The 62510-nt window shown below is 37.7% G+C and overlaps 3 protein-coding genes across 10 annotated transcripts; 2 read left to right on the plus strand and 1 right to left on the minus strand.

Moving 5' to 3' along the window:
- The first annotated feature begins 612 nt into the window (after positions 1 to 612).
- LOC127933427 (nidogen-2) lies at positions 613 to 26661 on the plus strand. 2 transcript variants are annotated; one of them, XM_052530433.1, is made up of 20 exons: positions 613 to 923; positions 2792 to 3094; positions 7059 to 7300; positions 8044 to 8531; positions 9515 to 9664; positions 10557 to 10802; positions 11188 to 11388; positions 11769 to 11996; positions 16559 to 16705; positions 19037 to 19165; positions 19814 to 19939; positions 20026 to 20253; positions 20934 to 21158; positions 21316 to 21485; positions 21577 to 21706; positions 21794 to 21965; positions 23997 to 24154; positions 24341 to 24464; positions 24849 to 24958; positions 26194 to 26661. In XM_052530433.1, exons 1-19 carry the CDS (start codon positions 720 to 722, stop codon positions 24955 to 24957), a joined length of 3780 nt encoding a protein of 1259 aa, XP_052386393.1. In that variant the 5' UTR covers positions 613 to 719; the 3' UTR covers position 24958; positions 26194 to 26661. The 2 variants fall into 2 exon arrangements, with proteins under 2 accessions (XP_052386393.1, XP_052386394.1); XM_052530434.1 differs by having other exon boundaries at positions 20943 to 21158; positions 26194 to 26547.
- A 148-nt stretch (positions 26662 to 26809) lies between these two features.
- On the minus strand, positions 26810 to 30423 carry LOC127933428 (RNA transcription, translation and transport factor protein). Its single transcript, XM_052530435.1, has 8 exons — positions 30235 to 30423; positions 29872 to 29996; positions 29648 to 29747; positions 28741 to 28821; positions 27863 to 27951; positions 27703 to 27771; positions 27430 to 27478; positions 26810 to 27302 (listed from the first exon to the last, which is right to left on the minus strand). Exons 1-8 carry the CDS (start codon positions 30293 to 30295, stop codon positions 27148 to 27150), a joined length of 729 nt encoding a protein of 242 aa, XP_052386395.1. The 5' UTR covers positions 30296 to 30423; the 3' UTR covers positions 26810 to 27147.
- A 716-nt stretch (positions 30424 to 31139) lies between these two features.
- On the plus strand, positions 31140 to 57520 carry LOC127933313 (zinc finger MYM-type protein 4). 7 transcript variants are annotated; one of them, XM_052530202.1, is made up of 29 exons: positions 31140 to 31319; positions 38930 to 38985; positions 39125 to 39337; positions 39786 to 39884; positions 40028 to 40083; positions 41074 to 41238; positions 41318 to 41396; positions 41873 to 42290; positions 43277 to 43439; positions 45342 to 45548; positions 45793 to 45955; positions 46113 to 46228; positions 46401 to 46742; positions 46949 to 47099; positions 48040 to 48212; positions 48336 to 48480; positions 48701 to 48817; positions 48895 to 48938; positions 49787 to 49934; positions 50051 to 50181; positions 50267 to 50399; positions 50499 to 50690; positions 50992 to 51086; positions 54660 to 54804; positions 54962 to 55113; positions 55287 to 55401; positions 56062 to 56310; positions 56416 to 56539; positions 56984 to 57520. In XM_052530202.1, the coding sequence occupies exons 2-29, from the start codon at positions 38970 to 38972 to the stop codon at positions 57192 to 57194; spliced, it is 4362 nt and encodes a 1453-aa protein (XP_052386162.1). In that variant the 5' UTR covers positions 31140 to 31319; positions 38930 to 38969; the 3' UTR covers positions 57195 to 57520. The 7 variants fall into 7 exon arrangements, 6 of the variants coding, with proteins under 6 accessions (XP_052386162.1, XP_052386165.1, XP_052386163.1 ...); XM_052530205.1 differs by having other exon boundaries at positions 45793 to 45940; XM_052530203.1 differs by having other exon boundaries at positions 38942 to 38985.
- The last annotated feature ends 4990 nt before the right edge of the window (positions 57521 to 62510 follow it).

Genomic DNA, 62510 nt, shown 5'->3' on the forward strand with positions numbered 1-62510 from the left:
TAATGAGACTTTGATGAGCTTCAGCAGTGATTTGTGACACTAATCCATTTGTTATCTAGTATTTACATTCCTAAAATGAATTAAAGTGGATCTAAAATAGCCTAGTTATATTTCAGATTGAATAATTTGATTGATATTTGGATTAAATCTATCCTAAAGCAATTATCACTAAACTGCCAGATAACAGAAAAAAACAACATTAGCGATTATCCAGAAAAAGCAGAATATTTACCTAATTAAAATATATTATTGTATAATTCTAATAATTTTGTAAAATATTTTATTAATAATTTAATAAAATAAAACTTAAAACAAAAAATAATATATTTCCCTTAATAGCTATATTTTATTAGATATAATAATTATTATTATTATTACATTATATTTTAATGATATTTATATTCCAAATTATATGACATAGCATACACCGACATGTATTTATATAAATATTATAAAAAGTATTAGATATTCATTTAACATAATTTGCAATAAATTTCGACATTGAACAAATTATTAAAACATTTTTTGGTGTCCCGTGTGTCACCCGTCAGCCAATCGTCGTCCGCGTGACGTCCCACAGTTCCTCCCGTTTAGTGCCTGGATCACAAACTTCCAGCTTCATGTCCATCATCACCAACATCACCGCGCGCTCCAACTCATTCAAAGTTACGGAGTGTGCCGCGTGAATAAGAGCTGCATGTGTACAGCTGTTCATTACAATGGCGTGGGACAAAATAGCGCTCTTCTTTTTACAACTTTCATGGACAGTTCAGCATATCACAGCCATTCACAGACATGACATCTATCCACATGGGATGTTATACGGCGATGTAACTCTGCAAGAAGGGGACGATGAGACTTCTGAAGTGACCATGCTCACCAAACCCATGTTCTTCTATGATACGTCCTTCACTAACTTATACGTGAGTACATAAACGTCTGATAATGTTTTATCTATCTATCTATCTATCTATCTATCTATCTATCTATCTATCTATCTGTCTGTCTGTCTGTCTGTCTGTCTGTCTGTCTGTCTGTCTGTCTGTCTGTCTGTCTGTCTGTCTGTCTGTCTGTCTGTCTGTCTATCTATCTAACATGTGTGTATGTATATATATATATTTTTTTTATATTTATATAATTAAATTAAAAGACACTTTGTATGTGTGTGTGTGTGTGTGTGTGTGTGTGTGTGTGTGTGTGTGTGTGTGTGTGTGTATATATATATATATATATATATATATATATATATATATATATATATATATAAACACAGTATATTACAACCGATCAGACTTTATTTTAAAATTGATTTCTGAAAATTCATTGTTTTGTTAATTACCAAGTTTTGTTTTGTTTAATTAAAAGCCAAATCTAAGTTTTCCAAAAATTTAAAAACATTTATATTGTAAATTAAAAAGCATTTCTTGTTCGTTTTGTGATAAGCATGTCCCTATGGGAATATGAATAAACTAAAAATGTTTGCCTTATTATGTTATGTAAAATTTGTATTAAATGCCTGTATAACTTGTGTCAATAATCTCTGTAATTCCTTTATTTATTTTTATTTAGTTATTTTTTTTGTTATTAATTACAGTTTTTCTCAGTCGCTTTGGTACATTTCTCTAATCATTCTTGAGATTTGCAAAACAGTAAGTGCATTTCTCAAAACAACTCGTACAAATATCAAAACACAATGGATGACCTGCAAAAGCCAGTCTCTTGCTCAAAATCCTTAGTTCATCTCTCAAAAATAAATATCTGTGTCAATGAACATGTCAGTGCCATCAGAATGACAAGTCCTTGTGTCATAGTTTACGGATAAGACAGTCAAATTGCTTAGTCATGTTGTCAATTTAACAGTGGAGGGATGTTCTGATGTAAACTACTGTATTGAACAGTATGCCATATGCTTATGTATGCCATATATCCATTTCAAAACTACACATTTACACATTACTGTTTGTGGGATGTTGATTGAAAGAGACTGGATAGAATTCCCAGTTACACTTTTACTAGTGGTCTGACCAAAAAAATAAAAAAATAAAAAATACTTTTACAATGCCATTGTGATATAGAAAAGGAAATATGGGAACAAAGATGAAAATAATTCCATTTTCAGAATTTGTAACTCTTGTGTTGTCCTTTGTCTATACAGTATAAGCTTTCCTACTGAAGATTCATGAGATGAACCTTTGAGCTATTTCAGAGAAAGGGTTTATCATTGGTTTATCATCTACATTCTCTTCATTAGTAAAGATTCACTTGCACAATTCATGCCAAATTGACAAAACATCTAATAATAGTGTGTAAAAATACAAATAAAAAGTGTGCTTGGCAGTTTATGACAACTAGATTAACCATTTTGCATTTAATGACTTATACGATGAACTAAAGACTAGATGTTTTGGGGGGTAAGACTATTGCACAGAAAACTGTATAATACATTTTGAGCAACATGACATTAGCAACTGATAATATAGGAGACCACAGATAAATGTGCGTAATCAATTGCATGAATGTACAATAGCAATCGCAACTTGTTCAAAAGAATGAGAAACTGGTTTTATGATGTGTATTAATGACTAGATGATGTGGAGGTTGTACAAGTAGTTTTGAAAATTTCATTTCTGTTTTGAAAAATGCACCAAAGTGACTGAGAAAAACTGTAAATTCAGAGTGGTCAATGCAATGAGCTTATTGCTGTAAATTGTAAATCTGATTTTATTCTAAAATAAAATATTAGAATATGATCATTATAAATGTCTCTCTTCTATTTTGTGTCTCGTTCCAGGTGGCCACCAATGGAATCATCTCAACTCAGGATCTTCCCATGGAGAAGCAGTATGTAGATGACGGCTTCCCCACTGACTTCCCCGTCATCGCCCCCTTCCTGGCTGACATTGACACCAGCAACGGAAAAGGATCCATCTTCTATCGGCAGACAGAGTCTCCTACTGTGCTGAAGCGGGTGGAAGCGGATGTCAAGAGAGGCTTTCCAGATGCCACGTTCACCCCAACTCATGCCTTTATCGCCACCTGGGAGAATGTGTCCGCTTACGAGGAGGTCACCCGCAGATCTAGCCCATCCAATCGGGTAAGAGAACTGCTAATAGTGCTACTAAATCTGACCCTGATGGTCTGACTTTACCCAAGCTCCTTTTAGGCCAGGGTTATCAAAGCTGGTCTACTGTTTTCTGTCCTAATCTCAGACCCAGAGGGTGTCTGAACATACAATGGCATCTCCCACTTACCTGCTAATCTATCCCCGAGTTTAATTTAACCTACAATTCACAGGAACAATTGGTGTGTCTGAATTGCTCCTAACTGTCCCTGTCACCACCGCGATTAGATCTTCTTCTTAACACCTCACATACTACAGAAATGCTTGGGAAGGTTTTAGGTGATTAAACCACAGTGTTTCTCAGTGGTCTGATGGGCTTCTTAAATTCAATATAGCCTAGTATTTTCATTCAGTGTTGTCAAGTCAATCTTTATTACTATCAAATTTTACACTGGACATTAAGCACATTACCTGAATGGTTAATTGAACAAAGTCAATCAAAATGCCCTAAAATCAAACATTTATTTCTAATTATATTATCTTTTAATATAATACAATATTGTAATATAATAAAGACTATATTTTATAATTCAATAACATATAATAAATTTTTTAGTGCTATGGTTTATAATTATACACAATTGGAGGTTGCATTTTATATGCATTAAGCATTGATTGGTTGGAGTGCATAAAAGTGCACTAGTGCATGTAAGAGTTTTCTTTTCTTCAAGCGTTTTTGTCTAAAAAAAGAGATGAAAACATTCTTTTATATATTGTTATTGATATAAAATACAGTGCGTCCATCAAACCAAGACATTTTGACCCAAATTAATTTGTTACTTAGAAGCTAAACAAATGGTAGATCAGTTGAGACTTATTAAAGAGATACTCTACCCCAAAATGAAAATTTAGTCATTAATCACTTACTGCCATGACGTTCCAAACCCATAAAAGCTTTGTTCGTCTTCAGAACACAATTTAAGATATTTTGGATGAAAACCGGGAGGCTTGAGACTGTCAAGTATCTTACACTGTCAAGGTCCAGAAAGGTATGAAAGATGTCGTCAGAGTAGTTTATCTGCCATCAGATGACTTTATTCAACAATTAATTTGTCAACAGTCTCCTCTGTGTCTCTCCACATCACTGTATGCTGCGTATGCTCTTCTGTGTCAGCCGCACCACAAGGATGTGCGTTTTCTTTCAAATCAAAGCATAAATTCCCATAGAAACAGTGCATCCTTGTGGCAACGATGGACTATTCTGACGACATCTTTCATACTTTTCGGTAACACTTTAGAATAAGGTTCCATTAGTTAATGTTAGTTAATGTATTAATTAACATGAACAAACAATGAACAATACATTTATTACTGTATTTATTCATCTTCGTTAATGTTAGTTAATGAAAATACAGTTATTCATTGTTAGTTCATGGTAATTCACAGTGCATTAAATAATGTTAACAAGCACAACTTTTGATTTAAATAATGCATTAGTAAATGTTGAAACTAACATGAACTAAGATTTATAAATGCTGTAGAAGGATTGTTGTTGCTTAGTTCATGTTAACGAAAGTAGTTAACTAACATTAACTAATGGAACCTTATTCTAAAGTGTTTACCTACTTTTCTGTACCTTGACAGTGTAAGTTACTTGGCAGTCTATGAGACAGTCTCAAGCCTCTCAGTTTTCATCCAGAATATCTTCAGTTGTGTTCCGAAGATGAACGCAGCTTTTAAGGGTTGGGAATGACATGAGGGTAAGCGATTAATGAAGCCACTGTTATGAGGTATATCATCACAGTCAAAGCTAAAATTGGCACAAAGCAGATACTAAATACTAGTATGGTATTTAGGCTGTTAAAAAATAGATATAATATTCCACATTTAGATGCCTAATACTTGTTTGAAGAAAGCATATCGTTGAGTTGATATTCTATGTTTACACTTAGTCTCTCCGCTGAGAGTTTGCTGAAGCTCGGTCAGGGGGTCAAAATGATGGAAATCTCTGGATGATATCTTATGTTAGCCTTTGGGATGTAAACCGCTTTATCTAATCTTGTGTCCCCTTCAGTCCCCAGATGTCTGTTTGTCTGCAGGCTTTGAAGGTGATAATCCATGAATGGAAGACACATAGTACCAATTCAGTTTTCAGTATTCAGTAGCTTTCTGAGTATTCAGAAAAACAAAATAATTTGTCTGTTAGGCATGGATGCATTAAATTGATTTTTTTAAAAAGTTACAGTAAAGATATGTATAATGTTACAAATTATTTATATTTAAACATAACAATTCTGTTCTTTCTGAAGAATCCTGAAAGAAAATTATATAACCGTTTTCACAAAATATTAAGTAGCAAAAAGCAGTTTTCAACACTGATAGTAATATGAACTATTTTTAATAATTGAGCACCTTTTTACAATGATTTCTGAAGGATTATGTGACACTGAACACTGAAGTAAAGGCTGCAGAAAATGAAGCTTTTACTACATTTTTTATCTAATAAATGCAGGCTTATGAGCATATGACAATTCTTTCAAAAGCATAAAAAAATATTTATTGTTCTAAACTTTCAACCGGTAGTTTACATAAAATATACATTTATCAAACGTTATGAAGAAAGAAAATACTGTAATATTGTTGTGATGATGATGATGCTTACTTTAATAGCACTGATGTAGTACCATCTCAAGTACATAAACCTCTTCATTGTGGGTTCCTAATTTTTCTTTTGGCACTATAACATCTTTAAACAATCTTGTTTATGGGTGTATTTCTGTACTGCTTCGAGGCAGTGTGGTCCTGCAATTAGGAGTTTGAAGCTGAAGGCAGCAGGGTTGGGTGGGGGGATCCGGGAGAGATGCATGCTGGGGAATGAGGCAGCCCGAGGCTCTCTGAAAGCCAGATGCAGCATTGTCTCTCTTGTATTGGGGGGTTGTTTTGTGGAGGTGATGGCTCCAGTCGGGGACAGCTTGGATTACTAAACAGAGGAGAGGAATTTCACACACATTCTCTGCATGTGTACATGAGAGACTGGAAAGGGGGAAGCCATCTTAATATCCGTGTTGAAATGTCATTCAGATATCTTGCTAGAAAAGTTTACTTAAAGGAATAGTCCACCCAAAAATTTTAATTATGTCATTATTTATTCACCCTCATGTCATGTCCGAACCTGTAAGCACTTCTGTCTTCTGTGGAACACAAGAGAAGATGTTTTGAAGAACGTGAGAAACAAACGGTTTCGGTTCCCATTGACTTCCATTCTATTTTGTCCATGCAATGGTCAATCGAAAGTCAAATTTGGTTCCCAACATACTTTAAAATATCTTATTTTGTGTTCATTTTTGGTTGGTCTATCCCTTTAAGTCAACATGAAATCAAAATAGACCAAATTTGTTAATAATAATAGACATTTATTGTCTTATTGGGAACAGTTCATCATTACTCTGAAAATAATTTTTGTAGAATAATTTCCAATCAAAATGTAATGTAACTTTCCCCATTCTTACAGCAACTGGATCAAGCCTCCTTATTTATATATTAAATATTTTTCAAGTTTTGCAGTTGCAAAAAGGATAGTAGGGCAGTGAACTTTAGCTAGAATCAGTGTTGTAATCGTTTATTAAAACTATGAAATTTTTTTTTATTGAAACAAAGCAGAAATAAAAAAAACAGAGATGGTACTGATGTGGGGAACTCCTTGTAGGAGCACATTCTTTGCACTTTTGCACAAGTTGTTAGAAACATCATATTTGGATTTCTCCGATGTTGTAGTTGGTCCAGGTTTCCAGTACTGATTGATGCACACACAGGAAACAAATCTCTTGGAAACCACTTTGTCCAAAACTAAGGAGAAGGAAGTTCTTAAGTAAGCTTTTTTAGATAGATTTACAGTATATGATGGAATATTTACAGGTGATATGTCTTGAAAGTTTTATTACCTTCTAAAGTGCTGCACAGATTCGGGAGCCCTGAGTAATGCTCTTCTTTCTTCTAGGTAAACACATTCCAAGTGGTGCTTGCATACAACGAGAGGGATACTTATGCGCTCTTCCTATATCCTGAGGATGGCCTGCAGTTTTTTGGGACACGACCCAAAGAATCTTACAATGTCGAAATTGAGCTTCCAGCTCGTGTTGGCTTCACCAGAGGAGAACTGTCCTTCCTCTTCTTTTCTCGGACAGAGGGGCCGTACTACAGCGTCACCAGCAATGAGCAGTCCGTCAAAAACCTTTACCAGTAAGCGTCAGAGGAATTACCTTTTTTAATTTAAAAAAGTTAGAATAAAATAGCCTTTTCTTTCATAAATATTAGAGAACAAATACTCAGAAACAAATTTGTTTTATTATATTATCATTAGATTGTTATTGATTTGTGTTTTGATTTTGAAACAATTTTACAATGTGAAATAACTTTTCTCAACTTTTATATATTTTAAGATGTAATTTATTCCTGTGGTGGCAAAGCTGAATTTTCAGCAGTCATTACTTTTACCTTCAGAAATCATTCTAATATGCTGATTTGATGCTGAAATATACTATGAATATTACAAACAGTTGTGCTGCTTTATATTTTTGTGGAGACCATGTTACATTTATTGTTCAGGATTTTTGAATGAATAGAAAGTTGGAAAAAAATGCATTTATTTAAAAATACAAAATCTTTTGTAACAATGTACATGTCTTTACTGTCACATTCGATCAATTTAATGCATCTTTGCTGAAAAATTTAATTTCTTTAAAAAAAAGAGAAAATCTTGTTTCCCCAAACACTGAAAACAGAACATTTAATTATTATTTGAGATACATTTATTAATTTATATTAAAATATTTTTTATGTTTTATATTCAATTATAATTTTATATATTATATTATATTATAAAAATATGAATGTAAAACATTTCTTTGATCAATTTTAAAATATTTAAATTTTGAATGATTAAAATTTTTATGTTTATAATGTAATATTTTAATTCTCCTCAGAAAAGGAAACATTGGAGAGCCTGGAGTTTGGCTCTTCCACATTGGAAACAGATATTCCTTCCAGAATGTTATTCCTGCACAGCACGAGGCTGTCTTAACCAAAGCTCCCCCAGTCCTGGTTGCTGTGTTCCCTGATGAAGACTACACAGAAACAGATGAGGAGGAGTATGATCCCATTGATCCAGACTTCCAAGATCCCACCACAATGGACTTTCTTGAGCCAGAGAAGGACTCATCCCTACTGGAGCGTCTCAACCAGAAGGTGCCTCTTGGTCAGTCTCCGGCTCAGCCCTCAGTGTCTGGTCCAGGCGAGTTTCCTCCGCCGGATCCCCATAAACTCCCCTCGGAGGACGTGACCCAGCCTCAGCGGCCATTACCAAAGCACGCAATTCTGCAGGTGTACCCGAACCCAGTACAGGATGTCCCACCTCACGCTTCTGGTGGTCAAGTGTTCAGCATTGAGGAGAAAGTGGATTTTGACTCTGGAGGTGAGAGTTAAATGATTGTGATCCGTAACCAACCTTTGCTAAGCACCGCCCTAAAAATTTTACTGACCAATCGTACTTTAACAACTGTTGCCATACGCCATCTCAGTAATATTGTAACTTTTGCTTGTTTCTAATGTTTGTTTGTGTACAGTATGTTTTATGTGTTTAGTGTTGTAATTGTTAATTAATTTAGACAAATTTTTATAAAAAATATTTTCTAAAATTAAGATAAACCTGAAGTAAAACAAAATATAAATATTACATGAAAAATGTTGAAAAAAAAAAAATATAAATATATATATATATATAAATAAAAGCGAAAAATGATAAATGAAAAAATAAAAATAAACAATTACAACATGAACATGAATTAACAATTAAAATAAAATAAATAAAAAATGCAAAAATGCTCATTCAAAATATTAACATAGCAATTATCCAGTAATATATCTGACTAATATTAAAACCACTTTTGTCACATTTTAATAAAACATTATGCTATTTATGTTAATGGAAATTTCCAGTTTTTATCCAGTGAGATTCATTTAGTAAAAATAACTGAGGCAGTGGAGCTTAATATTTTAGTTTCACAAATTTAAATATACTTTAATGTTAGCAAATTGGCTCATAAATTACACCAGCGTAGTTTAAATTACACAGTATTGTACAAAATTAATTTCAAAATTCACCAAAAATGGCCAAAAAAGAAGCTTATCAGTTCAAAACAAAAATCGTCCGTATATGGGCACGCAAGTATCATTTAAGTAGGTCTTTCATTTTTTTAAAGCACGATTACTTTGATTTATATATTAATTGATTCGGTGTTGTGACTTGGACTTCCTATTATTCAGAATAATGATCCATCTAAACAATCCAGAGAGAACTCAAGATTGTGTAGGAGTTTAACCTATGACTTATGACTGGGTTTGACTTTACTAGCCTATTTAAGAGCAATTTGTGTCTCTTTCCGCTCTCTCCTGTAGTGATTCAGTACTCAACCGATAATAAAGAGACATGTGAGCGCTTCCAGCAGCAGTGCAGTCAGAACGCACACTGCACAGACTATTCCACCGGCTTCTGCTGTCACTGCAACTCCGGATTCTACGGAAACGGCCGTCAATGCCTGCCAAACGGTAAGACTGCGGCGGCAATGCTGTAAAAATAATAACACATAACATGACCTTGTTCTGAAACATTTACAGTACATCTCTGGGGATATATTACAAGTGTTTCTCTTTCCAACACAGTATTTTTCAGAGTAAAGATGTATATTTTTGTAATGCAAAGGATAAAATTTGGATTTTTGCACACACTTTTAAGTATGCAAATTCTATACAGTTGTTTCCTGTCAAACTTGGTCTTTTACTGACTGCTCCACTTGCGTGCTGCTGAGTGGCCGCTAGTTGTCTGTAATTGGTGAAAACTTGTGTTGTGTTAATACCCAAGACTTATGCCACAGTCTTTTTATTAAGAGTTGTGGCTGCCACACTAATTTTGTGGGAGGTTTTATGTTGGAAACACTTGATCTTTTGCAAAGCCTGAGCGGATTTCCCTAGTGAATCATCCGCCGGCCCTCATGGGGCAAGGGGAACAGGATCTTTCCAAGACAGTGACATCACATTGGCCTTGTCTGACTGTAATTTACCTGTGAACATCGACTCCATGACTAAGTGTGAACGAAATCTTGAGCCCTGTTACAAAGTGTCACGTCTGGCTTGTGCTGAATGACAGATGTTTGTGTCTGGGAGAACAAATTCAGTGGACAAGCTTCCTCGGATATGCATGTGTACACAGTAGGAGCTTTGTGTGGCCTTTGAGGGAGGTGATGGAGAGGAAAAACTATCCAAAACCACTCTGAAACAGCTGAGTAACTAGAGAAATTGTTGCTTCTGAGAGCACATTGTAAATGAAAAAAAATAGTTCACCTTAAAATGAATGCTTATTGTAACCTCTTAGATTTAGTTCTCGATTCTAGATACTTGCAGAAAAATCATTGTGAGTTTGGTTTTTCGATCTTGTTCTCAGGTGCACCACTTCGGGTGAATGGAAAGGTCAGAGGGACTGTACTGGTGGGGGGCACAGCAGTGCAGCTGGACAGCATCGACCTGCATGCCTACATCGTGGTGGGTGACGGACGAGCGTACACTGCCATCAGTGAGGTCCCAGAGCCGGTGGGTTGGGCCCTCATGCCCGTGGCCCCTGTTGGAGGCCTGTTTGGTTGGCTCTTTGCCCTTGAGTTGCCAAACAGCCGTAATGGCTTCAGTATCACCGGTGAGGCCATCATGTTCTCCTTTTCTACTTCTTTAATAGTGTAGAATGTTTGTTAAACATGGCCTCCTGCTGAGAGATTATAGGCTTAGATGCTTTGTTTTCACTAATAGAGTCCCACAAAGGCTTTGCTAGTCTGATATTCATCGCATCTACTCAACCCCTTCCCATAATTTGAGTCAGGTGCTCCATCATATAATAATATGTTTTCACTTTGCATAAAAAAAGCCTGGTTTTTCTTTTTGAAAAACACCTAAATATTCATCAAGCACTATTATAAGGATCACAGCCCCCATCTGGATCTTGTTTTGTGGTATTTTGTTTGCAGTAAAACACACCTCTTGAGCGACCTTTAAACATATTGAAAATGAACGTTTCTGTTTTTCAGGTGCCGAATTTACTCGCCGTGCCGATGTGACTTTCTATCCCGGTAACCAGCGTCTCAGCATCGTCCAGACAGCTACGGGTTTGGATAACCAGAACCACCTCAATGTGGACACTCATTTACAGGGCAGCGTTCCCTTCATCCCTCCTGGTGCAACAGTGCAGATAGAGCCGTTTAAGGACACCTACCATTATTACCCTTCATGTAAGTTCTGGAGGAAGAAATTGGGGAATAAAAATATCTGTCCATCTTTATTTCTTGGTGTGCATAAGAGACTTCTTTCAAAAACATATCCACCCCAAACTTCTAAATTGTATAAGAGGTTGTGTTTGAGAATGGCTAAGCTATTAAAAAAAAGAAAAAAGGAAAAGACAATGTGAGCTAAAAAAATCTCCCGTCTCCCATTTCCTTTCAGAGGAAGCTGTGTCTGATCTTGATGTACTCTAAATAAAAGTCATTTCTCATTTTGTTCAACATGAGGTTGCTCAACAATCAAATCCTGTGGGATTTTGGGTTTGGAATTAAAGCCCAAAGTTTGTTGTGAATTGCTTTCCTCTAAACCCTTGCCTTTTTCCTGTTCTCAGTGATTACCTCCACATCCGTGCGTGAGTTCACAGTCGTCTCCGCTGAAAACGGAGCGGAGACCCATACTTTCCAGGTCAAACAGAACATCACGTTCAGGGACTGCAATCACGGGCCCCGCAGTGGACTGGAGACGCAGGAACTGAGAATGGAACGTATATTTGTTATGTATGTCAAAGAGGAGCGCATCCTTCGATACGCCATCACCAACAAGATCGGCCCTCTCGGAGGTAGGCTGCCAGCACAGTTACAGGGAATGAATACCCTGCTGAAAACACCTCGATTACCAGTCACTGTTTTGACGTGAATATGCTGATGTCCAGTCAGGTTTAAAATGGAAGTAGCAACAGCATATTGTGTTTTTTCAGAACCTGACTTCAGAACCTAACTATCCACAACTAATTACTATTCCAGGGTGAACTATGTGAAGCAATTAACATGATAACCCAGGATTATGTAAACTCAGGTTTGGAGTTACACTGGCTTAACAGTTTCAAGTGTGGGGAAAGCTTTTCTATTGTTTATTTTGTCCTCTTCTCAGTTTTTGTGGAAAATCTGCATAAAACCTTCCATACTTAAGTCTCCCTGTATATGGCCTCCTGCTCACCCTTCATTTAGACTGACCCTCATTTCTGGCATACTTTTTCTATTAACATGCTGAGTGATGTGGCAATGAGATGTCTGGCTCTCACAAAAGGCCTTACATTGCCATCCCATCATGCGAAATAGGAGGTCTAAGACACCCCCCCCCCCAAACCACCTGCTGCATTCTACCATGGCCCGGCATTAGATTGTAGACCCAGTGGCTGGAGAGAGAGGAGGACTGCACTTAAAATGAGCTATGTCTGTGAAGTGAGCCGGTAGCATTTTATGGGGCTTTGTGTGTGCCGTTTGTAACAAATCCCTTTATCCAGCGACTTCCCTTGAGGAATGAATCAAACGTTTCTTTTTTAACCCCTCGGTTTGTGACCTTGTAAGGCTGTGTATATCCCAAAAAAGGTTTTAGTGGGACGATGGTGCATTACATTGCACTTTGTATGGTCGTATGGTTACTGGGTGGTTCTGTAGATGTTGACTTTAGAATGATAAGTGTGGTAGGGATGAGCATATCACCAGCTGTGTTGTGTCTAGTTTGTGGGCCGAATAAGATCCTAGAGTTGCGCAATCGTCACCCTAAGTATCTATATTTATATATATGCAAGAGTATATTTTCAGAGGTAGGGATATGCATTTGGGTCCGATCGTGCACTCTGAGAGTGTTTACTGTTTGCTGAGCACAATCTACTCCAGATGTTGATATATAACACCTATGAGTGTGATGAAATTCATACTGCTGTTATTATTGTGTTCACTTAGACAAAGTATCCATAATGGGGTGGTGGGTAGAGGAATAGTTGCGGAGTGATGTTGTGGAAACAGAGGGACATCCCTGAATCCCTGTACCCAAGAGAGCCATGCATGGTCTCTGGCTGAGGCTGGAAAACACAGCTGCCACCGTCTGTCCAGTGTGTTCGGCACAACTGACATATGGTAATTAGACTCAGTGCTGACACATCTAAGATATTAGATTAGACTTAGGTGGATTCACACGCTTATATGTGACCATATATCATGTCATTATGGTCTTGCTGACTGTGAATATGAAGAGTATGTAGCTGGATCTCAGTTCTCAGTCATTTCAGACCATCTGTTAGAGTTTCATATGGTTAATGATGTTCCTTTAAGGCAAGGCAGTTCACTTGGTGGCCATCTTGGCAACACCTTAGAAGCAAACACAGCTCTTATCTATTTTTTAAAGTTCTACATTTTATCAGTTCATGCATTTCCAGGGAGTCAAACCTATGACCTTGGCATTGTGCACAGCATGATCTAATGTGTGAGCTACAGGAATGCTTGAAACAATGTATTCACGTATGCTTCTTCAGCTGCAAATCAAACTGTATTTGCCATGCTGGTCAAACTAATTTCTAGCATGAAAAAGCAATATCTCTATTTGACCAGAAAGTTAAGACTTTAATTATGGAAACATTTTATTTTATTATTTTATTTGTATTTTATTTTATTTTATTGAAGAATGATGAGAAATTGCTCAACAACAAGAGCCTGATTTTATAGCTATCAAAATTTTTATTAAGCACAGTGCAGGTTAAGATAAAATATCTTTTACATTCATAAATTATCTCTTAAATTAAATTAAACATTATATACAAGACTGAAGGAAAATATTGAACTTTTCTTAACCATAGGGAACATTTTTAACTTAACTAAAGCATAGGTTTATGCTTTAGCCTACAGGGTTTTTGGTAGCATGGATGGATGTTGGTCTAGAAACATGTCCTACTTGTGTAAATCAAATTATGCATGAGTCTTGGGTTTTTTTCAAATGAATGTGTCGAACAATGATGGTCAGTGTGTTAGGACTTTCAATTGCTTTTCTGTTTCTTCTGGAGCTTTAATGGGTCTGAGCTCTAAAAGCCCCCATCTCACTCTTGTTGTGTGAACTACAGAAGGAGTGTTTCTCTCTCGTTCGTGACAGCAGTTTCCCACCTGGTCCATCCACCCCTTCGTTTTCCTCAAAGTCTGATGTTAACCAGCACTCTGCCCCGCTGGTCTGCCGCTGTCCCTTTAATTAGCACAAAGTTGAAAAGAATCTCTGACCCATTTTGGCAACATTTGTCCTGTAGCTTCTCTCCACTTCTCCCCTCCCCTGTGGAGTCACCTTAAAGGGGACCGTCTTTCTCGTTCTCTCTCACTTCAAACAAAAGTCTTCCTGTCTGCCTTTGATAATTGGCCAAATTGGTCCCTGGGCTGGGATGAGGAAATCAAGCTGTTTAATGTGTGATGAGAAGGCATTGGGTGGGGGTGAAGGAAGTCTGCATGGCCCAAGGGTCCCAACAATGGGTCCCTCATGGTAGGCCGAATGGGTGAGAGTGGACACAGTGAAGTCCTGTTGTCTTGGTCTAAGAGGTTTGGTAATGTCACCTGTAGTTTTAGTAATAGTGTGTGAACCCCCCGAGTTTTAAGACCCATTTAAAGGTGTTGTGTTTTCCAGGTCAAGTACTTTGGCCTCAAAGGTCAAATTTAAAGACCATTTGAAATTGTAAAGGTTTGTTGGGAAGCAACACCTGTGAATGCACGTTTATCACAAAGACTCTCATTATTCAAGGTTTGTAGTTTTATAAGACTCAGAATAGTCATGTTCGTTGCTGATGTCCCAGCATTCGCTCTGGCTGTGAAGGTGGTAGTAGTAAAATTCCCTCAATTTTTATTTAATCATTTTTTTTTTTTTACAAAGCCTTCCCTCAGGATGCTGATTTTGGCTGGAGGTTTTAAAACATCTGCAGTGACTCATTCATCTGTGAGTCACATTTCCAGTGCGTGTTCCCCATTGGTTAGCTGGTGTAGAATCTTGAATAAACAGCAATACAGTCAGTCAGTATTATAAACGGGCACTAATCACTATACACAGAGTTTCAGAAAGTGGATTTTTGCAACGATGCCTTAGAAGAACCATTTTTGGTCCCTCAATAAGGAATAGTTAAGGAATTAAAGCTGCAGTCGGTAACTTTTGACGCTCTAGCGGTTAATAAACAGAACTGCATGCGTCTTGCGGAAGAACATCGTAGCCGGAACTACTTCTCTCTGTTTATGTCTATGAAGAATCACAAAGGTACTGGGTTACTCCACCGCGGTACCCCCGAAGCAATCTAAAATAGTCAGAATATAAACACTTATTATAGGTGCACCCTAGTGATTCAAGACAAGCTAAAAACATGGTTTGGAAAATGGATTCATGGTGTACTCGCTTATTATATACATTTTTCTACATTTTGAACACAAACAAAGTTACGGACCGCAGCTCTGATTGGTTGTTTCTTGCTGGGAGCGGTCTGTAACTGCAAATGGCAATAGGAGCACTGGGAGGAGCCAGAGGAGCTTGATTTTTTTCACAGATTATCTGTCTCATATTCTACTGTCAGGACATAATGACAGGTTTAATAAATATGTAAAAAATATTTTTTTACAAAAGTTCCCTACTGCACCTTTAAGGAATAGTTCACCCTCAGGCCATGCGAGATGGAGATGAGTTTGTTTCGCTTTGCATCTGCTAAATGATTAAATGTAAATGTAAATGTTTCTTTATCATATCAGATTTGGAAAAATTTTGCATTAAATTACTTGCTCAAATATGGATGTTCTGCAGTAAATGGGTGCCGTCAGAATGAGTGTCCAAACAGCTGATAAAAACATCAAAATAATTCAAGTAATCCACCTGACTCCGGTCCATCAATCAACATCTGGTGAAGCAAAAAGCTGCTTATTTGTAATAAACAAATCCATCATTAAGACATTTTAACTTCAAGTCTTCTATCTGTGATATTGCTTTCTACGCTAATTTGTATATCTGGTTATGGTCTTCTCCCATTTTAAATGCTCAACTTCTTTAAAGTTGGGTGGTTCCTTACTGGATTAAGTGTCCGTCTGGATTAAATTTGTTCAGAAAGTGATTCAAACAGTCGTTGTCACTATAGCGGTGCTGTGGACTGTCTTATTCTCACAGGATTAGAACAATAAACACAATTGTAATTGTTAATGTTATAGTCCTTGGTGTGAATGAGCTTTAACTATTAAGCTCTGTTGACCCCCTTTTATGAAAGTGTTTCACTCTGCTTTCTATGGGACTGGTCCAGTTGAGATCCATGGAGATTACATAAGAAGTTATTTGTAGTGACATAAGCTCAGTTTGTTGCATTCCTATTTCTAATTTGGTTGCCTTCACATATTTTCGCAGCTGAAGACCCAGAGCCCGAAGATGTGAATCCATGTTACTCTGGTAATCATGACTGTGACACAACCGCACAGTGTGTGCCAGCCGAGGGACAGCTGTTTTTGTGCCAGTGCGCCACAGGTTACAGAGGAGATGGCCGCTACTGTTATGGTAAGTTATATATATATAAGTTATATGGAAAGCTTTAAATTCAATTCCAGGTTCTTGACACTCTGTTTAATCAGTCCAGGGTCTGGAATACTTCAGAAATAACCCCAAACGTTTGTCTTCCTTCATTAGGGCCATGCATCTGCGTAACATCAACAGTGCAGGTCACTCAGAGGTGGGGTCATCACCACTGTAGTACATTAGGGTAGCCAGATGTTTCCTATCCAATGAGTCAAACGAAAAGTAGAGGAAACCCTCCTTGAATCATTAACGTGCCCAGTGGCTCCCCCCCCCCCCCATCTGCAGTCTTTCATCTTCTTCTTCCCACTGTTACCAAGCCAAACAACAGAAAGACTAAACACTCTTTCGGTGCAATGTGGGAGATCTGTGGGGTTGTGGTGAGTCTGGGGAAGATTTGTAAGCAAAGATTTAAGCTTGTTGGGGAGGCTCAGACCACCTGATATTTCCTCATTTGAAGAACCCTTCCCCTCCGGAAAACTCACTATGTACTCATACAGATGTTCTTTTTTTCTTGAGACCTGGATTCCAAATGATATTTAGCATAGAGACATAATGATGTCTGCTTTGAGATCAGTTTTTTTTTGTCGATTCCAGACCTATCAAACTGTATGCATTTTGCTTAGCAGCTAGGCATTTTGACCTCAATATTCTGGTATGATTTGTCACTCTAAACTACACAAAAGTCTAGTGATGCCTCTCTTCACGTGCAGTATTCAAAACAAGCAACGGAAAAAGATGTGAAGTGTTCAACCAATCAGAGCATTTTTTTTGGAGGTGGGGGTTGCATTTAAATTTAGTTTAATTTTCAGCATTTTATTTCTCTCCTAGTAACCTATAGTTTATAGTTTCAGTACAAAGCAACTCGCACTTGCCACATTAGGCTGCGTGTGAGGCTGACAGAGACGCTGTTTAATGTGTTTGTGATCGGTGAACTCTATTGTAAAATGTCGGAACTTGCGACCATAGTTGCTTTTGGGAAAAACACCCCTGGATGGGAAATTGACTGTTATTGAGTATATCAGCTGCAGCAGTGCATGTTTGCATAATATCAGGAACAAGATGAATGTTTCAAAGTCCTTTCAACAATTTCTAAAATAGTTTTATAATGCTTATTTGCATTAAGTTAACTTTTCTTAGCTGTTGATTACTTGCAAGCTGGAAAGAATATTGAGGAATAATTAACACTAATACGATCAATATTAATTACTATTAATTTTGGTAGTAATTTAGTTTTTATTTTGATGTTACAAATTATCTGCTGCAGCCTAATCGGAAACAGTGCTGAACACAAACAGCAATTTTATCAGAAAAATTCAATTTTTAGATAAAATAATATTTAATAATATTTATTTAAAATAAAAAAATATTTCTAAAAATACCTTTATGATTCATTTTATTTGATTCAATGAATGGTGTATTTTATAATAGGTTGTTTGGAACAAATTGAAACCAATAAAAAAAATAAACAAAATTTGCACATAAAAAATTACATTCTGGAGGAGAAAGCATTATGTGCTCCATATTGCATATTAATATCACAAATAAGATGAATGATTTAAAATAATGCTGACAGTTTCTAAAGAAGAAATTTTCTGTGGATAATATTTCATCATGTCAATAAGCTCATTTGCATAAAGCTAACATCAGGTGTTAAAAACAAAACTATAATATTTTCTCCTTGAAATTGAATAACTTGTTGCTTAGCTGTTTTTTTTTTCTCAATTTTTTCACAAATCTGTGAGAACCGCATAAGGGATGGTTTTTTTATGAGTAAAAGTTGTAAAGAATATTGTAAAACAATTCATATTTGAGAAGTGATTCTTTTGAATCATCCGAACAAAGCAATCCAGCAGAATGAATCGGATTTCCCTGTGTGACTCTGAAGGCACTGTCTACGCTTGATTATGTGTGTGTTTTAAGGCATCATGTTCCTATTAGAGGATCATTTTATCGTCACTTTAGAATAGATAATAAGGGGAAAAAGAGCAGAGAAAATTCGAGAGAGAGAGAGAGAGAGAGGGATCGTGGGTTCCTTACCCTCTCTGTAATTAACAGTGATCAAAACCAGGTCTCCTGCTGACCATCTTTTAACCCACCCAGAGCCTCAGGCCTGTTCCCACGCACTCCAACAGGGACGAAATCCCTTGCTATATTTCCATCTCATCACAAATGGCAGGATCTCAAGGCATGCCTTTTCTCTGCAGCACCTGACTGACATGTTTGACACACACCAAAATAATGAATCTTGTAGTGTTATTGGTATAAGAGTAGAGGGTTACAGGTTGTAATTGAGCAGATATTCTCTCTCTTTAGATGTGGATGAGTGTGCAGAAGGTCTGAGCTCCTGTGGTGCTCATTCTTACTGTGTGAACCTGCCTGGGAGCCATCGCTGCCAGTGCGAGAGCGGATTCCAGTTTGGATTTGATGGCCGGACATGTCAGGGTAAGAAACATCTTCATTTCCTGTGACTCTACCAAACTTGTGTTTTCCACATTGGACATTCTTATTAATCATTCAAAAACAAATGCATATTTAATGCTTTCCAGGAATTATGTTATATTAATGTTACAAATGTTTTCAAATAAATTCAGTTCTTTTGAACTTTCTATTAATCAATGCATCACGGTGCCCATAAAAAAAATTAAGCAGCCCAACTGTGTTCAACATTGAAAATAATAAGAAATGTTTCTCGAGAACCAAAAAGACTGGAGTAATAGCTGCAGTAATTTATTCACAGAAATTACATTTTTAAATATATTTATATAAAAAAGAATGCAGCCTTGGATGAGCAAACTGAACCAAAAACTGGATGCTGCTAGGCATCTTACGGGAAAGGAGGGTGTTTTGAAACAATGACCCAATGTCCCGCTCAGAGAATGTGCGTAGGAGACACGCAGCTGAAGAACACACAGGGGTCAGAGGACAGTTAACTCTTCTCCTTCCTGTTCAGTGCACTCTGGTCTTTGAGGAGATAGAGGGAGTTTGGAGCCATTTGGGCAACAGCTAGTATGACTCTAACATCCTGAGAAAGCGGTTAATGCGGTGCTTGTTGAGTTACAGAGTAAGCGTTGTGTTCTGTGGTATGTACAGATGTGGACGAGTGTCGTGACCAGCCGTGCCACACCCAGGCCTCGTGCTCAAACAGTCCGGGATCTTTCCAGTGCCAGTGCCAACTGGGACACCATGGAGATGGTTTTCTGTGCCACCCTCAAAATGGTAGTCGCTTGCAGATTTGGATTTGAACATTCTTTTATTCAAATAAAGTCCCAAATTCTATAATATCTGGTTCATTTGCATACAAGGTCATCCCAAGACTCAGTGTGAGCAGCACAGAGACAGTCTTCAGAGTGGAAATGGTGGTGTTCCTCTGGTAGGAGCCTTCATCCCTCAGTGTGATGAGGAGGGTCAGTACAGGCCGCAGCAGTGCCACGGCTCCACAGGTCACTGCTGGTGTGTGGACAGCAGGGGACAGGAGAGACCGGGGACCCGAACTCCACCTGGAACCCCAGGAATAAATTGTGACGAGCTTGGTAAGACAGCTGCACATGTGGTGTTTCCAGTTTCATACTAAGTTTCCAGTATGAAACCATTTTTTACTCCTAAATAAAACCAAAACCCTAACCCTAACCCAAAACACAGCTAATCCAATATATACATCTATGTGGAGTGGGATTTTGGTCTAATGTGGATGGTGCAAACTTACAAATTGGTATTGGCGAACAATGAAACTGCTAATAAAATCCCATAGACTTACCTTACAGCCATATATACAGACCGGAAAACCACAGTAGAACACCATTTTAGCACCAACTTTCGCATAGGCTACAAGTCTAAACATGTTTGACATACTCACCATGCTGTTGTTTATCAATTATAGGCTTTCTAATTCGCTTAGTAGTTTCACATCATGTGTAAGTAATCACTCTAATTTGTAGCAGAGCATAGAGTCCAGTCTGCCCTGTGTTTATCCAGATTACAGAGCAGGAGGAAAATATGAGCAGCAAGTTTAGTCCATTTCAACACCGCCAGTGAATGTGTCCTCTTCTCACCATAGTTAGAAATGCCTCCCATTTCATCTCACTGTTTTGTAGCCAAAAATGACATGCCGGAATAGTCATTGGCAATTTTCATTGTTCACTTGATTTATCTCTTATTTGTCATGGATAAATATCCCCATATTGTGCCGTAATATGATCCTGGTGACACCCAGTTCCTCCAGCCCAGCGTCCAGAGACTGTCTGTGAGCGCTGGAGAGCCAGTCTGCTGCAGCAATATGGAGGTCAGCCGGAATCCCACCATTATCTACCTCAGTGTGACTCTCCTGGGGAGTTCAACCCAGTTCAGTGCTACGGAGACAGCAGCTACTGTTGGTGTGTGGACCAAAACGGGCGGGAAGTACCAGGAACCCGCTCACACGATGCTGTGAAACCTGCCTGTGAGTGTCGCTCACTGTGAAACCCAGAGCTTCCTCATGAAAAAACCCTGTTTACATGGTTTAACGCTTGCACATCTACATTCTCATGTTCACATTTAAAATAAGGGCCAACAAAATCATTTGTATTGCCAAGCTAAAATGACCTGCCAACTTTTAGGTATACCTACTGTGGCCCCTCCCACCATGCACCCTCTGCCACGCCCAGACGTGACCCCGCCTCCATCAGGCACGTCCTTGCTCTATGCCCAGGGCCAACAGATTGGGGTTTTGCCTCTCAATGGCACACAGATGGACAAGCAGAGATCTTCAGTGCTGCTTGCTCTACATGTGAGACTTGCACACTATTGATTGAAATACTGATCGAAAAGTCTGTGGCTTTGAGAAAAGTATACTAATTCTCTCCTGTTAACTCTTTCAGGGCTCTATAGTGGTTGGCATTGATTATGACTGCAGAGAAAGGAAAGTTTATTGGACGGATCTGGCTGCACGGACAATCAATCGAGCCAGTCTGGAGCCAGGATCAGAACCTGAGATTATCATCAACACAGGTATGTTTATTTTGAATTATTATTCAAATCTGTTTAATATATTATATAATACAATATAATATAGAATAATGTAATATTCTTTTACAGCTCTGATGAGTCCAGAAGGTCTTGCTTTAGATGCCGCCCACAGGAGACTGTTTTGGGTGGACAGCACATCCGATAAGATCGAAACAGCGAACTTTGATGGAAGTGGCAGGCGTGTTCTGTTTGACACAGACTTAGTAAATCCCAGAGCCATCATTGTGGACTCTCGTACAGGGTATGTGCTTCAGATTGCTTAAAGATATCAAATATATATATGCTATCTTGCATATTATTTTTGTAGCTTATCATATTTATTTAGATTTTAAAAATACATTCTTAATAAATATTAATATATGTAAATATAAAATAAAAACAATGTAATAATACACTCACACACACATAACCCAAGCTGTTTTAATTCTATGTATTTTGCCAAGAGGTCAATTTGTGATGTTTATAACCTGTACATATACTGTATAATTCTATTTTATTATTTATTTTAATCAAAACATTAACTGAAATATTTTTATTTAATAAACAGAAACTCTAGAGCATAATATCATACCCTGTTGCCCATATTCATTGCAAGGTCTGAAGTAATGTTGCATGCTTAAATCTAATGCATCTTAATTTCTCAAAGAGATGCCACCAATTCTTCATTCAATGCATTTAATATTATAAAAAAAAAAAAAAAAATATATATATATATATATATATATATATATAATTTTTTTTTTTTTTTACATTCTGTATTTTTATTTTGAGCATATTGGATCACTCATCATTAAAACCATTAAAAAGGGCATCACTGCTTAGTTGATCCTATAAGTGGCTGCTTTAATGAACCCTCATTTCCCCTCCATCATCAGCTTCCCATGCTTCCTTTACATGAGTGTTTCAAAACAAAGCTGTTATCTGCTTTGTGAAGGGTGTGATTGAGAGGTAGCGAGAGAACAGTGTAAAGCATGCAGACCAGCGAGAGAGTGAGAAGGTCAGAATGTGTATGGGAGGCAGAGAAAATAAGAGGGCAAGGCTACAGATTTGCCAAGAAGTTAGCGTTGCTTCAGTGTCTGGTATGGCTCTCCGGTCTCCAGGGAACGTGTGGGCCAGCAACTCCTCAAACACAGCATCTGCAACATCTGGAGTCACTGAACTAGGGTGGAGGACAGGAGATATAACGTAAACCACACAGGCCATGAGAATAGCTGCTAAATGTTTGTTGGTGCTGTGATTTGGGCTATGTTGCTAGTTTGTTCATACGGTCGGTCACGCATTAATCCATGCATGAGGTGATGGTTCTGATTAACAGGCCATATGGGTTGAAATCTGATGCATTTGTCAAGAATTTTATGAAACAAATGTTTAATTACACAAGGAGTTGTGTAAAACTGCATTGTCACCTGATTTTCTGCTCAACTGAGTTGGTCTTATAAATTGATTTAACTTCAAATAGCCTGAAATTGTGATTTTGTGCTTCTAAATCCTCAGGGAGAGACCAAAGTAACATACTTTGTGGTTATATCTCTATTTTTTTGTCTAATGAGTGATTCAGCTTAGCCATCGTGCAGGCTTGTTATATTTACCATTTCCTGAGGGACTGAGATTCTCTCATAAGCCTTTCTTTAAAACATTTTGTTTAAATGAATGCTAAATAGAGCAGAGCGGTTTTATATGTTTCTAGATTCAGGAAAACATGTATTTCAGCACTTGCATTAAATTAAACTGTGTGCCATCTTTCCACCCATCTCAAAAGCCTTTTATTTCAATGTAATGCATCAAATGCAAACTTGGATGGTCAGAAAATTTGAAAGAAGCTGCTTATTCTCATTAAGGCTGCATTTATGTGATGATTACTACAGTAAAAACAATATTGTAAAATATTATTACAATTTAACTTTTCTCTGAATATATTTATTTGAATATTCTTATAATGGCAAAGCTAAATTTTCATTTTGCATAATGTATAATTACTTTTTTATAATTATATTTTAAATGTATCAAATTTTTTATTATAATTGTAAAATTAAAATACAATTACACTCATAAAATTATATTTATATATTTTATGTATTTTGTTTTACAGTTTTATAAAAATTATTACATTTATAAAATTATATTTTTGAATTATATTTATATATTTTATAATATTTATATGGAAAAAAATACATTCGGAATAAAGAATAATAATAATAAAGTCTATTTTATATAATTTTGAAATTGTTTATATAATAAAAATTTCTTTTTTTTTCATCTGATCTTTACACAGAACACTCTACTGGACTGACTGGAACCGAGAAGCTCCTAAAATCGAACGCTCCTCTGTGGATGGACAAAACCGAAGAATCCTGGTACAGGATGGCATCGGACTGCCCAATGCTTTGACCTACGACTCCAGCACACGCCAGATCTGCTGGGCCGATGCAGGTGTGCTTCGCTCAAAACTCAACACTATAAACTACCAGTTTACAAACTTACCATTTACAATATAGGCTAGTTGTTGCATATGTTGCAACTTATTCTGACCATGTATATCTGAATGAGATAATACCAAAATATCAGACAGGCACTGAAAAAGCTTATTAATAACCTCTTTTTTTTGGTATTTGACAGGAACCAAGCGCCTTGAGTGTATATCCCCTAATGGGACAGGGAGACGTGTGGTCCACAGTGACCTAAGCTACCCCTTCAGCATGGTCGCCTTCGCCAATCACTACTACTACACAGACTGGAGGAGGTAAAGAAGCACAGCACAAGCATGTGCAACAATATGACCACCAGAATCTGAATCAGAAATAGTTCTATTCATTAATGTCCCTATTTTACATTTTTATTTTACAAGTCCTTCATGCTTGTTTCACTCCAATTTCTGTATCACACTGCACCTTGCGCTCTATTCACTTCCATTCATACTAAGAATACAGAAGCAGAGTAGATCATGTCATATTTTATATTTATAAAAGTTACTGTTATTTGTTATGAACAACTTTATTAAGAAACAAAAGCTCTGGAGCTTACTCTTATTTCTTGTGCGGTCCAGTTAAAGTTGAATATGACTAACATTATCAATTAAATTGTTAATGAAAAATTACTAATCTCATTTTCTTCTGTGGTGTTTCAGAGATGGGGTCATCTCCCTCAGTCGAGATAACCTGTCAACAGATGAGCACTTACCGGATCACAGGTCTCATTTGTATGGTATTACAGTCGCCCCTCCACACTGTTTATAAGGTACTTATACACTGTTTATACTGTACTATAAGGTACTGGTAATGTATGCAATTTTAGTCTAATACATTTTAAATGCATATATGTGACCCTGGACCACAAAACCCAGAAATTTAGATTTTTACATCATGTATAATAAGCTAATATTAATAAGCTTTCCATTGATGTATGCATGGATTATTAGGATCTGACAATATTCGGTAGAGATACAACTATTTAAAAATCTGGAATCTGAGGGTGCAAAAAAAATACGGAGAAAATCGCCTTTAAAGATATCCAAATGAAGTTCTTAGCAATGCATATTACTAATAAAAAATTAAGTTTATATATATTTATGGTAAGAAAATTAGAAAATATCTTCATGAAACATGATCTTTACTTAATATCTTAATGATTTTTGGTATAAAAGAAAAATTAATAATTTTTACCCATACAATGTATTTTTGGTTATTGCTTTAAATATACCCCAGTGACTTAACACTGGTATTGTGGTCCAGGGTCACACACACACACACACACACACACATATATTGATTTATTAATCAAAAGTTTGGGGTGAGTAAGATTTTTTTAATTATTTTATTCAAATAAATTAAAATTTTAAAATATATTAAAATAGGTTTATTTGAAGTAGAAGTATTTGAAATTGTAATAATATTTTCTAGTATTACTGTTTTTACTGTATTTTTGGTCAGATATATGCAGCCTTGGTGAGCATAAGAGATTTCTTTCAAAAACATACAAATCTTACCAACCCAAAACTTTTGAATGGTATGAGACCAATGAACTTCTCCTAATGTAGTTTAGTGAAATATATAATTATTTATGATTTAAAGATATAGCCTGAAACAGATTTTTCTAAAGTCTCTGTATTTGTCCACATACTCCTAAAAGCACATTACGTTTACAATGTAGCAAACTGTGGATGATCTCTTCTTCAGCAAATAACAGGATGATAACATTTCAGACCTGAGCTGTCAGCTTCAGGCACTTAAGAGAAAAGTACAAGGCACCTGCTGCCAAATCACTGTAGTTTAAACAGTGGCGATGAAACACTGGAGTCACGCTGTTACTTCAAAGCATGTCGGTTCTTTAGAAAACAGTCAAACACGATCGAAGTAGGTGTTTGTATATCTGTACCAGCATATGAAGCAGGCAATTTCCCCAGTTGAAAATGAAATGTTGTCGTGTTTGCCACAACATTGCTTTCTAAGGATTTCTGACGAATTGTATTATAGGGAGATGATAATGACAGAGCCAGCATTATATGGTGCTATTTTGGGCAAGAGTTTGCAGAGCTTGTGCTGTGGGAATCACGACGGACACGTGGACTCCGAAGAGAGCTGATCGCAGGAACCAGCAAAGTCTCGCCGAACGTCAATGTCAATGCTAAAGTGCAAATTTACAAACATGAAAGCGTGAATATTTTCTCAAAATAGTTTTGTAAATTTGTTTTATACCTCATTTCTTTCTACTGTAATTTTGTATGTGACTTTTTGTTAAAAAAACCCCCAACAAATAAAATAAAAAATAAAATAAAAATACCCTTTTTGTCATTTCAATGTTTTTAAATACACTAAAATAAGTACTTTGGGGGGGGGGGGGGGGGGAGTACTACCCAGAGTGGTCTTTTACCAACTTTTTTTTATCTTTTGTAAGATGTTTAGATATTTATAACAATAAAAGGTGATTAACAAATGTATGCCTGCTTGCATTGTTTCACATTTTCAAATATTTTTGGCTCTGCAGTGATTATTTTCTTAAGAATACAGAATGCACAGTTGGAGGTATAAAGTAGAACAGGTTGAATTTCCTGCTCCAGGATAAAACAAACTTAAAGTCTGGCTACAGAACTTTTCTGTGTTGCATTAAGGTTTATTATACAACAAAAACAAATAGTCCAACAAATAGTTTGATGGAAACCCATGTGGCATTTCATAAGTGCCTCCACATAAGGCTACAATGAAATTACATTTTGTAATAAATCTTTGCATTTTTTTTTTTTTTTTTTTTATTACAGGGCAAAGAAAATAAATGAATGATAAAGAAAAAAAAAAAAGAATCCAGTTTGGCATTCCCAAAAAAAGTTTCAAATTCAAACAGAACACCTGTAGTGTGTGTGGTTAATGAAAACTGGGAGACTTCACGGAGCATGTCTTGTGGTCTCTGCGGCACGCTCCAGGCAGATGGTTTTATCTGCCCACCTTTCCGAGGCGGTGATCTGTCTTGGGGTCGGCGATGATGGCCTGAACTGCCACGATGGCCTCGTTGATTTTGGTTTGCAGCTCTCTGAGCTCCTCGATGTGAAGCAGGCGAAGAATCCTGGCAGCTTCGTTCAAAGACGCATCTGGAATGGGCAAACAAATTCTTTGGGTTTGCAATCCGAAAGTTAACAACAAATTAAATGCAGAATGTGAATGTGATGGTGCTCTAATGGTGTCTTAAAGAAACATGAAAAACAAGTGCAAACCTACCTCCGGTATCAAATCCTAAAATATGCTTGTCAAGAGCCACTGGTAAACCCTATGAAAGAACAACCAAGTTTTATTGATAATTTAATCATAATGAGTTAATAATTGAGAACTAACAATAACTGAGCACCAAATCAGCATATTATTATTTGATTTCTGAAGACAGGAGTCATTTGTTTTTTCAAACTTTTATATGGTTCTGTAGCTGTATATAAATCCCATTTTAAGAAGTCTAGCAGATTGATTTCATTTTAATTTTTGCCATTATATGCTTACCTCTTTTGCTTGACTGGCCTTTGCAATAGCATCAGGGGTCAGACGTTCCTGTATCAGGATCCTAATGGCCTATGATGAGAAATAATAGAATCATTTCAGTTTAAAAATGCACTGGAGAAAGACTAATGTTTCATACTATTGGCACAAATAAGATACTTACTTTAAGCATTATCAAATAGTCTTCATGCCGCTGGATTTTGAGTAGATTAGCAAGAGCCAATACACCAGCCTTAAAATCTGGATTGTTGCCTAAAGAGAGAAATCAATGAATTTCAGTCCAACACATTATTTGAAAAAAATTTTTTTTTGCAAAACTGTTGTTGAACCAACCGATGAACTCTATATTACGCATCAACAAAACTAACTCTTAAGGGGACGTGCCAAATATGGATGTGTGTGTTGCTTGTATCTGCCCCTACAGCACCATGGATTTAAAGAAATAAATAAAAAAAAATTTCTTGCAATTCTGAGCTTACATCTCACAATTTGAACTTTTTTACCCCCCACAATTCTGAGAAAACAATTAGATATAAAGTTGCAATTCCGAGATGAAAAGTCCAAACTGTGAGGGAAAAAAAGTCTGAACGGAGATGTAAAAAGTTGCAAATATCTTCATTTTTTTTTTTCGGTTGCGGAAACAAAAATGATGCAAACACACAGAATTCAGAAGAAAAGAAGTTAAAATTGCGAGCTATTAACATAATTGTGAGTACTGAAATCCAGATTCAAATTTTCCACAGAAACCAAACACTTAGACCAAGACAGTAATCAAGAAAAACAACAACAGCAGAGCCCAATATTTCAGTTCAGTGAACCCTTCATTCAGATGACATCTTTAGTGTTCCTCCAGCTGTGGGTCACTGGCTCGGTTCAGTCCACTCATTGTGGGTTGCTGAGAGAGGTGGATGTGTAATCAGTTCATTCAGACATGCTTGGAAAGCCACTTTAGTGCTCAAGGTGGTTATTTTAACTGGCCTCCTCCGTCTCATAACAACAAGCCTGGAGACTGGAAAGATGGTCAGAGGAGGGAATACTCACTGTCCAGATTAATTAATGGGTCCACAGACTTTTGAGCATCACTGGCCTCTGTTGCAGGTTTGCAGTTTTTATATTTCTCCACTGTGAAGAAAAAAAAAACATAAGTGTCAGTGAAATGCAAACAAGGGGTCTCAAGTTGTCAAAATTATTTGGTAGAAAATCTAGCTAGATCTTGCAATGCATTAAGTATTTCTGAGCATAAATGGAATCAAGATTGTGCAATCAAATGTGTGGGACAGCTGCAAGTTACATGCAAATCCTGCCATCTAGTGGTGTGGGATTGATCATTATTTATTTCAAATGAAAGTCTCAGCAATAAAAAGGACAGAATAAGCATGTTATAATAATAATTGGCCATTTTGTTTTCACTTAGCTAATTAATTTTTCTTTATTTCTTTTTGTCAGCAAATAGTGTGTAAGTGTTCATTAAATTTTCTTATTCATACAATACGGTTCAAAAGTTTAGGGTTAGTAAGATTTTTTCAATGTTTTTGTCATAAGTTTCTTATGCTCACCAAGATTTCAAAAACAGTTAGTTAAATGAATGAATGTTTTCCATTTGAATATATTTTAAAATGCATTTTATTCCTGTGATGAAGATGAAAGCTGAATTTTCATTTAATGTCTAATGTCATTCTAATATGCTTATTTGATGAACAAGAAATGTCTTAATATGATCAGTGATGTTTAATATTTTTGTGGAAACCATGATATAATTTTTCAGGATTTTCAGGAGTTCAAAAGATCAGTCTTTTTTAGAAACAGAAATCTTCAGTAACATTATAAATGTCACTATTATATCATGTAATTAATATGTGCTGACCTACTCTCTGAATGCTGTATCAGCCAATAAAAGAACTACAGTAGTCAACCACCGGTTATACTGTCAAATAAATAATAATCATACCATTGTCCCCGTATTCAAAACGAATAGCAAGACCCAGCAGCCAGTCGACGGTCTCCTGTCTTTCCTGAACACTGAATGGACAGTTCACATCTTGAAGGTACTGCGAACATACATGCATTTATATATAATAACAAAGTACATGATGAACTTAAAGTTATGAATTCCTTTAAGCATTCAAACAGACATCAGACATTTACAAATATATAAACATAAATCAGTCTCACCTTTTCAAAATGTTTAGGCCAGTCCGAGCTTGGAATATTCCTGAGATTTCCCCGCTCCTCGATTTTGTAGTGTCTGATTTTTTGATCTTCCAGCCAAACTATGACATTTCTGAATTCAGTTTCATCTGGGTAAGCAGCACATACGATATTAATCACACATTTTTCATATGGACGTAGCCCTCATTTCCATTATCACGATCGCAATACAGCACTAAAGCAACATGACAGACTAACTGATAAAAAGGGACTAGTTCAGACAATCAATTTCAAACCTACAATAGTGAGATGCTTACTTATTATTACTGTTAATGCACATTATTTATATTAGGAGCATGAGGTGGCAACGCGTCATTCACTTCCTACCTTTACAGTCAAATCCGGTTGGGTTGTGATACTCTAAGGCTGTAAGCTTTCTACGAAACATCCCTTTCAACTGGAAAACCTATTTAAAGAAGCTAACAGATGTATGATTGATTTTGCTTGGAAAAAGCCACAAACTGCTAGAGCCTTCAAATGGCAGGGGGACACCGGAAGTAGAATAATCTTCTTCTTGTTCTCTAGTTTTTGGCACATGACAATCTAAATTCATAGCGCCACCTTCCATGTGCTGTTGTGCAGTCATGTTAGCTATTATCCTCAAAATTACTTATGCACGTGTAAAAATAAACAAATAAAGCAATAAAAAAATAAAAACAACATAATTATATTTCTTCATAAATGTGAAACTCTTCCCTTAGTTCCCTATACCCGATTCCCAGGTGTCTCCAGCTCCTCCAGAATGCTTCCCTGTTTTCCTAGTCCGGATCAGGCTACAGCATCCCTGTTTGATTTTAAATCCTTTCGCTCAACCCTGGACTATAAATCTATTTTATTAGCAGCCTATATAAGAAGTACCCCAAATCCATATTTACCTTTCCCTTTTTTATTTCAGAATTTTAATTCCTTTCTTTCTTTGTCATATTTTTCACAGGGAGATATTACATGCTCTGTTGTTTCTTTTTCCCCACAATACTCATTTAAACCATTCTCATGTAATCCAGTAATAAACATTGATGCATTCAGTCCTGTGTGTTCAAGTCTCATCCTTGTTATAATGACTTGTGCCCTCCTGTTCATATGTTTTGTTTATTATACATATATATATATATTACCTCTTCAATCCACATCAATCCCATTATTATAGCGAGTTAATATCATACAGATAAAGTTTAAGACATCATCCATCTATGTGTTTAGTATTTTTGATCAGGTGTCTAAGTCCCTGCACTCTTCCTCCTGGACACCTGGGTGCAGCAGAACATTTGTCTGGAAGCAGCAGGAGCTTGATTCGAGTTGTTGCTTTGGCAAAAGGCTTTGTACGTCCAAAACAACAGTGAAGATTGAAAGACTTTTAAAACATCACGAGAACGCATGAAACCCCCTGTTTGACAGCTGATATTTATCTCTTCGTAAGTATACATTTACAACCCTCACGCATATCTGTTTCAAGGGAAAGCATCATTTCCTCTCTGTTCCCTCTCATATGTAGCCCGCTAGCGTTAATGCTAATGCACAACGCGGGTCTGGGAGTACGATGCTGATGATCAGTAGTTTAGTCCTCAGTTCTCTTGGTAAAACCATAAATACGCGATCATGAGCGCACGAGATCGCCTTTAAAAAAAATATTGGATTGTATTATTAGCATGATGGAATAAAGCAATGCATGCAGGGAGTTTGCAGCAGGCAGCTCTCAATGCAGATTCATGCAGCAGCTGTTGAACAACGTGTGCACGCGTGGGTTGGTTTAAGTGGCAATACTGGTGACACTGATATTGAAATAAATGTGTATATACACCAATGCGGTTCATTTTAGTTTATTTTGAGGTGTGTATGTGTTCTAGCTGCAGACCTGCACTCTCAGTCCTCTGTGACGTCACACCCGTACTTTCAAGCAGGGAACCGGAAATACGTCATTTGGTGCGTTAGGCTGTCACTGAAGAATTTTACGTCATCATATTCTTTTTGTTGACTCTTACCTTTCTTTTACTGTCTATGACTCTTACCTGGGCGATTCGGCTGATGAGACTAAACCCTGGCCCTTGTTTAGTAGTTAGAAGTGAGTCTATTCGTTTCAGCAATGTCAAGTATTGTATGTTTTTAAAAGGTGCCATAATAATTGAAAAGACGAGGGTTTTTACAGCAGGAATGTTTGCACATAGTCCTCTATTACGAGCTGAATGTACCTGTGGATCCCTGTACTACCTGCATCCTCCTCCAAAGGAGAGTCAAGCTCTGAGACTCTGGTTGAACACTTTGAACCAGAAAAAAAAAAACACCCAGTCATCCTTTTTTTATCTTCCAACAAAAGAACCAACAAAAGAGCATCTGGTAAGATGCTAAGAGCATGTGGCTTGGTATGAGGCTCTATTGAAGAATCGGGTATTTCAAATGATCTCTTATTAGGCTCCTCTGTTTACACTGGTTTGTTATAAAGTATGTGTAAAATTTGTCGCGATATTAACAATATTAATGGCTAAAAGCAAATCCCGTTCACCTGTTCTTACCAAGGATTCGATGCAATAAATGTTTCCATCATAATTGATAAAATCTTTACAATATTCGGAGTGTCACAATGAAACGGTTGTAGTGATATATTGTTACGTACTTCAGAGTGTAACAGATTATTGAAAAATAATGATGTCTGTCACACTTTTTCAGCACCCTTGGTTCCGGAAGTGTTTTCTCTTGAAAGGATTTTTAAAAAGTTTTCTTTAAAGGTGCCATATGCAAAAATTGAGGTAAAAATATCCATAACATGACCTACACGCATCAAAAGAATGAGAAGAAATAAGGGCGATGATGTCATTAAAAAAATGTCAGGTTATAGTGCTGCCGAGATATCAACCTTAATTAGCATTAGCATTACTAGCCCCGGCCCGACAGGTGTCGTAATACCAGTTTCGGCCATGCGAGGCGGTATGCGGGCAACATAACCACCAGCCAACCTGCAATACACGAATAACTCGCACGCATTGTGGGCGTGCCTGAACCTGATGTCAATCATGTGGAAAGTACGTACAGCACAGTACTTCATTTCAGTTCAGGGAAGAGAGAGAAAGGATGTCTCAAGCCCTTGGCAAGAGACCACCCGCTACAGGGAAACAACCGCGCTCGGAATCACAAATCAAATCCGATAAGAAAAGGAGCCGAACCAGAGTAAACATCGGCACTGCTTTTAATCGCTGGAGACAACTGATGGACCTGAAAGAAATGAGGTTTGACTCCGAACTTGCAACATTTCTTTTGGATTGGTAAGTTAGATGCTGTTAGTATTTCGCTAGAAGTTTGTTTTATTTGTTTGTGTATTTGTTTTCGGGAAGTTATAACATAAAAAATGTATCGAAGGCTGTTCGATAAACGTGCTAATGTTAGCGATGGCTAACCGTAGCTCCGTTTGATAATTAGCTAGCTATTGAGATTGAGGAGTCACGTGCCGATTTGGGTTGATTTGGGAGGGGTCTGAGCCGGTCGGCCCTTATGGCAGGATACGCTATCTGTTGCCAGGGGCAGTACCTTCAGAACTTCGCAGAGGCGCGACTAAACATTTCAGAGCGCTTTCATTTTTGCGCATTTATTTTGTCGGCAGAACAGATCGAGACGTATCTATGAATACGCGAAAGAAAAGGAAGAAAGTAAAGCAATTCAAAAACATAAGGCGAAAGAAAGGGGACCTTACAGGAACAAGCTCACACCAAGCGCAAAACAGCGGTGTTTGGAGAAGTTCTCAGGCAGCTCCCTGCAGCGGCACAGAGACCTGAACAATTTAACTCAGTGCACACATATGGACATTGGGAATTATATTGTTTACAATGTAAGTCACTTTGCATTCACGCTGTTAATGGCTTTAACCTAACCCGGACATTTACATCTCGCAATCACATATTTAACTACCCTAGCTAACACAGAACTGGTTTGTCCACTTTGCAGCCCCCAACAAAAAAAAAACCTGGTACAGTATGTGTCATTGGGTTAACATCAAATTATAACTAAACATACACCGCTTTACCCTAGATCAAAACATGTTGAAAACGTTCGTATACAATGAACATCTCGTTACAATCTAGTGTTCAGTCGCAGTTAATTACTTTGTCATTTTAGTCAAGAAGTGCATTCTAAATGCAATGTAATTACAATACGCTAAAACGCATGTGAATAAACTTACTTTGGCCAGTACAACACTGTTTTCTTCACCTGCTGTAGATGGACCCAGCCACAGCAGAAAGCCTCGTAACTTTCCAAAGACTTGTGGCTTTTAAACTCCTGCATTGTGTAGTAACCAAAAAATATATAATTCCCAATGTCCATATGTGTGCATGGAGGTAAATGGTCCAGGTCTCTGTGCCGCTTGACAGCTTCTCCAAATAACGCTGTTTTGCGCTTGGTGTAACCTAAAAAAAACTGTACTCCATTGTTCCTATGTTTTCCATATGTATTGTGTGAGGTACTGCAGCAGTTTATAACGCAGCAGTAACTTCCAGGCATGGTAAAACAGTGCAGAATTGCGAGAACCTCCTCTTAACAACACATGTAAACAATCCTGTTTCACCGCCGGTATCCTTCCAACATGACGGAGACTGTGATATCGAGGGAGGGGATTTGTGCTATGACGACAACTTCTCATTCTCAATAACTTAACGTTACCGGTTACCCATTTTATTATATAGGGCCGTGCATGTCTTTACTCATCTCATCAGTAAAGACGCTCCTGTAATTAGAAGTATATCTCCAGCACGTGTGTTCAGATCAGGGTTGCCAGGTTTTCACAACAAATCCTGCCCAGTTGCTTCTCAAAACTAGCCCAATCCCGCTTCCAGAAGGTTCCCCGATAAAACATTGCTTCTCGGGGATAAAATATACGTTTTTAGCAGGGTTGCCTTTGTATAATTCGCATTTTAGGGGCTAAATATCACGTTATTTGTATTGGGGTCGCTGTGACCTGCGGACATGAAAAACAACCACCACAGACTTGGCAACACTGGTTGGCATTTACTACACAGAGCCGTAATTCACTGACAATCTACACAAAATCGATGTTAAAATCGCAGGCGATTCTTTGTCGATTTTGAAAGCGATTTTGTGTTAGTTGACGGTAGACTTTGTGTAGTAACTGCCACTCCACCTGAACCAGTGTTGCCAAGTCTGCGGTTGTTTTTCATGTCCGCGGTTTGAAGCAATCCCAATACCAATAATATGATATTTAGCCCCTAGAATACTAATTTTACCAGGGAAACCCTTCCCAAAAATTTTTATTTTAACCCCGGGAAGCAATTTTATCGGGCAGCCTCCCGGAAACGCGATTGGGCTAGTTTTGGACTAGTTTTAAGAAGCAACTGGGCAGGATTTGTTGTGAAAACCTGGCAACCCTGATCTGAACGCACACTGATGAGAGGTGCATGAAAATCGCATTCGATTTTTTGCACAGCCCTATTATTATATCATAACTAACCTGCTCTGTCTAGTCTGTTGGTCTCCGTGTCCTCTTTGCTTCGTGGTTTTTCTGTGCGTGAAAAAATTGATGTGTGGCGTGAAAGCGTGTGAAAAGAGTCAATTGCGTGTGTCTCACGGTGAATGCTTGAGAGTTGGCACATTAGTTCTCAAGCAGAATAAAGGACAGGTTGATTATTGCTGTTTAGCGTTTGTATTAATCTATGATGTGTCCCTGTTTGAGTACAAGGACATAAAAAATAAATTAAAAGTGATACGTGGACCAAGGTGTCTGATATTGTTCATTTTAAGTAAAAGATTCTAATATTTCGTCCACAACAATATTAAATGAGGTTAACTTATAACTCATTGTGGTTAGTCTGCACGAGATCAACAAGCTTGTTTGCTTTGCGGCCGCTTTAAATACAAAATAAGCATTCGATCTACGTTAGAGCGTCTGAGTGCTCACAAATCTTTCTGCAGCGTCGTGAGCAGAGCGGCAAGAGCGATTTTTGACGCTCTAGACGCCGGCGGTGTGAACCATAGACAGTAAAAGAAACGCACAGTTAGGCTTCGGCTATGGCTGTAGTGTTGTTGTGAAGGTAGGGGCGGAGCATAGATGGCATAGAGACTATGCCGTTTCTTGTTTGTTACTCTAGAGTAGACGAATTCACTTTATTGAGGCATACTGCCCCCATCTGGTATGGAATTTGGAGTATGACTTGATTTTTTTTTTTTTGCCAAACATTACAGATGGCACCTTTTAAAGAGTTACGAGCCATTTAACCAAACTAACTAGGTAAATCGCAACATTACAAACTTTGGTTTGAAGCGAAAAATATTTGAAAATCAGACAAAAAGACTAAGGAATAAGAAGTTCACTTAATGGCTTCAGTGAAGAAAAGGACTACAATCCCATGAAGCATTGCAAACAACAATCAGAATAAAAATAGTGTAGTAATATATGTATAACTAATATATATATATTTCACATATTATGCAAATGGTTTGAGAAAGTCGGGAGACTGACAATGACACATTATTCACAATGCTTCATTGCAGGCGCTAAAGAGTTATTTTTTTGGCATGATTTGCTCGTTTTGATTCTCAGATTGGTAGAGATTTCTTTGCAGAATCATGGGTAATGTATTGTCTTACCAGGATTTGTGCTGTTAAGCACAATTTAAGAAAAATGTTGAAATAATGTGGCCTGATGGGTTCAACAAAAGCAACAAGCTTGCAAGAGTGGGGTTTAAGCGATCTAAATGTGTGGAGAATTGGAGAAGTCCAGAGAAAAGTCACCAGAGAAAAGTCATTTTACTGGAAGATTAAAAATTCTTTAAAAAAAAATTTAAACGAGCATGGAACCATTAATGTAATAAACTAGCCATTAATAAGGCCTGATTTCTGCAGTAACCTTTTCAATTGACCTAAATTTGTTTCCTCCTCAAAAAGCATCCTGGAACAAATTATTGAATATAAATGCAAAACTATTACCCGTTGACTACTGTCATCAACTGCCTATTTTATTTATATTAGCAATACTTTTCCTGTTTTTTTTTTATCCTGCTGTGTATAACTTTTTTAAAGATATACAGCTATGTCGGTGTAATTTACCATGTAGAAACACTGCACATTTTCATTATCTTAAATGTAATAAAACTGGACTCATCTGCAATTGCATAAATACTTGCATCTTCTTTCTTTTTAACTAGAAAAATAACATTTACTTTAATTTTGCATCATTAAAAAAAAAAAAATCTATTATCAGTAGTGTGTTCCAGCAGTGAACCCACGTATGTCACCGAGATCGAAGCGTGAACACGAGGCTGAGAGTGCATGTTTGCTGTCGGATTCATTCATTTGGATCTCTCTGGGATTCATATGGCATGGGAATGAATTAGCTAGGCTTCAGTATAAAACTAAATATAAATCACTGAATGGATGGGAAAGATGCCTGGTAGTGTAAGTGCCAGTGATGTGCGGGTTGATCCAAAATGAGCGGGTGCCTGCGGTCACCCGTGGTTACCCTCGGTTTCGAGTCATCCAAAAATATTTTTAATGATTTTCGGGTCGCGGTCGGTCTGGTCGTTTGAAATAACGATGCAAATTAAACCTTTGTAATCTATATAGTACTAAACATAAATTTGAAATACATAGGCTTACACTTTGTTGGCTGAATAACTTTTATGCTATTATAGAGTGACCACCTGTCCCACTTTACGTTGTATTGCACAGCAATTTTACCCTTTTTCCCGCCTCACTCAAATTGAGCATCTGTCCCGGTTTTTCATTCGACCCTGCCTAATAAATACATGGATACATCCATAGGCGTACTGTTAACTCATGTCCAATAGTTCAGAGGAGAGCAATAAAAGCGTTAGTCGATAAGCTCAGTCGTACGTCAATCAAACTGTTGACTGTTGCACGAGCCTCAACATTCAACAATCTCAAATTGGAGAGTGCGCTCACTGTTCGGTCAGGTTAAGCAGCCATGGCCAGTGTGGCGCAAAAAAGATAAGATGCACTTTTAATAGCGAATGGACCGCAACATACTCTTGGTTAAAGTAAAAATCTAAATTATGTCATTAATAACTCACCCTCATGTCGTTCTAAACCCGTGAGACCTCCATTTTTCTTCGGAACACAGTTTAAGATATTTTAGATTTAGTCCGAGAGCTTTCTTTCCCTCCATTGAAACTATGTGTATGGTAAACTGTCCATGTCCAGAAAGGTAAGAAAAATATCATCAAAGTAGTCCATGAGACATCAGAGGGTCAGTTAGAATTTTTTGAAGCATCAAAAATAAATTTTGGTCCAAAAATAGCACAAACTATGATTTTGTTTAGCATTGTCATCTCTTCCAGGTCTGTTGTGAGAATGAGTTCAAAACAAAGCAGTTTTCGATGTAACCGGATCTTTTTGAACCAGTTCACCTAATCGAACTGAATCGTTTGAAACAGTTCGCATCTCCAATAAGCATTAATCCACAAATGACTTTTTTTCTTTAACTGTTAACTTTTTTAATGTGGCTGACACTCCCTCTGAGTTCAAACAAACCAATATCCCGGAGTAATTCATTTACTCAAATAGTACACTGACTGAACTGCTGTGAAGAGAGAACTGAAGATGAACGCTGAGCCGAGCCAGATAATGACTCGTTCACGAGCTGCATTGGATTTCGGATCACCAGTAGTTCTTTCAGACGGTTCGATTCAATAAACCGGTTGAAGAAAATGGTTCACCGGTTTTTACTCTAATTTTGTTTAGCTATTTATTTGAAATATGAAGTTTACCATAAATGCAGCTGATATGTTACACAGCTATATATATAAAACAGCTTTTAACATTTAATTTGAACGTTTATTTTATTAATGTTTTTTTTCCTCTTGTGAATGTAAAATTTCTATTCTGTATGAAATGTGTGGGGATTAGTCTGCAAAAGTCTGCATTTTTTTGCATGAAAAAAAAAAAGTCATGCTGCATTCAAAACAAAAGTGTGTGTTTTGTCAACTGACTTTTTTTTTTTATTCCTTAAATTTTATTTGCTATGTTGATACCAAAACTAAAAATTTCACTCCTTCCATGTCTTTAGTATTCTAGGAAGCCAGCACTCTGTTAGCGGATCTGGCCAGATGGACCAGTCATCGGGTAAGACACTAAATACCTCAATTTCACTTCAGTTCCCTCCACTTGGAACTCCATTTTGTGTTTCTTTTAGTCCGTTTTTATTAGTTTCTTCTCACATGTTGGTGTATTAAACCATCTTTGTTTTTTCTTTATCCTTTAGAGCTTGAAATCAAAACATCTGCTGATCAGGGTGAGAGCAGCAGTGGTCAGACAGTGGATGATGAGCTCGATGGACTTCCAGTCTTTGGAACAGATGAAGATGATTGGGAAATAGACAGTAGCTTTGCTCAGAAAGCTTTGGAACAGATGGAAAGGGACAGCGATGATAAAAACGAAAGTCAAGATGGAGTGCCAACTAGCGGTGCAGATGCAGGTGAGTTTGAAAATGAATTTACTGAGCAAACTGTCATATGCTGGAAGGTTTCTGCAATTATATTAGGTCTGATTGACTAAGTGTGTGTAGACACAAATTTGTGCCTGAAATCTGAGTACAGATTTTCACAAACAAATCATAATTCACCAATAACTTTCATAGATTTAAAAAGTCCAAATTCTGAGAGGATGGAACATTGGCATGGGGTTAAGAATAAATTAATGTGCATATACGCAAGTTGTTGACAATTTCATCTGTGAGTAGACATACAAAGTAATCGGTGCCATTATAAGTGAATGAGACCCATTGTTTTCAATATAACTATGCAGTAAATCATTATTAGTTTTTTTAAAGGAAATAGTTCTTTAATGAGAGTTAACTATAAATCAGAATGTAGTTTAACTTATCTGGACTCTTTTTAAATTGGGATCCTTTTGGACTACGGAAGAGAACAGCTCATCTATCAATGGCTCTTCAGAAATGGATGAGGAAAGAGCGAAGGTTTCTGAGGACACCCCCGTGACCCCTTTATCAGACACTATTATAGGTAAAACAAAATAAAATTATTTTAAATATCTTTTTTCTTTTTTCCTGAATAATTTAGTCTGGAGTTATGATGAGCTGGACAACATGTTAAGATAATTATGGAACTGCATGTGTAAAAATGCTACTTTTGTCCTCCTCTGTCAGATATCCAAGACGTACAGTCTGAACTTAGAATTGAGTCATCGCGAAGTGATGCTAATGTAAGTATAGGTGAAAATATTGACTCCTTTTTATCCAAAAACATCTTAAAGGAATAGTTCAACCAAAAAGGAACATTTGCTGAAAATTTATTCACCATCATGCTGTTCAAGATTAAAATTTAGTTTTTCATCTTAGGAACAGATATGGAGAAATTCAGCATTACATCAATTGCTCCCCAATGGATCCTCTGCAGTGAATGGGTGCCGTTAGAAATGAGAGTCCAAACAGCTGATAAAAACATCATAATAATCAAACAAACAAAACATTAGTTGATCAGTTAACGTCTTGTGAAGTGAAAAGCAGTGGGTATATAAGAAACAAATACACCATTAAGGCATTTTTCATTTTAACCCATTTAACCCGTTTCTGACTAAAATATCTATCCATAATGAAAAAGTTTTCTCGTTTGAGTAAGGAGAGAAATATTCAAAGATCGAACACCAAGTGAAAACAGTTCTGTCGGTGGATTTTCAGAGTAGTTTAGAGGCTAGAAGCGACCGTTTAAAAATAAAATGTCTTAATGATTAATTCATCTGGATTTAGCCTCACAAGACATTAATTGATGCACTGCAGTCATGTTTATTATTGTGATGTTTTTATTAGCTGGTTTGGACCCTCATTACGGCCCCCATTCACCGCAGAAGATCCATTGGTGAGCAAATTATGTAATTCTAAATGTCTCCAAATCTGTTTCAATGAAGAAACAAACTCTACATCTTGAATGGCCAGAGAGATGAGTAAATTAAGCGAATTAAAAATTTTGGGTGAAATATTTATTTAAATTCTACATGGCAGGGTGCTGAAGGATATTTGCATTAGCGAGCATATGCACTGGTGGGCCTAATGAAATAGCTGCTGAATGTATGTGGTCAAAAGTGAAGGATAGCTTTATTCCTATTTCCCAGTTTTGGCTGCCGGTTAGTGGTGTTGTTCCAGTGTTAAATAGGACTGTGATGTTTGATTAAAGTGCTTTTTGTTCCTGGTTACAGCCGGAGCTCCCTTCTGAATGCGCAGGCAGAGAAAAAAGTTACTCACCTGTAATAAGTATTAAGGATGAGCCTATTGATGATGAATATGATAAAGCTTTAATGCCCCAGTCCGACATGAGCAGTGTTAAACAGGAGCTTGACAGTTCTGAAAGTAATGAGAATGAGGTAAGATTTGGTTCTGTGCTGTTCAATTTGTTGTAAAAACATATGTCATGTGTAATAAATTCCTTTTGAATCATTTCAGGCCTCCTCTGCATCAGATGAATTGAGGATTAGCTCTGTTTTCTCTGTCAGCGGAAACAGCAGTGATACAGTTTCTTCTGGTGAGTGCATAAAGATTTTGCTTCCATCACATCACTGTTTATCAACAGCTTTACTGTTGCCATCAGTGATAACTCTGTCTGGGTGATATATCAGTAATTTTCAGCTTTTTAATGATGGTTGATAAAGATCTCAATATTTATGTATTTGCTTAAAAAAAAAATCAATTTTAAGAAAACAAAATTTCTCCAACCAGCCATTAAAGCAAAATAGATTCATATCTAAAGGAGATGTTTAATGAAACAACTTTCAAGACACAAGTTAAATGTTCTAATGTCTTATGTTTAATGTTCAGCAAGGGAACATTAAATTCCTCAAGTGACAGTAAAGGGATTTCTAATGTTATATTATAATGTTTGATTTCTATTACATTTCTGTGCATAGAAATTAGTTTTGAATCCGCTCTTTGAAACTGACACTTTGAACCGATTCACAGAAATTAATCTAATTTAACAACAACTTTTGTTATTTCATACAGCATCTATGGCCCCCTCCCATGCATCTTCATTTTCAGTAATGTCCCAGAATGCTGCTCCACTCAGAGGAACTACTATACTTCTGCCAGCCCAATCCCAAACTCCGGTTCAGTTCCGGCTGCAACCCAAGACCCAGATGTATCCTCAGATCCCCACTCGCTCCCGAATGCAGCCGCCCATGATGCCCCAAACTCACCTACAGCCTCCTCCACAGCCACCCCAGATCCATGCCCCTCCACCCACAGTGAGGATCTGCTGCTCAGGCTGTTCCAAAGTCCTCCAGAAAGGTCAAACTGCATTCCAGCGAAAAGGCTCCAACCAGCTGTTTTGCTCCACTGTGTGTCTAACTAGTTTCAGTTTACCATCAGTTCAGTTTACCCCCATCGTTGCCCCTAAGAAAACCTGCCACCTCTGCCTTAAGTGAGTTCTAATGATTTATATATATATATATATATATATATATATATATATATATATATATATATATATATATACATATACATATACTTTTGTTGTTTACTATATAGTGAATCCATCTTCTGTCACTTTATTAATTGTATAGAAAAAATGTGTTAAATTAATAGTTTACCCTTAAATGGTTATTGTTGTTCCAAACCTATTGTCATTCTTCTGTGGAACACAAATTAAGTTAATAAAAAAATCTAAGTAGTTATTTTTCATACAATAAAAACATATAGGGCCAGATTTACTAAACCGCAAATGCATCTCCCAATTCAATAAAAGGGCCATTGGGAGTGGAAAGTTCTGCAGATGACCTTCTGACAATGTGCAAAATAATAAAGACCGCCAGCTCACTTTCATAATGACCATCGCAAACGCCCAAGGACAGGGCTTTAACCTTAAGTCAATCACCCTAGTAAACACATTGCATGATTTATTTAAATACGCTCCTCCCATTAATTAAAAGGGACACTACTACAAATGCACATGCAATAAGGTCAGCTAAAAAAAAAAAAGAAAAAAAGAAGTGTCTTTCATTGCAGATTTTTCATTACATGTTATTAGTAAATCCTGACAGTAGAGTACTCCAAAAGAGAGCTTGCAATAATGCAAGCTTTTAATAAAATCTGACCCATAATGATCCATAGTCATTTTTGGAGAGTAAAACAGCTGAGAAAATTTAAAAAAATTACCATTATGTTCCAAGGAAGAAATATTTGAATTTGGTATGATAAAAAAAGTGAATAAATAAAGACATTTTATTATTATTATTATTATTATTATTTTGCATGAACTATCACTTTAAGACAGAACAGCAACCTATACATTTTTTGGAAATTGATTATGATTGATAATGGTTCAAAAATTTGGTTATGCATAATTTAATGCATTTATACAAATGGTATGTGATCATTTTTTTAAATAATATCTTTATTGTTTCAAAGGGTCATTGTCAATTTAAAGGACTTGATAACAATCCCCGTGGGCTCTATGAACACACTAAAGGAGTTCTGCAGCCAAGCTTGTCTTAGTATTTATAAAAACAGATATGAAGATGCAACTCCAGATCTATATACACAATGCGGCGTGTGTAAGTTGGTGAAAGAGGTAAGGCTTAAATTATTCACGATGTAATTTTAGATGAAACAAACATTGTTTTGATTTTTGCATAATTTGTTACTCCCTTATGGGTTGAATAGTTTTTGATAAATGCAGATTGTGAAGTAGGTTTTTGTTAGTGCACTTTGATGAAATGCATTCAGTTTTTGGAATAAAGAGTACAAGATGTTATTTTCAAAACCAATTAAAAAAAGACATGGGTGAATTATGGCCCTCAACATGGTATAATCCTACCTGAGGGGGCAATTATCTTGTAGATGATTTTTTGCGCCATTATCTTGCATTATGAGCTAATGAGCCTCTTGCACAATTTGATAAGCTTTTGAGTTTTTTTTTTTTATAGTTTAGATTTTAACAATCATAAATGTACTGAGTATGTTCATTTAAAAAAATAGTCTCACCAGAGAAGTGTAAATAAACCATAGAAGGTAAAATAAGCCATGTTGCCCGCCGACCAGAGGGCAACAGTTGAAATAGAGAGTGGGCTGGGTTTGTGGGGTTCAAAGTGATTTTCTTAGTCCTTTTCCTAATTTTGGAGGTGTAAAGATCTTGTAGATTGGACAAACAGGGAACCAATCTTCTCAGCAGTACTGACTGTCAGTGTAGTCTCTTGATGTCTGATTTGTTAGCTGAACCTAACCAGACAGTTACGGATTCAATGATGGCCGAGTAGACCTGTTTCAGCAGCTCCTGTGCCAGGTTGAATTTCCTTAGTTGGCAAAGGAAGTACTTTTTAGCAATGGAGTTCCCACTTCAGGTCCTGAGAGATGGTGGTGCCCAGGAACCTGAATAACTCTACTGTTGCTACAGTGCTGTTCATGATGGTTAGTGGGGGGAGTGCAGGCAAATTTCTCCAGAAGTCCACAATCATCTCCACTGTTTTGAGCGTGTTCAGCTCAAGGTTGTTGGGACTGCACCAGGCAGCCAGCTCTTTAATCTGTCTGTAAGCAGACTCATCTCCGTTGTGTACGAGGCTGTTGATGGTAGTGTCATCTATCAAATTTCAGGAACTCGACAGGGGTCTTTTACAGTGCATACATTCGTATACAAGGAGAAGAGCAGTGGGGAGAGCACACATCCCTGAGGTGTGCCATTGCTGATTGTGAGTCCTAGATGTGAGTTTACCCAGCCTCAATAGCTGCTGCCTGTCAGGAAGCTGCTGATCCACTGACAGATGGAGGTGGGCATGGAGAGCTTGGGTCAGTTTGTCTGAGAGAAGGTCAGACATGATGGTTTCAAAGGCCAAACTGAAGTCTACGAGAAAGATCCTTGTGTAAGTCCCAGGTCTATCAAGATGTTGCAGGATATAATGCAGTCCGATGTTGACTGCATTATCCACAGACTAGTTTGCTATGTATGCAAACTGAAGAGGATCCAGCAAGAGTCCAGTGGTGTCTTTCAGATAGGTCATCACCAGTCTCTCAAAAGACTTCATGTCCACAGACGTGAGAGTGTCCGTAATCGTTAAGTCCATTGATTTATAAATGTAAAAAAAAAATGGGGGGGGGGGGGGATGATAGTGGAGCATTTGAAGCAGGAGAGGAATACACACAGCTCCAGTGATCTATTGAAGATCTGGGTACATTTGCTCCATTTCAGTTATTTGATCAGCCAGCTGTTGCAGCACTGTGCTCACATATGTGTCTAGAGGAACATTCGCGAGCATGAAAGAGGAAAACAAGTATAAAGAAATAATTGTCCTCTGACTTTAACATGACATTCTGTCTTAAAAACGTAAGACTTACGATGCGAGATGCTGAAAACTGTCACACAGTTCTTGTGTAAACATCTCTTTAGCCCACTGCAAAGTCATAGAATGTCAATGCAACTTGGAATCCATTCAGTTAAATGCTGTGATTAAGACATGCATTGTTTTTCTTTGCATTACAGATTCAGCATGAAGTGACTCATCTGGGTGCTGTGCACAAGCTGTGCAGCGATGAATGCTTTGCACGCTTCAGATCCTCCAGAAACCTCTACATGAGCTACTGCGAGAACTGTGGCAACTGTACGGCCTCAGGAAACTATCACCTGGTTCAGATAGAAGATAGTATTAAAAAGTTCTGCTGCACCGAATGCATCTCTAATTACAAACAGGTACCCCAACATAACCCGAATGAAATTGCAGTTCTGTGCTCAAGCTGTGTTTGTTATTCATGGTCTGATTCATTCATTTTTACGTCCCGTGGGATACGCAGGCTTGAATTTGACTTGTCTCCCAATTCCATAACTTTGCAGTCAATAGAAGTGAAAAGCCCCAAAATATGTTTTAAAACAAAATAATTTTGCGGATTTATAGCTGTTGTTTTTTTGTTGTTGTTTTTTTTTTACTGTGTTGCAGAAAAGTGGCAAGAGGCTTCACTGTCCCTACTGCCAAGATATCAAAGATATTGAACAAATGATGGAAGGGACAAACATACAGGGTGTCACAGAATTCTTCTGCTCTCAAAGATGTGTGGCCCTGAGTCAAGCATCTCCCAGTTTGACAGGTAAATATTTGAAATGTAAGTTATCTCATAACTTTTTTCAATTATAAAAATTGTAAATCAGTTGTGTCTTTTTTAAATAAAAATGGCACTGTCAATGTATTCTTTATTAGGCTTTATGAGATTCACCTAAAAAGTGTTTTCTTCTGCTAATCTTTCTTGCTCTACTCTTTAGGCACCTCTTTCCCATGCACAACTTGCAAGAAGTTAGCCGTTCCACAGTATCACCTTGCCATTTCTGATGGGTCCATCAGGAACTTCTGCTCATTAGACTGTGTGGGCAAATTCCAGGTGTTGAATTGTTTGTCTCTATTTCCAGTACTTTATTTGAGTACATATGTGTTTAGTCTATACACCTGCTTGATTACAGGTGTAAAGCTTCATTTGCTTTCTTTCCACCACTCAATTATATCGGTCATAGTAAATCAGATGTGAATTTTCCTTTTTTTCTCTCTCTCTATAGGAGAAACTGAATGCATCTGTACCTCATAACCAGATGAATGGAAACTCACAAGGACCTCCGCCTCAAAGCGCTGCACCACCTCGACCCACCACCGACCATCTCCAGCCCACTCAAACTTCATCCAGTGTTCCTGGCCCAAACCACAACCCTCCCCCACCTTTCGTACCACCATCCATTCAAAATCCAGTTCCAACTTATGTGCCAGCTCCTGCTGTGGTTAACTCGCAAGACGCCCAGCAGCAATGGCCAATCAAGCCTCCCTCATCATCTGACACAGTACGGCTGACGTGCAAACAGTGCCAGAATCAGTTCAGCTCAAAGCCTGAGGTTTTCCAGTTCAAGGTACGGCTAACAAAACAGTCACATGACTGAATCGGTGTCCAAATCACAGCCATACCGATACTTAGAACAACAGCGCAATTGCAAGTGTGATGTTACATTTATACAACACCTCCTTAATAAATGTCAGACAATATTGGCCAGATAGTTCATTATTATTTTTTTTTAATTCTTTTTGTAGTTTTTCAAAAAGTTTTTCCTTCTCTTAGGGTCACGCAGGGTTGTTCTGTTCTCGAGCGTGTTGCGACACATACAAGAGGGAAAGCAGCGTGAAAGCTTTGTGCGAGTACTGCAAAATAGAAAAAGTGGTCAAAGATATCATCACATACGAAAAGCAGCCGAGATCTTTCTGTTGTGAAGGTTTGTGAAACATCTTTACTTGATTCGTAATGGAGCCTTCATTCGACATTTGGCGGAAATTTTGATATCATGGCCATAAATTAAGAACTGGTTCCTACTACAGTGGCCATGATTTGCTAATTTGTTCCCTTGTTGTAGTAAATTGTGGCGACAATTTAAAAAATTTTCCCTCATTTTAGTAGTTTAATCAAACTGAGGTAACGAATTGGAAAACTATTTACCACAACGTTGGAAAGAATTAGTAAATTGCCCAACTTTACAGCAGAATTTTTAATCCTGGTTCAATAAGTGGTTATGGTCTATATAGCTAATTTTGCTCTTCATGATAAGTGACAACTGTGAATATGTTTTTATTTTTATAAGTCATCCGTTTAAATTAAGCCTTAAGCATAATTAAGGGTGTGGCCACTTGAGTGACAGGTGGATCGGCGTTGCTGTCTCCGCTGTCGAGCTAGGTTGGTGTGGTTTCAGCAACCAGCTCCCGCCTCTTTCCCCATTTTTGATTATCAGGGTGTGACGCATGGTTATGTGTTACCAAGATGCCGATGATCTGCCCTGCCCACTTTAAGCTTCAAAAACGCTATTCAGAAATCTACGGGTGACGTCATGGACACCACGTCCATGTTTTTTTCCTACGTCGTGCTTTGTTTTAACATTGGGTCACAAAAACAAAATGGCATTTGTTCTGTTCTGCTAGTGATCTTTATTGTTTTGCTTATTATTGGGCTTATGCGTTTCACATTAATATTTTTACATTTCTTGAAACATTTTCATTTACTTGCTTACAATAAACAATGAAGTCTTGTCTGGCCACTTCATACACAATGTAAAATCGTGAACAAAATCAAATTGAGAACTTTTCTAAATAATGGTTGGTGTTTATGTCTCACTTTTCCACATACATTTACTTGTCTTTCATTCATTCTTTCTTCTTTTATAGGCTGTAAACTGCTTTTCAAGCATGACCTTGCCAAACGACATGGAGGTCAATGCAGGGTTTGTGCCTACTGTCAAAACATGACCCACAAAACCATTCAGAACTTCTTTGGGGGCAAACTTGAGGAGTTTTGCACAGAGGAGTGCATGTCTCTTTACACCGTTCTCTTTTATGAGGTTAGAGAACATTAATTATGGATTTTAGCTGTAGCTGGCCTTTTATTTCTTTAAGAAAGCCTTACAATTATCTTTTTTTAATTGTTACATATTTTTGCTTCATTCCTGCATGCATTTTGTCAGATGGCCAAGTGTCATGGCTGTAAGAATCAGGGCTCATTAAAGGAAAGCCTCGTCTGGGATGGAACAACAAGACACTTCTGTAACTTGTCCTGTTTGCTGCAGTTCTGTTCAAAGTGCATTACCCCTCATCAGCCAGCAAGCAATGGTATTCACCATGTAGTTCTATATGTAAAACTGATCTAAAAATATAGTAGGGCTACCAGTTGACATTGTGTTTAACACATTTATTTATTTAGCGGAGTGAAACCTGTTGATAAAGACTCTTAACAGATTCAAGAGTTTAATATCATATGTATTGTAAAATTGAATGATCAAAACTGTTTTTATTATGAGATGGACTCACTCTTGTTGCATCATCATTTAAGGTGCTGTGTCTAACACCACTACAGTTCAAGCTCCATTATCTCTGTCGAAAGAAATGCCTGTAATTGGTGGTGTGGTGTCACTGGCCTCCACATTACCGGGAAATACTGCTCTTACAGGTATTTTTTCGATGTCTCTTTAAATCTAAATCTAAATCTTTTCATTAATGTTTTAATTATTAAAGTTTTCTTTGCAGGAGCTCTGCCTACCTCCAATGCCAGCTCAAAAAACATTGGGGAAGTAAGTACTGATGCACACATACTTTGTGTTGAAAAGGGTTGTATAACGTACACACTTCTGGTCAAAAGTTTTTTTTTTTTTTTTTTTTTTACTTTTCTGCAAGAACCATTCAGCAAGCATTTAATTGTATAAAGTAAATCTATTTATAATGTTGCAAAAGATTTATATTTTAAACAAATCTAACTTTGTATTTTTCTCATAGGATCCTGCAAAAAATGTATCCCAATATAAACAATATTAAGCAGCACAACTGTTTTAATTAATGTGTAAAATTTATATGCCATTTTTCTCTATTCTCCATGTACTTTCATATATTTTTGAAGAAGGAAATCTGCATGAAGTTTTATAACTTTCATAATAAGAAATGTTACCTGAGCATTAAATCAGCATATTAGAATGATTTCTGACGGATCATGTGGCACTGAAGACTTAGTAATTAAGTAATTAAGTAATTTACATTTTTGAATATTTTATAATAATAATAATCATAATCATAATAATAATAATAATAATAAATTAATTGTGATATCACTGTTTTTACTGTATTTTTATTAAATATTAGAGACTAGAAATTCCCCAAAACTTTAGAATGGTAGTGAATGTAAAGATGCATTTATCAAAAGTGACTGAAATAAAAGTTATACAGACTTTTTACAATTATAGAGTAAATAAATAAAACGCATAATTACAAATAAAGGTGTTTGATGTATTAGTTTTTGATTCAGTTTTGGTATTGCTATTGGCAATGAAATTGTAGTTTTTATAAAAACTTTGCATTATGTGCTTCTTTTTGTCAAATCTGTGATGTTTTTGTTTTTAGCCCTTATATTTCATGCTATTTCTAATAGGCCAGCACACAAACCGATGCTGCAGTGTCTGCTATTCCATATCGAAGAACGTTGAAGAACAAAGCTCTCATGTGCAGACCGATTACTGAAGAGCAGGGCGTCCAGTGTCAGCCAGAGCCTCCACTACCTCCAAATCTGTGCCAAACAGGTCGGTCTGCCTCACTCTTACTGTCACGCCTGCCAGAAGACCTTATTCCGTACAGTCATAAGCAATGTAAAATATGTTGAAATTACATATTGCAATAACATTTTCTCTGTCCTCAGTGATTGATGAAAATGGAGAGAGAGTGAAGCTGGTCCCAGTGCCGGTGCCCATTCCGATGCCAGTTTACATCCCAGTACCAATGCATCTATACACCCAGTACACACCCTTTCCACTGGGCCTACCTCTACCGGTATGTAATCTTTGTAATTACCTACAATGATTCTGTCCTATAGTTTAAAGCTCATCTTGAATCTTTTTGTGCTGTTACCTCCCAGGTGCCTGTTCCCATGGTCATCCCTGGATCTCAAGACTCCCCCGAACAGAAAGACACTAAATGTAGCCTGCCTGCTCAGAGCTCAGTGGAAGACGACGATGTGGAGAAGGGAAAAGACAAGCCTGCGTCACACGGTGCATAAACATTTTATTACTTTTGGACCATTTGCATATCCAAATAAACTCCTCCAGTTCTTCAGTATTTGACTGGATGAGGATTATTGTCTTGCTCAGACCAGGGCAGCACTTACAGTGGTGATTTGGAGTCAGAGGCCAGATCAACACCCTTCAGCTTGGCAGATACTGAGGATCCTGGAGTCAACGTGAAGCCACCGGTGCCATCGACCGAACTAGAGGAGCCGGTAGCCGCTCGGACCCCGTCTTTGTCGTCAGAGCAGCCAGATCTGGAAAATGATTTTCCTCGCTGTAAGTTAAGATTTAAGAAAAGTGTTACCTGATTAGTTGCAATTAATCTGTAATCTTTTTCTTTAGTTAAACATGCCAACATCTTAAAGATATGTGCTATTTGTCTATATTTCTCAAAACACACATACTCCACTAAGTACTAACTTAAAATAATAACTTTTTCATTTTTCCAGCACTTTAAGAATGTAACATTAATTTTATAGCACGTTCTGATGAGCTTTTCATTCATGTTTGAACAAATGTGGGTAATATTTCAAAATTCCAATTCCAAAATTATGACACCCATTATATCATTTCACAGCATCAGCTGACCCTGGATCAGCTAAAGAGAACAGACTGGTATTGACACTGAAGAGACGTAAGAGGGGCAGAGACAGCCACCCTCCCAGGAAAAGGGTATGTAATCTGACAGAATCAGATTCCCGGCTTGTTGAAAAGACATTTGTCTTGAGCGACAGAACGACAGAACATCGGCCAGAGTCTGAAGTGTGAAGTCTGTTGAAGTGGGTTGTGTCCCGTCTTTTAGATGAACGATAAAGACTGAAGTGTTTCCAAAGTCTCTTGTCCAGACTTGTTGATCAGTATATACCGTAATTAGGAACAGTAACTGCAGAGAGACTATTTCTCTTAGATATAGCTTAGATTTTAATTTTTTTTTTTTTACATTTAGGATCATTTGGCTGTATCTGTTGTAGAGGTGCTCCGATCACGATCGGCCGATCGTTATGCGTATCTCCTCAGTAAAGCCGGTTTTCTAATCAGCGGTTAATTCCATCAGGTGCGTGATTTCACATAGAGTAGCTGTTAATACACAGAGCCGTTGTTAATAGAGAAGATGCGCAAATCACGTTCATTTTCAGCGTTTATTGGCCCATCTTCTCAGTTAACAACGGCTCTGTGTAGTAACAGCTGCTCTATGTGAAATCACACACCTGATGGAATTAACCGCTGATTAGAAAACCGGCTTTACTGACGAGATGCGCATTAACATCGGCCGATCGTGATCGGAGCACCCCTAATCTGTTGTCAAGATTAAGGACTGTTAATTGTGACCCTGGAGCACCAGTCTTAAGTCGCTAGCAACAGCCAAAAAATATTGTATGGGTCAAAATTATCAATTTTTCTTCTATGCCAAAAATCATTAGGATATTAAGTAATGATCATGTTCCAGGAAGATATTTTGTAAATTTCCTACCATAAATGTATCAAATCTTAATTTTATGATTCGTAATATGTATTGCTAAGAATTCATTTGGACAACTTCAAAAGCGATTTTCTCAGTATTTATATTCTTTTGCACCCTCAGATTGTAGATTTTTTTAAATAGTTGTATCTCAGCCAAATATTGTCCGATACTAATAAACCATACATCTTATTTCAGATGATGTAGGTATCTCATTTTTGAAAAAATTGACACATAAGAGTAATTTTGTGGTCCAGGGTCACAAATGTTCCAAAACATTTGTATAATTTCTTGCATTGTCATGTATTGCTAGTTTATATTTTTGACTGGTCATTTTAAAAATGATTTACGCTTGGTAGATCGATTGATGTTTTTCATTTGTCAATGGCAAATCACAAGGCTATTTTGTTGTTCTTCTATCAAGTTTGTTTTGTTGTACATGGAAAGTTCTATAGAGACTTTTGGGTAGCACTTTATTTTACAGTCCTGTTCCTCATGTACATACTATGTACTTCTTATAGTAATTACAATAACTATGTAATAATTAGGTACTAACCCTGAACCTACCCCTAAACCTAACCCTACCCCATGTAGTTACCTTGTGTTACCAGAACTTTCTTAGATAAATACACTGTAAGTACACTATAAATACATGTTAGTACACGTACTGTAAAATAATGTGCAACCGACTTTTGAGTATATGAGACGTTGTGCAGTAACCATTCAAGTTCACATGGAGATGAGCAAGTGTAATAGCTGTTGTGGAAAAAAATTGGGATCATTTGTGGACTGTGGACATGAACAAAAAAATTGGTTTCCTATTTAATTTTGGATGTTATGGACCATTTAATAAACCAGAATGCCATGGAATCGGTCAGAGGAATCTGTGTACATCTGGCTAAATGAATTCAATAAAATATTTCATTGAATATATAATGTCACTGTTATCCCTGGAAATAAGCAGTATCGTTCATGCCATATTGGCTAATAAATGAATCAAAAAGCTCCAAGAAAAATATGAATCCAGTCCTGGTTTTGGATATGCTATGAAACAAAATGAAGGTAAAATAAAGTCTTCATTAAACTGATAGGTCTCCAAAATAAAAAACATTTACTCACCTTCATGTTCAGCTTCTAAAGCTGTAATCTTTCTTCTGTGAAACAGATAGAGTCTAATAATATTTCATTTGTGGGTGATCCATTCCTTTTAACACTTTTTATTTAGGTGTGTCGTGCTGAAATTACACATGTAGATGTCATAGTCCCATCATCCCCTGCAGACCGTCGCTCATTACAGAGCTTTACTGGGTTACTGACAGAAATAAAACTCCTCCTTTTTCAGATCTTAAAATACCGGCTCCAACTTCTATGTGAGCCTAGCTTAATCTAGGAAGAATTGGTCATTATTTTGATTTTAATTTCTTTAACTTGTTACACCGCAAGTAAAAATGATTTTTTTTTTTTTTTTTTTTTTTTTTTAAATTAATGATAAAATCCATGCCAGATTCAAAGATTTGTACATTTGACGTGTCAGTGACGCTAGAGAAGAATTGATAGAGACCTCAAAACTGGCACCAGAAATCTTCAGGAACATTCGCTTTCTGCCAGAAAACAAAAGGGTGCTGTGAGAAGTGTGATGCCGTCAGATGGCATTTGGAAGGTTTGTATCCCTCCGGAGGGAACCTGGCAAATAGGACGGTCTAGCTTGTTTAAAGTGTGAAGCAAAGGCTCTTTAGAAACCAAGAACTTCGTACATAACACCATGCAGCCAATTACAATGAGACTGAATGCAGGCCAAATGGGGACAGAAGAGGCTGGAAGTGAAGGAGAGGATGATGGAGGAGTGGTTGCCATGGAGGCTGCTACAAGTCACCATAAAAGGATATGAATGTGTCGGCATCTGTCAGTGACACGTTCTGAAGAGTCTGCGCATGCTTCACTAGAATCGAATGTTATCGTTTAGGTTTTACTTTGTGTCAGGAATACTCCGGCTTTCTTTGGCTTCATTCATTCCTATTCACTTTTTGTGTTTGTTTATTTATGTGTTTATGATTTCTGTTGAGAATTTAGTATAAGCCTTTGTTTATAATATCATAATTAGAATTGTATTATTTATTTTGTCAATGTAGCATTCACATTTTTTTGCCAGTAAATTATTATTAAATAAATAATTAAAATAAAATAAATAATGAAATGATAAATAAAATATTTTATTTATTAAAATAAATAGACATGTAATATTGGTTTGAGTTGATTTGAGAGTTTTTGTTCTCTTGCTTGTATATTAGCTTCGAGCGTCATTTAAAACTGAAAACAATCATCCTAATAACAAGATAAACGCTAAATGTTAATTTATAATATTAATATAATAGTTAGAATTTTTATATATAATAAAATATAAGAAGTTACATTATCTATGGACTAGTTATTTTTATCAAAAAAAATTAATTTATTTACCTCTATTTTAAAAGGATAGTATTTATATAGTAATATAGTATTTGTTCATATTTTGAATTAGCTTTTCTTTTTATATTTTCAGTTTTCATTTTAGTTTGCATTTTATTAATGTTTTTAAATGATTCTATTTGGCTTATTTGGATTTTTTGTTGTTGTTGTTGTCATTTAGCGACATTTGTTTACTATTCGAAAGAGTCATGAAACAGCATATTTTCAGATATTGCATCTACTCCGGATTTTTATTTGGTTTAATCTTTCAATTGCACTTTAATAAGGGAACTTCTAAAGGTTGTCTAGTAATAAAAATTGGGTTTTTATGTCTCATTCAGGGTCGTAAGCGATCTGGCACCGATACACCGGGAGGTGTTTGGCTTAGTTCCTCCAGCTCAAAGCTCAACCAAATGTACGGAGTGGAAGCCTGGGCCAGCTGGGTGCGAATGAACGCGGGACAGAGCGAACAGGAGCAGCAGTCCCGTAAGTTCACACATATGGGTCAGAACATGGAGTCTGCTTCATGACTCGCGCAGCGTGCGTTGTTAGTGAAAGGTCACTGTCACAGTTAGTGTGTGACATTACTCTGACCTTCCATGTGTCTAAACAACTTTTTCTTCACCCACTGTGTCTTATTCAGAAGGCTCCTTGACTATGAAGGAAGATTTGTTGCAGTGCACTTCTGCGGATCTCAGTTATGGTCTTTGCCGTTTCATCAAGGAAGTCCGCAGGCCGAACGGCGAGCCTTATGAACCTGATAGCATCTACTACCTGTGTCTAGGCATTCAGCAGGTTTGACCTTAAAAATAAAGCATTTGCTCCTAAATCCAGCTTGATCTGTTATTACACCCTAGCTTCAGTTAAATTAAATTATATTTAAATATTTTTTTATTTAATTTTTTGATCGATATGTTCTAATAAGCATTTTCAGTGACACATTCTGTCTCGACTCATTTTTTTTTTAGCGTCTGCTTGAAAATGAGCGTCTTGAAAATATCTTCACGGACTCGCTCTATAGTCAGTTCATCAGTGACATCACCACACTGCTGAAGGACTGGGGATATATGTTGCCTCCTGGAGGTAACAGTCCTTTTCACTTTTTGTCATTGATTGTCAGATATATAGCCTATTAAGAAAGCCAAAGTCCAACAAAAATTTTGACTATCCTTTCAACCCATTTTAAAGGAAAACACCACAGTTTTTCCATATTCCACTATGTTATTCCCTCAACTTAGACGATTGGATACTTACCTCTCCTGTCTCAGTGCATGCACTCAATCGCTGTAGCGTGCAGTGCCACTATGTTAGCATTTAGCTTAGCACCATTCATTCCTTAGGATCCAAACAGGGATGAATTTAGAAGCCACCAAACACTTCCATGTTTTCCCTATTTAAAGGCGGCAACATGAGTAGTTACATGAGTAAGTATGGTGACACAAAATAAACAGTTTTTCTAAGCAGATAAAAATGATGACTATAATGCATAGCGGAAGAGCACTTCGCAGCACTTTGACCTCGGCGCAGTAATTTCATTACTCCTGAAACAATTTTTTTTTTTTTTTTTTGTAATCAAATTTTCACAATATTTCTGTTTCTACTGGATTTCGTTTAATTTAAATGCAGCCTTGACGAAAAACATTTTTTTAAAAATCTACCCAACCCCAAACTTGGTACAAAATTGAAAAATTCACTCTTGTTGTAAATAGGTTTTTAAAACCGTCTGTTTTTCTGTTTCTTCAGGATATGTACACTCACGGGTCGAGGAGGAGTACCTTTGGGAATGCAAGCAGCTGGGCGCTCTGTCTCCCATTGTTCTGCTCAACACGCTGCTGTTTTTTGGAGCCAAGCTGCTCAAACTCAAAACGGTTGAAGAGCATCGACGCCTTGCATTCTCCAATGTCTCCCACTGCTCAAAGACCACCAAAAACGGCATGACCGCTTATCTTCGCTTCAGACTACCTGGCAAGGAAGAAGAAAAGGACAAAAAAGGTGAGGGCTGCAGTGGTCACAGTGTTTAAATTACAGAGCTTCTAGTCACATGAGCGTGCATCTATGCTCATAATATTTCTCGATTTGTGTTAATCGAACATCAAGCACCAGCTGGTAAAAGGAGGAGAGAGGAAGAGAAGGTGGAAGAGGAGATTTTGGAGATGCCTGAAAATGTGGAGAACCCCTTACGCTGTCCTGTCAGACTCTACGAGTTCTATCTCTCAAAATGGTGAGCGTTATTTTATTTTAAGGGATAGTTCACTCAGAAATGAAAGTTGTCATGATTTACTCACCATTATATACTTCCAAACTTGTATGTTTTCAATGAGAACATTTTCAGTGAAAGTGGATTATATTTTTACTGTAAAGTCGTCATTCCTCTGCCAAACAGTTAAACTTCCATCTCATTTTGTGTTTTGCAAAAGATTGCAAATAACACTCACTTGATATTTTGGCGTGAACTATTCATTTAGTGTAGTTTATTACTCCCTTCCTACTTGTATCACATTTTTGTGACTTTATTTGAATTATGCAGATCCTTGAATGATGCAGCTTGAGTTTAGCACACAAAATGAGCATCTTTCAAATTGCTTTTGCTTGGAGGAAAAGAGCCCTTTATCTGGTGCTTTCAGTTGCACGGCTTCATAATGTTCATTCTCTTGTATATCCACAGCTCAGACTCTGTGAAGCAGCGTCCAGATCTTTTCTACCTGCAGCCCGAGGCCTCCTGCCACCCCAGCAGCCCTGTGTGGTACTCAGCCCAGCCACTGGATCGCATCATGATGGAGAGCATGCTCACACGGATCCTAGCTATACGGGACATTCACCTGGACTCTAAACATCAGCAAAAGGACCTGGACTCATCAGATGAAGAAAGCTCTTAATGAAAACCTACAAACTCTGAGACCTAAAAAAAAAAACATCATGAGACATTTAATGACATCAATGTATTACTTTTATTCTGATGGGAATGGAATACAAACAGACATGAATGAAACTGAAACTGTGCACAAGCTCAACAGACATTCCCGAAGTCGTTTATTCTATCATGAATGTTCCCGAAAATGAAATTTGGACGGAATAGTTTGGTTTTTAGTCACAAGTAGATATTGTTTTTCAGTATTTAGTATTATTTAGTGAAAGCTTTTTAAGTTTAAACATTCATCATGTCATTGTTGGTAACCTTTGAAAATATATATGAATTCTCATATGTATGACTGGTTTGCTTCTGGTACAATTTATAAGGGTTGCCCCTGATTTTAACTTGCTTTCTACACAATCGCTACTTTTTCACTTATTGACATGAAAACAATTCACAGCCACAAATTTTTGAGCAACTGCTGGCGATGCTACTAACAAATTAATACTAACACTCCGCTATGAGAGAACAGACAGTGAAGTTAGAAATCAAATTGCATTTTAATGGACAAGAATGTGTATATTCCCATGTGTATAAGATGCATGGAAGAAAAAGACAATTTTCAATGTTAGAAATAATTTTTTTTCTAGGCCACAGACATACAGGTACAGATGGCCTCAAAACTCTTTCTGGCAGTCAAGACCTTGCTTGGTTTCTGTAATTAGATGTTTAGCTTCTAGAAAAGATGTTTATACAATATTTATGATCGTTCATGGAGTCAAAGTGTCCTGTCTCAGTCAATAGAGGGCAGTCCTGCTTTGTTAGTTCAAGTGACAGGACCTTGACAGGGCAACAATAGGGAATCAAATAAGCAATGTTTAGCCACATGATTATGCTGATATTTGCACAGATAGATGCAACGCCAGCCTACGATGTAAAGCCAATTGTCATTCGCTACCATGGTAACAGAGACAAGAGCTGTTGCTTGTACTTCACACTGGATTCTGAATGTGCTGCTGCTGTTGAGAATCATGCAATTCAGATATGAAAACCACTTCATATATATATAAAATATGCATCAGCCTTTAGTGATGCAATTATTGTCTAATTTAACCTAAACGTCCCAGATCAGGACCTTTAATTTAGCCTCCACTGACTTTCAGCAATGCCTGGCTAACATAAGGGGAGCAGTGTATATATAAGTGAGGCAGCTGAACTATTTATATCTACGGTTGTTAAAGGGCAAATGCTGTTTGCCTGATCACTACATCTTATACCAGTTGTTCGTAAATGTACAATTGGTCATGGCACATCTCGGGGATAGATCACGTTTATATTGCCTGTTCAAAAAGAGTGTGTGGGCGTGCTCCGGGCAGATGAGGTGGGTTTCGAGAGGGTTAGAGAATGAGAGGAGAGTGTGTGGGAGAGAGAAGTACAACAAAGACAGACAATCTGGCAGTGCATGACTGAGTCATTGTTTGAAAAACGTACAATGTCAAACTATGCATTTTTTAAAAGCCATGCTGTTGGCATAATTTGTGCGAACCATTTAATTTAGATGAGATTTTTATTTACACTGATAAGGCAAGGATATTGGCAAATGCAGATAACATCTGATGGAAATCTAAGCCATCTTATTAGAGGTCAAACCAAATTGAGATAAAAGTGACTGAAAGGAAATGAAATGAGCGAGGCAAAAAAAGTCCTAAGCTCCTGATAAGTGCTGAAGCCCTGAAGCATCCTCAAAACTCAGGGGAGGGAGCTGAGAGAGCGAAAATGAGGCAGTAAGAGAGAGGAGGGAGAGAAAGAGCTGCCGTTGGTGTTGAAAAAGAGGCTATTTATCAAACCAACTGTGTTTCTGTGTGACGAAGGACAAGAATCTAAGAGCAGAAAGATAACGCTGGAATACAGACTGGATTCCTGTACACTTTTCACACCTGGACCACCAGCGCATAAGGGACTTGGACTGACCATCTGTCATTCAGCGAGGCTATGAATGCAAGAGTTACATCAGTGATTCACAAGATGAAGACAAGCAGTGCAAAGAGACCATGCCGAAGTGTTATGGCACATTTGAATGATGAAGGGAAGTGAGTTTTTGCTCTAATACTGTGCATTTTTTAAGTGTAAAGATGTTGCCTCAGGAGAATGGGAGATCTAAATTTGGAACAGAACTGCTTATATCTGGCTAAACGGAGCGGATAGACAGACATACAGTTTCTTTATGTCAGTTTATGAATGAAAAGCTACTCTGTTTACATGGAAATGTAATACTAAAAGACTCACGAAGTTGCTTCCCTCCCACTTAATGTTGCTGTCAAACTATTCATTTAAGGGAAGCATGTTTTATTTTTTGATTTTTCATTTCCATTTTCGGTGGAAATACTGAAGCCATTTCTTGGCATCACCAGAAGACCAGTAAGTTTCATCAAGTATTTTCAGCTTTTGATTAAATGAAAAAATGTCTGTCTCCAACAATTGCTAAGAAGACCTGGTACACATGCTCTGGCAAAATCATGCTGTAGACTTCTGGTGGATTATATTGGAGGTTGTGTAGGAGGCCATCCTCAAGAAGTGACTATGGGAAAGCCATTAAGTCGTCCCGGCTGCTTACGGCAGAGTCCTTGTTGTTCAAAAAAAGTGGATGACAGAGAGGGTTACAATGAAGATGGGTATATCCCTCAACGCTCCATTTATGACACAATGTGCATCAATGAACATATCGACCACAGTTCGGCACACAGCACACTGGGTTCAAGAAGGGGTCGAGAAACCGACTTCTCCAGTAATGGTTCCATGGGAGCAGGTGGAGACATGTTTGACACAAGGTCTACTGTGCTAGGCAGCAATGGCAGAAAACTGGATGAAAGGTTCATTTTTGATTCTCTGAAATTAGCAAATGATGAACTGAGCAAGTCACCAAGAGGGTTTGTGAGGTCGGCGTCCCCCAGTGTATCCTGCAGCTCAGCTCCAAGCGGATCCATGAACAAGCGGCATCACCAGGACAATGGCAAGAAGGACAACCTCTGCCGCCACTCCTGGAAGGTTTTGTCTCCACCAAAGTTCCCAGAAACATTTGAACTCTCCCCAGTAGAAAAGACCTACTTAAACCCAGGAGTTGCCTTCTTTCCAAACAGCTTCAACTCCCCACAGATTTCACCCTTCTCTGGATCCCCTTTTTCCACTGGTACACATACACCTTCTGTGTTCTTCTCTCCCTCTCCATTGCCCTTCCATCAGCAGTTCAACAGGCAGTCTTTACCCACCCAACCGTCTTCACCAAGACCACCTCTGTCAGAGTTATCTGTAAGTGCCCTGATGTGTGGTCAAGAAAATCAAGACAAACTAGAGCTTGGCCAAGGTATGAGGGACAATGGGGGCATGGCAAAAGATAATCTGTTTCTGACTTTTAAACCCCAGAACACTGAGCCTGAGAAAGAACTGCCAACAACTACCCCAGAACCTGAAACAGGCACTACACCCCTTCTGCGCTCCCAAACATCAAAAAGACCTGCTGTCTCCCTTACACCAATGGAGTCCACCTGGCCCCGGCGACTGATTGGAAGGAGGAGGACGGTACGACAAGGTGGTGTGGTACATAACCTCCCAGTTCTTCCCCCACTACCCTATCTGCTAATCCGGAGTGTCTCAGACAAAAAGACCATTCCTCGTCTTTCACCGTTCCCCGAGCACCAAGGAAATGTGGATAGGCAGCTCGACAAGTCTACATTAACAAGAGATTTGAAGGATTGCTCTCTACAGGAATGGAAGCTTTTGCGGGATCAAGAAGAATGTAAAGCTGAAGCATCCAAAATTGAGAATGTGCTTCAGGAAGAAGAGAGCAAAATCATGTTCATACAGGAGAGCGCTGAGCCAGGCATTGCTGAAAATACCACTCTTGACTGTGAGGAAGAGAACTGGGAAGCTGTGTTAGAGATGGTTAATTCACTTTGGGATGAGACACGAAAAGAAGATTTGCAAAGTATTGGCTCTCTAAGGCGCTGGCCTCTTTTACATCCTCCAACCGGGTTTGGTGGCTCACAAGCTCCATCAAGTACAAGCTCAGAACTGGGTGCTGAAGATATGTTGGAGATTGAGAGAATTAACCAAGAAGTTGTGGAAAGCCAAGATGACGACGACCCACAATTTCAGTATAATTTACAAACGTGTGAAGGTGAAAGTAATTTTATTGTGACTCAGCCTGGGAGCCTTAAACTTGCTCATGAAAAGATCCCAACCAGTTTAGATCTTGCCACCATAGACGCCCAAATGGGAAACAAATATGGCCATAGCGAGTCACCAGATTCCAACCTGACGCTGGACTCAGATTCGAGTGGTGTCTACATGTCAAATCCCAGCCAAACCAGTAGAGAGGACATCACTTCTGATAATGACAGAGCTATTTCAGATCTTGGAAGCATTGCATCTCTTAGTCACGGGAAAGAGGGAAAAGTTGATGTCAGAAAGATTGGGACATACTCTTCCATTCCAAAATCAAATATATTGGCAACTTTTGAGAAAAAAGATCCCTCTGGGCTGAGATCTAATAGCATAGAGCTAGGAAAGCAAGCATTTTGTAAAGAGATTACAACCAAAGCTACAGAAATACAAGCCCGCTTGAAACCTGTGGACATAGGATCTCAAATACAAGAGATTCATGACACTGTGAACACATCAACGACTGATGTGCCTTTACCACTGTCCCCCTCCAAACATGAAGCTAAAGAAACGTTATTAGTAAAAAGCGATGCAGATTCATTTGTTGCCACTGACAGTTTTGTCTACCTGGCAGTGTCAGTGCTGCCCCCAACCACACAGGAAAACGTGACAAAACCTGCACTGGAAGAGCCATTGCTTCCAACTTCTTTTGCTAAACCTTGCCGTTACCCTGATGAATGTGATTTCCTCTCTACAGATAGTTTTGTCTACCTGGCTGCTCCTGACTGCCACCTGCTTGTGACAGAGGGACATTCGGTATATGACTCAAAAGATTCTGAATCAGAGGACAGCGGTTCTAAGGCTGACTTTGTTATGGCCTCGGCTGTAGGAGGAGATAGCGACTGGGACTCAGACCTGACTGATTCTGAACCTGAGCCAAACACTTCCAAGCCTGTGTGGGACTATTGGGAGGAGCTAGAGCAGGGGGTGCTGCAGGAGCTATTCGGTGAGGACCAATCGGATGCAGACAAACTCCTCCATGGCAACCAAGCTCGGCAGATTTCCTGCCAGCCTGGGGAGTTGGCTGCTATTGTTGTACAGGAGAGAGCTGAGCTGGAAGAGTTGTCCTCACAGTACATACAGGGGGCAGAGACACACACTGAGGTGAAGTCTGTATCCTAAC

This window comes from Carassius gibelio, chromosome A17, assembly GCF_023724105.1.
Source record: "Carassius gibelio isolate Cgi1373 ecotype wild population from Czech Republic chromosome A17, carGib1.2-hapl.c, whole genome shotgun sequence".
Taxonomy (NCBI): domain Eukaryota; kingdom Metazoa; phylum Chordata; class Actinopteri; order Cypriniformes; family Cyprinidae; genus Carassius; species Carassius gibelio.

Bases quoted from the DNA above. Each gene is read 5' to 3' on its own strand.
- LOC127933427 (XM_052530433.1), top strand. From the start codon at position 720: ATGGCGTGGGACAAAATAGCGCTCTTCTTTTTACAACTTTCATGGACA. The intron at 19,166-19,813 runs GTAAGAAACATC...TGGTATGTACAG, and splicing joins TGATGGCCGGACATGTCAGG to ATGTGGACGAGTGTCGTGAC. The intron at 24,155-24,340 runs GTGTGCTTCGCT...GGTATTTGACAG, and splicing joins GATCTGCTGGGCCGATGCAG to GAACCAAGCGCCTTGAGTGT.
- LOC127933428 (XM_052530435.1), bottom strand. From the start codon at position 30,295: ATGTTTCGTAGAAAGCTTACAGCCTTAGAGTATCACAACCCAACCGGA. The intron at 28,822-29,647 runs GTATGATTATTA...TTTTCTTCACAG, and splicing joins TTTTGAATACGGGGACAATG to TGGAGAAATATAAAAACTGC. The intron at 27,772-27,862 runs GTAAGTATCTTA...TTCTCATCATAG, and splicing joins ACTATTTGATAATGCTTAAA to GCCATTAGGATCCTGATACA.
- LOC127933313 (XM_052530200.1), top strand. From the start codon at position 32,971: ATGTCTCAAGCCCTTGGCAAGAGACCACCCGCTACAGGGAAACAACCG. The intron at 33,162-38,941 runs GTAAGTTAGATG...TATTCTAGGAAG, and splicing joins GCAACATTTCTTTTGGATTG to CCAGCACTCTGTTAGCGGAT. The intron at 47,100-48,039 runs GTTTGTGAAACA...CTTCTTTTATAG, and splicing joins GAGATCTTTCTGTTGTGAAG to GCTGTAAACTGCTTTTCAAG.